Source organism: Girardinichthys multiradiatus, chromosome 20 (assembly GCF_021462225.1).
Source record: "Girardinichthys multiradiatus isolate DD_20200921_A chromosome 20, DD_fGirMul_XY1, whole genome shotgun sequence".
In the NCBI taxonomy this organism is placed as follows: Eukaryota; Metazoa; Chordata; class Actinopteri; order Cyprinodontiformes; family Goodeidae; genus Girardinichthys; species Girardinichthys multiradiatus.
In genome coordinates, this window is record NC_061812.1 from 49,289,238 (window position 1) to 49,361,326 (window position 72,089).

The window sequence follows — 72,089 nt, forward strand, 5'->3', positions numbered from 1 at the left end:
TCATTTCAGCCGCTTGTATCCGGGAGCTTGTTCTTTCGGCCATGACCCAAAGTTCATGGCCATAGGTGAGGCTAGGAACGTAGACCGATCGGTAAATCGAGACCTTCACTTTTCGGCTCAGCTCTCTCTTCACCACAACGGACTGGCACAGTGCCCCCATTACTGTGGCAGCCGCACCGATCCGTCTGTCGATCTCCCGCTCCATTCTTCCCTCACTCGTGAACAAGACCCCGAGATACTTAAACTCATCCACTTGAAGCAGGAACTCCCCCTCCAACCTGAAGAGGACAAGCCACCCTTTTCCGGTCGAGAACCATGGCCTCGGACTTGGAGGAGCTGATCTCCATCCCAGCCGCTTCACACTCAGCTGCGAACCGCCCCAGCGCATACTGTATGTCTTGGCTAGAGGGGGCCAGCAGGACCACGTCATCTGCAAAAAGAATAGACGAAATCCACTGGTCCCCAAACCAGACCCCCTCCGGCCCTTGGCTGCGACTAGAAATCCTGTTCATAAAAGTTATGAACAGGACCGGTGACAAAGGACAGCCCTGCCGGAGTCCAACATGCACCGGGAACAGGTCCGACTTAGTTCAGGCAATGCGGACTAAACTCCTGCTCCGCTTATACAGAGACCGTGTAGCCCCTAATAAATGGCCCCCGATTCCATACTCCTGGAGCACCCCCCACAGGGCATCACGAGGGACACATTCGAATGCCTTCTCCAGGTCCACACAACACATGTGGGCAAACTCCCATGAACCCTTGAGTATCCTGTAGAGGGTGTTGAGAATTAAAATCATGTACTTTCATGCTATTAGTTTAGTTTGCATGTGAGAACATTAAACTGAGATTTAACATGAGTGAGCCTTGAGGAGAGATCACAGATCACAGCAGGAGTCAGGATGGCACAAGGGTGAAACAGAGGTTAGAAAGTTCTCAACAGCTGCAAGCAGTAAAAGCTGGCTGTAGGGACAATAAAGCAATAAAGCCACAAGGGAGCTTGGCTGATTGACAACACCAGACGGCAAAAGGGGAAGGCACAGTCAGTAAGCTTTGAAGTCAACGGTATAAAGATGTACTGGAACTTGTAATGACAGAGACATCTGGGTAAAGACAGCCATGCTTTGCTGAAATCTGCGATCTCTCTCCGTAAGGGCCTTATGTAATTTTCCTTCTTGTGTTATTTTGTATATTCATTTTGCATTAGAAATCATTGGACTTATTATCTTCCAAATTAAACTTGCGTTAATCTTAATTTCCTGCTCTTCATCTGTTCTTTCTCACGACATCCGAACTGGGTGAGGTTGAGGCCACAAGAATATCACTGATAGCATTATTTTATACTGTTTAATTTATATTGTATTGCACTGACTACGCCAAAACAAATTCCTTGTATGTCCAAAAACGTACTTAGCAATAAAGCTTTTCTGATTCTGATTCTGATTCTGATTTTACCTCAACAAGGGTATAGAGCTGGTCCAGTGTTCAACGGACAACTGTAGCACACCTTTATAATTATGGATGGAGATAATTAGCACAGAGCTGTGAAGCCGTAAAAACAGAGCCCAAGGGTTAAACCCTCTGTCTTCACTGTAAATAACTGCACATTGTCTTTATTTACCCCTTTTACATTTTCCTGATGGCTTATAAGCTTGTTTTCCTTAAAATGTTGTTTTATTATCTTTTCATTTTATTCTCTTTTAAAAATCATCCATTTAAAATGTTCTAAATATTTCTTATGGTCATAGGTATAAAAAAATAACGTTGTAGATAAACTATATTGATAAAGTCAGACACAATTTAATTAAATTTATTGGTAAAACTTTTCACCACCTAAACACTAAAATTGTAACATTCTGAGCAAAGTTTAAATACATTTATTTGTACAGCATAATATAATACATTAGTGGTTGTGGTTTTTGTCTCATTCTATTGTTAATACCTGTTTTTGCACATTTATCTTGCTTATTCTTTGATTGAACCTTTTTCATAACTGTCTGCACCCTACTTTTGTGTTACTAAGAGCTGTTGTAACAAGTTAATTGTGACATCAAAAAATGTCAATCTTATTTAAAAATAAATAATGACAATAATATATAAAAAGATCAAACATTAACCATTAAATATCATCTGACTGAATTATATCTGTGTTTAACATCCACTCATTGGGGAAACCCAGCGGGAGTTTGAAAACGATGTGCCAGGAGTTGGGCATTCTCCCCCAGTATAGCTAGCCTCAGCCGCCCAGTCAGCTGACAGCTGGTGAGGCGAGCCTGCTGTTAGCGCAGTGGTTGCGGACATTTCTGACCACGTCGCAGCGCCTTTGCAATTATGCGATATCTTGGTTAATGGAGAAGATATTTCAGGTTTACACAACTACATTCTCGCTGGATAACATTGTAAAAGGTATTTATGTTCCACAGAAAGCGTAATATATCCAACTTTATTCACAGCTTTTCTCTCTCCTCTGCCATTACTTTTTCCGTTTCAACAATCTGCTTTGACATGCAATGAATCATGGGATAGGGTGGGCCTCGAAGAATACACTGGACCCATCCTTCATATCTGGGGAAAAGAAGGACGCATTTGTTGGCTCCGTTTGGAGGAGCCTTCGAATTTGAACAACCTTCGTCGCATCGCTGTGAAATAATCGACCTGCAAATGCCGCCTTTGAAGGACACAGCCTTTGGGGACCAAGATGGCGTCAACCTAAGCGGACGTGTTTTTTCACTCTGTCGGGTAACTTAGGAGGTTCATAGTTAATCAACCAATGTTGCATGTCAAACTTTTGTCAGATTACACATAGCTTAAATCCTTGACACTGGAAAAACTCACACTTGAACGGGTAAGAGAAAAAGCGGGAAAATATTGGGCACTACAGTGGAAGATACTACCATCAACACACCAAACCATGCTATGGAGAGCCAAGCTGTAGACAATGAACAACAGCTAGCCGAAGATATTAGCTGGTTCAAAACTAGTCAACACCCTCTTCAGGTGTGCCTTGTTACTCCACTCCCATACTCACTGCTCAAACCTTCAGTCAAGAAGGTAAAGTTTGATAGCAATGAAAATGCAAAAATTTTAGAAGCAATCCAGACATTTTCTAAAAAACAAGACGAAACTCTTCGTACAGTCTCCGCTATTAAAAAAACAACAGAATCAACCTCTAAGCAGATGGAGAAAGGAACTTCAACAGTCCAGCAGCTTATGCTTGATGTTAATCAACAAAGAGAAGATTTAGACGACATGAAAAACATAATTCAAAAACTAAAAGCTGAAAACAAAGCACTGAAGACAATCATCGCCGACTGCCAGCGTTATAGCGGAAGATAGTCCCTGAAAATGCACCGAGTGAAAGAAAAGGAGGGAGAGGACTTGAGGCACAAAATTACCAACATCCTTGGCAGTAGGGCTCCTAAACTTCACGCCAACTTGGAAGATGGTATCAGTATCGTACATCGCTTGGGGCAGCGGCGCCAGGATGGATCATGCAGACCAACAATCATCATCTTCGCTTTAAGGCGCGTTTGGGATGCCATCTGGAGGGAAGTGAAGGGCTCCAAGTTTCTTCTCGACAACAAACAAACTAAGGATTACGGAGGCGCTTTCTCCAAAAGATAAGGAACCAAGAGAGAAACTTTAGCCTTTGGTAAAGAAGGCTAGAGAGGAGGGAAAGAAAGCCTCCTTCCGTGGCCCCTTTGCTTTTATAAATGGGAAAAAAACTCACCCTCCAGAGGTAATCTGAATGCATTCAGGCTGTCTGTAGTAGGCTGTTGTTGAGCGCAATAACGCTCAACAAGGTTAGGGTTAGGGGTTAGGGTTAGGGGAATTTTAGTAATATGCTTAACAGCCTTATTGTTAATATTTCAGATTATGCTTATTTTTTAGGTTTATATAACTTGTTCCATCCATGTTCAATAGCTTTGTTGATATAGAAGACTATATTTGGGCTCTTCTCAGACTAGATTCTGTTGTAGGAAAGGAAAGGAAAGGTAAGGAAAGGAAAAGTTTTCCATTGTTTCAAATTCTTTTCATCTTAATGTTGCAGTTTTATTACAATTAGCTCCAGTTGTCAGGTTTAATTGGTTGTCACTTTTACATTCTCATTACCCTACTGTTAAAAAGGATAAAAGAACATGAAAATGAATAGGGGAGAGGAAAATATGGGAACATTTTTGTTACTTGGTTTATTTTGTGTTAACCGGTTTTTGAATTTTTTTCAACACAAACATTTTTTTTGATAAAACTCTGTAGGGTACACTTTTCTTTTAAACTTTTTTCCTAATTTTATTCTATGGATTTTTTGTTTAACTCTTTTAATGTCAGAGGTATTAGGGATATTACTAAAAGGAAAGCAATTTTCTTGTTTTGTAGAAGGATGGGGACAGATTTTAGTTTGCTTCAAGAAACTAATTCCTGTGAGTCCAATGTTTGGAAAGCACAATGGGGTAATGCAGCTTATTATAGCCATGGCTCTAATCTTTCAGCAGGGGTTTAAATTTTCTTGCACAAATTTAAAGGTGATGTTTTATAAACAGTGCCTTCTGATGATGGTAGATGGATAACACTTGTAATAAAACAAGACAATGCAGGTTTTATGCTTTGCAATTTATACGGTTTTAATTCGCAAGCTTCAAACAAGACATTACTCAGTGAAATAGTCTTAAACTTAAAAGAACAGCAGTAGAAATACATGGTTCAAATATAATTCTGTGCAGTGACTTTAATGAATGTCCAGATGAAACGATAGACAGATTCCCTCCTAAACAAAATATTGCTTTATAAAATAATAACCTTATCTCATTCCTAACCTCCAACCTCTCCTTAACTGATGCCTGGAGTTTCTTCAATCCTACTAAAAAAGAATTTACATGGTCCAATAATAACCACTCTCTAAAATCCAGACTAGATTTTTTCCAATCTCAAATTCTTCCCTTCGATATGTAAAAGATATCGCCATCTTAATGACCCTTTATCTGATCATAAGCTTATCATTCTGAAATTATACGCAACCCAGAAGGGCTCTTGTATAAAAGATGTTTTTGAATTCAACAATTCTTTGTTGAAAGACCTATCCTTTAATAATACAATCAAAGATCTTGTTAAAAAACGTTTTAATGAGGAAATTATTGGAGAACAGGAACAAATTCAAATACAAAATCAGATTAAAGCTGCAAGCAGCCTCGAAGGTCCTCGCACCTCACCGCAACTCCGCCTGTGCAGCGACCACGGGAGCCTGGCATCGTCGGATGTACGCCACCAATTTGGCCGCTGTTCCAAACATCGCCACTAAGGGGGACTGTAAGCAACATGTCAAATAATCTTCGGTCATGCAGAGTTCTGGTATGGCTAGAAGAATTCAAAATTTGGAGTAAATCGGACCTTCCAGATAGAAGCTGCACTCAATTTTTTATTAGTGGGCGGAGCTGAAATGATGTCATAAACTTACTGTGGCAACATGTTCAGCATTGATCCCCGATGATATACCGCATTTCAAGTGGATCCGATGATGTATGAGGGAGATGTAGCCCTTGGAGTGTCCTAGGGGGCGCTGTTGATCCAAATTCCAATGTAATCCAATAGAGCTGTTTGGAGGTTTTCAAAGATCAACCATGTTGAGTTTGGAGTAAATCGGGCCATGCATGTGAAATTTAGAGCCAAACAAATGGCCGTGGCATGACATCAGAATTTGCCAGGCCATCATAGCCACACCCTCCAGCTAAAGCAGTCAATACTGGCGTCTGTCTTAGACCATCATGTTATCTGTTACTTGGGACAGTTTCATATTGATTAGGTGAAGAACATAGAAAATTAACTCTAAAGGAAAACATGACACTTCCTGTTTTCAGGGGGTGGGGCTTCGATGATGTCAGCATCTGATCAGTGAATATTGTTCAGGGCCAGAGGCTGATCAATCTTAGAGGGTTTCAGGTCTCTGTGACTTTCTTTGTAGGAGCTATATCAATTTCGTCTTTTATGGCGAGAAGTCATATTTTGAGGCTTGGCCACGCCCACACGCTTTCATGTATCAAAAAGCTTTTGATAACTTTTGATCCCCAGTGCCTTAAGAGTATACTGAGTGATTTTCAAGTCTCTAAGTCAAAAGCTGTAGGAGGGGTTCGCTCAGATATGCGGGCTAGAAAGGGCAAAACCGGGGTGAAAATGGCAACTTCAATCTAAAATGGCCGACTTCCTGTTGGGTTTGGTCCAATGCTCGAAGAGACTTTTTTGTAGGTCCTGAGTTATATATGTGTACGAAATTTCAGATTCCTCGGTCAAAGCATGGCTTGGGGCTGATTTTTTTTATTTTTCTAGGGGGCGCTGTGGACGAATTAGGCCACGCCCACCAAATATGTCATCAGATCTCTGTTGGGGACTGGACTAGGATCAATCACTTTGAATTTGGTGCAGATCAGATCATGTATGTGGAAATTAAAGCCAAACGTATGGCCATGGTGTGACGTCCAACTTCGCCGCGCCACCACAGCCACGCCTTTTATAGAAAAGTCTCTGTGCTTCAAACGAAGTTAGACCCACTAGTTATCAGTCACCTGGCACAGTTTCAAGTTGACTGAGTGTAGACAGTCCGGTAGCGACCTTTCCCAGTAAAAAAAGTGACTTCCTGTTCTCAGGGGGCGTGGCTTTGATGATGTCAGCATATGACCCCATAGGATCGTTGGGAACCCGAAGGTCATCCTTCATGCCAACTTTGGTGTGATTTGCCGGGAAAGTTATTGCAATTTTTCACTTTCGGCGCAAATGCCAAGTTCGTGCCCCGGCCACGCCCCCTAAACATGGCCAAAAACTCATGATTTTGATAACTTTTAATCCCCCATGCCTTAACTGCATATTGACCAAATATTTATTGGATTGAGGAGCTCTAGCAGTGTGCCAAATTTCAGATCTCTACGCCTTACAGTTCGGCCTATCTCACGTTTGGGGGCGTGGCTAAGTGGTCTGGCCACGCCCATTGACAACGACATTATGGAACAAGAATTTCACGCAAGGGACAATTTTGGGTAAAATCTTACGCATTTTTGTACATGGCAAAGTCCTCAAATTGCCCTGCAAAGACGCAACGGAAAAAACAAACAAAGAATAAGAATTCTTGCAATTACTATACGCCCTTGCAGTTTTCCTGCTCGGGCCTAATTAGTTGCTATTAAAAGAAGTAAAGAACTAAAAAACGAAAAACAGAAGCTAGAATCTGACTTCATGCACAAACAACCTATTTATGAGGAAAAAACAGCTTACTTCATTGGAAGAACTCTAATTAAAAAATATTCAGTTACAATTAGATCAATTTTATTTAGATTTGGCAAAAGGCTCATTTATTCGATCTAGAGCTAAATGGATAGAAGAAGGAGAAAGGAACGCAAGTTATTTTTTTGCTCTGGATAAACCAAATGTAAAAAAAAATCTTAATATTAATATAAAATCTTAATGTTAATGGAATGTTATCTAAAGATCCCAAATAAATTAATACATCTGTTTCTGATTTTTATAAAAAACTTTATCAATCCAACTTCAACGAAAACAATTGAGCTGTTTTTCTAAAAATAATTAAACCTTATGAACCTTCAATTAATGAAGACTTTAAATCCCGTTGTGACTCTGACCTGTCAAAAACAGAAATTCAAAATGCTTATTTTTCTATGAAGAAGAGAGAAGCGCCTGGTATTGATAGTTTATCTGTAGAGTTTTACATTAATTTTTGGGATCTTATTCAAAACCCACTATTGTCCATGTACAAAGAATGTATCATTCATGGTAAGATGTTGACTACTGTGAAGCAGGGTATCATATCTCTTATTCCCAAACCTGATAAAGACCCCTTAATAATCGAAAAATGGTGGCCTATTGCTCTCAATGATTGACTATAAAGTATTAGCCTTAATGTATGCTAACAGATTGACAAAAGGTCTAGATACTATCATAGCTGAAACTCAGACAGGCTTTATGAAAAATCATCACGTTAGTAGTAACATTAGACTAATCTTGGACTTAATTGCTTACGTAAGTGAGGTAAACTTTGATGCCCTTGTTTCTAGACTTCTACAAAGCCTTCAACACGACTGAGCATAATTTTCTCATGTAGTCCCTTAATGTGTTTGGTTTTGATCAAAACTTTGTTGATATTGTCAGTGTGTTTTTATAGAGATATTAATAGTTCTGTGATAATCAACATGAACACATCTAAATAATTCAATATTAAGAGAGGTGTCCGTTAAGGCTGTCCTATTTGACCCTTTTTATTTATACTAGTCACCGAATTATTATCAATCTTTATTGTTAATGACAAGAACTTTGAAGGCATCGCAATTTTTGGCAGAGAATTAAGAATTTCCCAACTTGCAGATGACATAATTTTTTTTTTTTAAGGATAAACACCAACTCCCCAATTCTATTAACTTGATTAACCAATTCTCAAACGCCTCAGGTCTAAATTTAAACTTGTCTAAATGTGAAATTCTATCTTTACGTAACTGCAACGAGCTTGCAATCTGTAATATTCCAGTTGAAATGGTTAGATATCAAGGTATACTCATAACAAAAAATCTTTTAACCAGCCAACATTTAAACTTTTTAAACAGGATAACTACAGGGAAACCCATCCTTAATTAATACCTGACTTTAAAGGGATTTGTCTGTCCTTGGTAGGGTTCTTCTCTCTAAAGCAGAAGGCCTATCTTGCTTTGTGTATCCATCGTTATCCCGTTTTGTTAACGATTTAACAGCTGCACAAATTGACAAAATCTTTTTAAATTTCATTTGGAAAAATAAATCACACAAGCTTGAAAAAGGAGTACTTTCAAACAGCAAAGTGGATGGAAGTCTTGAAGTTCAAGATTTCTTTGACATTAGTAAAGAATTGGTATAAAAATGACTCATAAATCCTGATTCCACCTGGTTTTTCATCCCACACCATGTCTTGAATAAATTAGGAGGCCTGTCTTTTCTCTTGAAAAGTAATTTTCTTCTTAGTAAGTTACCTATCAAACTTTCCAAATTTCATCAACAAGCCCTTCTTTCTTGGAAACTGGCTTTTGTTCATACTTTTTCTCCCCACAAGGCTCTTCTCTAGAATAACTGCAATATTTTGATTAGAAACAAATCAGGGTTCTTTTACAATTGGTTTGAGAAAGATATCAACCACATCCTCTGTCTTTTTGATGGTACTGCTAAAACGTTGTCTTATGAGCACTTTATATCTATATAGAGTTTTCCTTTTCCCCCCAGTGATTTTATCAAGATAATTTGTGCTATTCCCAAATAATTAATTCAACTACTAAAAAATCACCTGATTTGTTGCGAATCTATAAAAGCTCTACCCACGGTTATGCTGGAGGGTATTAAACTAACAGATAGTAAATGCAACAACAAACACATATGCCAATCCTTTTAAAGAAAGAACAGTGTGGTACCTAGAGGCAAATTTGATTGGAGATGTCAAATTTAAAAAATAAACTGGAGAAGGGCTTGGTTATTACCCCTCAAATATTGTGTCTCTAATAAAGCAAAAGACATACATTTTAAAATTCTTCATAACATATATCCAGTGAATTATATAATTGGAAAATTTTCAGATGTGGTGGACTCCTGCAAAAAAGAATCATAAACAACTTCTCACTTATTTTTTAACTGTGATATAAAATTTTAATTTTGGAGTGATCTTGAGTCTCATTTTTTCAGTGCTGCTAATACTTTATACAAACTACAACCCAAAGATATCTGTTATTACAGTAACTCAGAAAATTGTGAGCTTGAACACATGATGAATTTTATAAACATATATGCCAAATTTTTTATTCACAAACAAAAATGTACAAACTCGACACCTAATTTTGCACATTTTGTCTCAGTACAGAACTCCTTGATTGAACTGCTTAATCTGATTAACAACAAAAAATGCATTTCATTACTAACTATAAAAAAAAAAATTTTCCTGAAACCTCTGTCTAGTTTATCACCAGGCTTGATTTTTGTTTAGATTTTTTTGCCTCTTTCTCCTAGACCTATTAAGACTGTATCGTATTCTCTGTCCATATATCTGCCTGTATATCTTAAATTTATCCCATACCATTCTTGTATTATGATATACTGTGGGGTTTTTTTTGTTATTTTTTTGATGTGCTGCTCTTTAAAACATGTACCTCGTTTGTTCTGTATATACGCATTGTTGTTCAATAAAAAAAAGGACACAGCCTTTTGTCTCTACTTTGCTACTTAAACAACTTCCTTTACTAATGAAATGCCTTCCCTTTCTACTGAAATAATTAGAAAACATTTCAGTAGTGTGCATGAGAGTATTTCAGTTGTGTGTGTAAGAGCATTTCAGTAGTGTGTATGAGAGTATGTCGGTAGTGTGCATGAGAGTATTACAGTAGTGTGCATGAGAGTATTACAGTAGTGTGTGTAAAAGCATGTAGCGTTTCAGGGGTGTGTGTAAGAGTATTTCAGTAGTGTGTATGAGAGTATTTCGGTAGTGTGTGTAAAAGCATGTAGCGTTTCAGTAGTGTGTGTAAGAGCATTTCAGTAGTGTGTATGAGAGTATTTCGGTAGTGTGCATGAGAGTATTTCAGTAGTGTGTGTAAGAGCATTTCAGTAGTGTGTATAAGAGTATTTCGGTAGTGTGCATGAGAGTATTTCAGTTGTGTGTGTAAGAGCATTTCAGTAGTGTGTATGAGAGTATGTCTGTAGTGTGTATGAGAGTATGTCGGTAGTGTGTATGAGAGTATTTCGGTAGTGTGCATGAGAGTATTACAGTAGTGTCTGTAAAAGCATGTAGCGTTTCAGGGGTGTGTGTAAGAGTATTTCAGTAGTGTGCATGAGAGTATTTCAGTAGTGTGTGTAAGAGCATTTCAGTAGTGTGTATGAGAGTATTTCGGTAGTGTGGATGAGAGTATTTCAGTAGTGTACATGAGAGTATTTCGGTAGTGTGCATGAGAGTATTTCAGTAGTGTGTGTAAAAGCATGTAGCGTTTCAGTAGTGTGTGTGAGAGTAAATTCAGAATAATGTCCCTAATGGCCCCTCATAACAAGTCCTCTAAATGGAGACTGATAAAGTCATACAGAAAACGAACATTTCAATTACTGCTGCTAAAGGATCTTCTGCAACCAATTCTACAATTTTTTCCACACATTTTCCTCTTTATACAATAAATAATGGCAGTGTTGGATCTGTTTTATGTTTTTGAAATGCTGAAGTTTTAATTTAGATTATTTTAAAGTCCGAAAAAAAAAAAAGATTAGATAATTTGTATTTCTATGCATGAAACCCTTCCAGGTGGACTGACTTTCTTTCTTTTTACTGTGACGGCGTTCAAATAAGCATGACTGCTATAGCAAGTAAAACTTGAGATTATCTGTGATCTGTAATGGAAACACTCAAACAGATGGATGTAGTTCACAGAGAACCAACTACATTCTGAGCCACTGAACCAGGCTGAGGCTGAGGTCACGTGGTGCATCCGGACCGTTATACCCGACATCACGTCAGGTTGCTAGGTAAGCTAGTTAGCTAGCTGCGCTTAGTTGACCAAATGATGTACCTGGAAGGACGGAACGCTTTACAACCCGCCAGCGTTAACACAACAGCGGCTTTGGGGAGATGACGAGACTATGTCAGATACTGTAAAGACTTCCCCGCTTAAGGACGTAAGGAAAACGGTAATTTGGGCCTTTTCTATTCACTTTGCTAGCTTGAGCCTGGGCTTTTACAGTAGAGTAAGCTAATTAGCTAGCGTTAAGTCTTCAGCTTGCAGCATCAGCACCAGCAGAGTTGCTGCTGCACTGTTTAAAAAGTGACTGCTGAGCTAAGAATGTAGTTTATCTATAGGGTAATGACATAGTTAGCTGTTAAAAACTACTGAAGGTAAGTAAGGACATTGAAGCCGGGACCCTCTCTCTCTCTATCACACATACATAAATACATAAACACACACACACTTGTAGGAAGTTAGGTGAGATCGCTGCTATCACATCAGGTATTGGAACCTGGAAACAAACAGTGCCTTCGTAAAGCTTCTCAGGAGAAGGAACCATGAAGTGTGCTTAACTGTCCTGGTAGCAGCTGTTCTGACTTTGGACTTGATAAAACCAAGGGAACCAACAGCAGCAGATTACATGGCACCCACATAATCGCTGACTGTGGGAACTTCACATTGGACCCCAGACATCCTGGATTCTGTGCCTCTCCACTCTTACCCCAGACTCTGGGACCTTAATTTTCAAGTGAGAGGACTTTGAACCACTGAAACTAAGTCGTTTTTTCTCCTTAGTCCAGGTAGGATGCTTTTGATGTTGTCTCAGTTTCTGGATTGTCTAAACAAGAAATGTGCAGCCTCTCAAGGCTAATGTGTATGGCAGACGTGTGTCAAACAAGCCAATTCTGTATCCACTCTGCACGGCCCACTATAAATCAGTGAGCTGTGTACACAACACAGCAAGTGAATAAAAAGAAAAGTCAATAACATGTTTGCCCCTAATCAAGTCGTTTCTAACCAATGTTACACCTGAGCTAGTACAGGTCCTTCTCAAAAAATTAGCATATTGTGATAAAGTTCATTATTTTCTATAATGTAATGATGAAAATTTAACATTCATATATTTTAGATTCATTGCACACTAACTGAAATATTTCAGGTCTTTTATTGTCTTAATACGGATGATTTTGGCATACAGCTCATGAAAACCCAAAATTCCTATCTCACAAAATTAGCATATTTCATCCGACCAATAAAAGAAAAGTGTTTTTAATACAAAAAACGTCAACCTTCAAATAATCATGTACAGTTGTGCACTCAATACTTGGTCGGGAATCCTTTTGCAGAAATGACTGCTTCAATGCGGCGTGGCATGGAGGCAATCAGCCTGTGGCACTGCTGAGGTCTTATGGAGGCCCAGGATGCTTCGATAGCGGCCTTTAGCTCATCCAGAGTGTTGGGTCTTGAGTCTCTCAACGTTCTCTTCACAATATCCCACAGATTCTCTATGGGGTTCAGGTCAGGAGAGTTGGCAGGCCAATTGAGCACAGTGATACCATGGTCAGTAAACCATTTACCAGTGGTTTTGGCACTGTGAGCAGGTGCCAGGTCGTGCTGAAAAATGAAATCTTCATCTCCATAAAGCTTTTCAGCAGATGGAAGCATGAAGTGCTCCAAAATCTCCTGATAGCTAGCTGCATTGACCCTGCCCTTCATAAAACACAGTGGACCAACACCAGCAGCTGACACAGCACCCCAGACCATCACTGACTGTGGGTACTTGACACTGGACTTCTGGCATTTTGGCATTTCCTTCTCCCCAGTTTTCCTCCAGACTCTGGCACCTTGATTTCCGAATGACATGCAGAATTTGCTTTCATCCGAAAAAAGTACTTTGGACCACTGAGCAACAGTCCAGTGCTGCTTCTCTGTAGCCCAGGTCTGGGGAATGCGGCACCTGTAGCCCATTTCCTGCACACGCCTGTGCACGGTGGCTCTGGATGTTTCTACTCCAGACTCAGTCCACTGCTTCCGCAGGTCCCCCAAGGTCTGGAATCGGCCCTTCTCCACAATCTTCCTCAGGGTCCGGTCACCTCTTCTCGTTGTGCAGCGTTTTCTGCCACACTTTTTCCTTCCCACAGACTTCCCACTGAGGTGCCTTGATACAGCACTCTGGGAACAGCCTATTCGTTCAGAAATTTATTTCTGAGTCTTACCCTCTTGCTTGAGGGTGTCAATAGTGGCCTTCTGGACAGCAGTCAGGTCGGCAGTCTTACCCATGATTGGGGTTTTGAGTGATGAACCAGGCTGGGAATTTTAAAGGCCTCAGGAATCTTTTGCAGGTGTTTAGAGTTAACTCGTTGATTCAGATGATTAGGTTCATAGCTCGTTTAGAGACCCTTTTAATGATATGCTAATTTTGTGAGATAGGAATTTTGGGTTTTCATGAGCTGTATGCCAAAATCATCCGTATTAAGACAATAAAAGACCTGAAATATTTCAGTTAGTGTGCAATGAATCTAAAATATATGAATGTTAAATTTTCATCATGACATTATGGAAAATAATGAACTTTATCACAATATGCTAATTTTTTGAGAAGGACCTGTAGAAGTAAGATTACTGATATACAATCTGTTGTTCCTATTGCTCTGACATGGAGGAAAATGTTGCATGGCCAGGCGGAACAACTGTAGAGAGCACCCATAAATTTACAAATTTATTATATTAAGCGATGAGGTGTGAAGGACCAGTCCTGCCATAATTAGGAATAAATTCAAAAATAAACAGCTTAATAATTGTGTAACTTGGCCAAGAAACAGTTTAACAAAAATAATAATGTGGCAGTAAATGCAACAAAATAAAAAAGAAAAGATTTATTCAATAGCTGATCAAAATATAAACTGTCAATTTAAATCTTTTTCAGAAATATTTCAGGAAGTATTGTAAATGTTTAAAGATGCTGATTTATTGTTGAAGTTCTAAAAATAAAGTTTCCTCTGGTTAGATTGGGAAAACAGTCCCTCATTGACTCGTGGTTTTATTTTAAAACGAGGTCTGTAACGAGAATGCCTCTTAGAACTTTGGCAAACTGAGGAATTCTCTGAGTCAACAGAATACAGTCCCGACTAACAGCGGTATCTACAAACCAATCCACAACACTCCTGACTTTTTTTGCAACATGACAGAAATTAGCTGCTGCTAGCTGCTCTTTGTCAACACCTTCTTCCAAGAGGGTTGACCTCAGCCAATCAGAGAGAAGCTAAGGCGGTGACGCTGGTACAAAGACCGCCCCCTGTGTCTCTGTCCTGCCTCGATGTTGAGGTATAGACAACACAGCGACCAAGTAATGTAAAAAAGAAAGACGGAAATCCATGGGCTCAGGAAAATCTGTTGGATAAGAAAATACAACACGAATATATTAGAGGAGAAAATATATCAGTGCTTAAGAAATAAAAGGACAAACAATTGAAAAAATAAATACTTTTGAGCACATTTTTCAGAAAAATATACTTGTGAGGAAATGAATCTGAAAAAAGAAATGGGCTGGAAAATATCTGTCAAATATTAGAAAAAAAAATAGAATTTTGAAAAACTAAATGAGAATGAGTAATTCATTTATTAAGCCATTTATTTATTTCATAATTTATTCATAATTATGACAGGATTAGTCCTTCATAATGAGGGCTGTCTCCAGTGAAACAACTTTATCCATTTAACTGGAAAGGTCACCAGTCCAACACAGGGCAACAGAGAGACACACAGCACAGACACACACACACACACCCACCTGCTCCTAGGGGTCATTTAGAAAGACCAGTTAACCTAATAGTCATGTTTTTGGACTGTTGGAGGATTAGCACTCAGAGGAAGTAACTCACATCCCACACTTATTAGGAGCGTGGTAGAAAACACTCAGCTTTCACACCATCTCTTCTAAGTCCTCCCACTGGAAATGAGGATATGAAACAACAACAAATGTGAGCAGCGCCCTGGTTACATGTTCCTAATTAACAGCTGACTGAAGACATTAATTGGGATTGCTGTATTGGCTAAATTCTGTTTCCAATCTGCTGCACGTGCGTCACATTAGTCATGGAAAACCGCTTCATTTATGAGCTTGGTATCAGGAGGTCCAACTAAATAATGCCAGGTGGTGTCAGAATCCGGCTGGACTGTCTCCTGAACTCATTAAATTGGCTGCTGTCTGACTGTACTGTTTGTACACTTCAGCCAGTCTTATATCACCCTTCAGTGCCTTGTCAGTTTGTAAGAGGAAGTGTGGATTGCATCTTGAGGAAAAGTGGGAAAAAAACCACAGGCTCTTACTTTACACAGTCTATTATTAATGGAGTTTAGAAGCTGATCTCTAGGCGCAAGCAGCGATGTAAGTTGGAGCTGTATTTGAGGTTAACGCCACCTTTCATTAGGAGAAAATTTTAATTTTGTTCTTGTCAGAGAAAACATACCCATCATCATCACTAAATTTACAGTTATTTAAAAGAGTATATCACTCCCTCATTTCTTCTGTTTTTGCTTTTTTGTCACATTTAAAATCCACCTGTTGCTGTGTACCTCTTTAAGCCTAAACTATATACTTAAGCCGGACTATAAATCGGTCCGGAGTATAAGTAGCATCGGTCAAAAAAATGCATTATGAAGAGAAAAATCCATGAATGTGTGCATATACACTGCGCCAAAAAATAAAGGGAACATTCAAATAACACATCCTAGATCTGAATGAATGAAATATTCTCAATGAATACTTTGTTCTCTAGAAAGTTGAATGTGTTGACAACAAAATCACACAAAAATCATCAATGGAAATCAAATTTATTAACCAATGGAGGCCTGGATTTGGAGTCACACGCCAAATTAAATTGGAAAAACACACTACAGGCTGATCCAACTTTGATGTAATATCCTTAAAACAAGTCAAAATGAGGCTCAGTATTGTGTGTGACCTCCACGTTCCTGTATGACCTCCCTACAACGCCTGGACATGCTCCTGATGAGACGTCTCCTGAGGGATCTCCTCCCAGACCTGGACTAAAGCATCCACCAACTCCTGGACAGTCTGTGGTGCAACGTGACGTTGGTGGATGGAACGAGACATGATGTCCCAGATGTGCTCAATCGGATTCAGGTCTGGGGAACGGGCGGGCCAGTCCATAGCTTCAATGTCTTCATCTTGCAGGAACTGCTGACACACTCCAGCCACATGAGGTCTAGCATTGTCCTGCATTAGGAGGAACCCAGGGTCAACCGCACCAGCATATGGTCTCACAAGGGGTCTGAGGATCTCATCTCGGTACCTAATGGCAGTCAGGCTACCTCTGGCGAGCACATGGAGGGCCATGCGGCCCCCCAAAGTAATGCCACCCCACACCATTACTGACCCACTGCCAAACCGGTCATGCTGAAGGATGTTGCAGGCAGCAGATCTCTCTCCACGGTGTCTCCAGACTGTGTCACGTCTGTCACATGTGCTCAGTGTGAACCTGCTTTCATCTGTGAAGAGCACAGGGCTCCAGTGGCGAATTTGCCAATCCTGGTGTTCCCTGGCAAATGCCAAGCATCCTGCATGGTGTTGGGCTGTGAGCACAACCCCCATTTGTGGACGTCGGGCCCTCATACCATCCTCATGGAGTCGGTTTCCAACCATTTGTGCAGACACATGCACATTTGTGGCCTGCTGGAGGTCATTTTGCAGGGCTTTGGCAGTGCTCCTCCTGTTCCTCCTTGCACAAAGGCAGAGGTAGCGGTCCTGCTGCTGGGTTGTTGCCCTCCTACGGCCTCCTCCACGTCTCCTGGTGTACTGGCCTGTCTCCTGGTAGCGCCTCCAGTCTCTGGACACTACGCTGACAGACACAGCAAACCTTCTTGCCACAGCTGGCATTGATGTGCCATCCTGGATGAGCTGCACTACCTGAGCCACTTGTGTGGGTTGTAGAGTCCGTCTCATGCTACCACGAGTGTGAAAGCACCACCAACATTCAAAAGTGACCAAAACATCAGCCATAAAGCATCGGTACTGAGAAGTGGTCCCCACCTGCAGAACCACTCCTTTATTGAGTGAGTCTTGCTAATCGCCAAATATTTCCCCCTGTTGTCTTTTCCATTTGGACAACAGCTGTGAAATTGATTGTCAACCAGTGTTGCTTCCTAAGTGGATAGATTGATTTCACAGAAGTTTGATTTACTTGGAGTTATATTATGTTGTTTAAGTGTTCCCTTTATTTTTTTGAGCAGTGTACATACATACATAGATACATACTTATATACAATACGGACCAAAGGTTTGGACCCACCTTCTCATTCAAAGAGTTTTCTTTATTTTCATGACTATGAATATTGTAGCTTCACACTGAAGGCATCAAAACTATGAATTAACACATGTGGAATTATATACTGAATAAGAAAGTGTGAAACAACCGAAAATATGTCTTATATTCTAGGTTCTTCAAAGTAGCCACCTTTTGCTTTGATTACTGCTCCGCACACTCTTGGCATTCTGTTGATGAGCTTCAAGAGGTAGTCACCTGAAATGGTTTTCCAACAGTCTTGAAGGAGATCCCAGAGATGCTTAGCACTTGTTGGCCCTTTTGCCTTCACTCTGCCGTCCAGCTCACCCCAAACCATCTTGATTGGGTTCAGGTCCGGTGACTGTGGAGTCCAGATCATCTGGCGCAGCACCCCATCACTCTCCTTCTTGGTCAAATAGCCCTTACACAGCCTGGAGGTGTGTTTAGGGTCATTGTCCTGTTGAAAAATAAATGATGATCCAACTAAAGGCAAACCGGATGGAGTAGCATGCCACTGCAAGATGCTGTGTTAGCCATGCTGGTTCAGTATGCCTTCAATTTTGAATAAATCCCCAACAGTGTAACCAGCAAAGCACCCCCACAACATCACACCTCCTCCTCCATGTTTCACGGTGGGAACCAGGCATGTAGAGTCCATCCGTTCACCTCTTCTGTGCTGCACAAAGACACGGTGGTTGGAACCAAAGATCTCAAACTTGGACTCATCATACCAAAGCACAGATTTCCACTGGTCTAATGTCCATTCCTTGTGTTCTTTAGCCCAAGCAAGTATCTTCTGCTTGTTGCCTGTCCTCAGCAGTGGTTTCTGAGCAGCTATTTTACCATGAAGGCCTGATTCACACAGTCTCCTCTTAACAGTTGTTCTAGAGATGTGTCTGCTGCTAGAACTCTGTGTTGCATTGACCTGTTCTCTAATCTGAGCTGCTGTTAACCTGCGATTTCTGAGGCTGGTGACTCGGATGAACTTATCGTCCGCAGCAGAGGTGACTCTTGGTCTTCCTTTCCTGGGGCGGTCCTCATGTGAGCCAGTTTCTTTGTAGCGCTTGATGGTTTTTGCGACTGCACTTGGGGACACTTTAAAAGTTTTCCCAATTATTCGGACTGACTGACCTTCATTTCTTAAAGTAATGATGGCCACTCGTTTTTCTTTACTTAGCTGCTTTTTTCTTGCCATAATACAAATTCTAACAGTCTATTCAGTAGGACTATCAGCTGTGTACTGCATCCACCTCCTGCACAACACAACTGATGTTCCCAACCCTATTTATAAGGCTTGAAATCCCACTTATTAAACCTGAGAGGGCACACCTGTGAAGTGAAAACCATTTCAGGTGACTACCTCTTGAAGCTCATCAACAGAATGCCAAGAGTGTGTGGAGCAGTAATCAAAGTAAAAGGTGGCTACTTTGAAGAACCTAGAATATAAGACATATTTTCTTGACACACTTTCTTGTTCAGTATATAATTCCACATGTGTTAATTCATAGTTTTGATGCCTTCAGTGTGAAGCTACAATATTCATAGTCATGAAAATAAAGACAACTCTTTGAATGAGAAGGTGGGTCCAAACCTTTGGTCTGTACTGTATAATGTGCGATTGCTCTAAGACTGCAAGGGAAGCTCAGCTTCCCCTAAAATTTCAAAAAATAAGTGATCAAATATATACTGTTGTGTGTACATGTCATTGACTAAATATGTGCTACAACGCGCTCAACGTTTGTTGAGAATCAACTTCTTATCACTAGTAGCGACGCGGCTTTCCTCTCACTCATTCCCACAGCTTCACAGTGCTTTAAACAGTGAGTTCAATAGCGAAGCAAGAATACTGGGCTTTGTCCCGACCATCGGACGTTCAGCGTCTCTCGGGGTTTATGGGGCAGTGGGCTGTCCTCGGCTGGCACAGATGCTCAGCTTCTGTATGATGATTAGATGATCTGTCTCAGGCTGAATCCCCTTTTTGATTGACAGCGAAATGAGCGAATCAGCGATCTTGAAACTGAGCTTTCCCTCCTTGAAAGACCAGCGTCCGCCACTGATATATACAGGTCCTTCTCAAAATATTAGCATATTGTGATAAAGTTAATTATTTTCCATAATGTCATGATGAAAATTTAACATTCATATATTTTAGATTCATTGCACACTAACTGAAATATTTCAGGTCTTTTATTGTCTTAATACGGATGATTTTGGCATACAGCTCATGAAAACCCAAAATTCCTATCTCACAAAATTAGCATATTTCATCCGACCAATAAAAGAAAAGTGTTTTTAATACAAAAAACGTCAACCTTCAAATAATGTACAGTTATGCACTCAATACTTGGTCGGGAATCCTTTTGCAGAAATGACTGCTTCAATGCGGCGTGGCATGGAGGCAATCAGCCTGTGGCACTGCTAAGGTCTTATGGAGGCCCAGGATGCTTCGATAGCGGCCTTTAGCTCATCCAGAGTGTTGGGTCTTGAGTCTCTCAATGTTCTCTTCACAATATCCCACAGATTCTCTATGGGGTTCAGGTCAGGAGAGTTGGCAGGCCAATTGAGCACAGTGATACCATGGTCAGTAAACCATTTACCAGTGGTTTTGGCACTGTGAGCAGGTGCCAGGTCGTGCTGAAAAATGAAATCTTCATCTCCATAAAGCTTTTCAGCAGATGGAAGCATGAAGTGCTCCAAAATCTCCTGATAGCTAGCTGCATTGACCCTGCCCTTGATAAAACACAGTGGACCAACACCAGCAGCTGACACGGCACCCCAGACCATCACTGACTGTGGGTACTTGACACTGGACTTCTGGCATTTTGGCATTTCCTTCTCCCCAGTCTTCCTCCAGACTCTGGCACCTTGATTTCCGAATGACATGCAGAATTTGCTTTCATCCGAAAAAAGTACTTTGGACCACTGAGCAACAGTCCAGTGCTGCTTCTCTGTAGCCCAGGTCAGGCGCTTCTGCCGCTGTTTCTGGTTCAAAAGTGGCTTGACCTGGGGAATGCGGCACCTGTAGCCCATTTCCTGCACACGCCTGTGCACGGTGGCTCTGGATGTTTCTACTCCAGACTCAGTCCACTGCTTCCGCAGGTCCCCCAAGTTCTGGAATCGGCCCTTCTCCACAATCTTCCTCAGGGTCCGGTCACCTCTTCTCGTTGTGCAGCGTTTTCTGCCACACTTTTTCCTTCCCACAGACTTCCCACTGAGGTGCCTTGATACAGCACTCTGGGAACAGCCTATTCGTTCAGAAATGTCATTCTGTGTCTTACCCTCTTGCTTGAGGGTGTCAATAGTGGCCTTCTGGACAGCAGTCAGGTCGGCAGTCTTACCCATGATTGGGGTTTTGAGTGATGAACCAGGCTGGGAGTTTTAACGGCCTCAGGAATCTTTTGCAGGTGTTTAGAGTTAACTCGTTGATTCAGATGATTAGGTTCATAGCTCGTTTAGAGACCCTTTTAATGATATGCTAATTTTGTGAGATAGGAATTTTGGGTTTTCATGAGCTGTATGCCAAAATCGTCCGTATTAAGACAATAAAAGACCTGAAATATTTCAGTTAGTGTGCAATGAATCTAAAATATATGAATGTTAAATTTTCATCATGACATTATGGAAAATAATGAACTTTATAACAATATGCTAATATTTTGAGAAGGACCTGTAGGTAACACTACTGTCAGATATGTAGAATCCAGAAGCTGTTTCACAACATGAAGTAGGCTAACAGATCTCAAAAAGCAATCCATCATGCCCCAATTTGATGAAATTCAAGATGAGAAGCAAAGCCACTGACATCTATCAGTCTGACAAGGTTTACAAAGCTATTTCAAAAACTTTGGGACTCCAAAAGTCACAAAGAGAACCATTATCCACAAATAAAAAAAATGGAACAGTGGAGAACCTTCCCAGGATTGGCTGGCCAGCTAAATGGCTCTAAGAGCTCTTTCAGAAGGTCACAAAGGAAGCCAAAACAAAGGCTGGTCTATATTTGTCTGACAGATTCCAGTTTGTTCATGTAAATGATAAATCATCTTTAAACTCCAGGGTTAATTGTGGAGTACCATAGGGTTCAGTGCTTGGGCCAATTTTCTTCACTATATATATACTTCCAATAGGTAAAATGATCAGGCAGCATAGGATAAATTTTCACTGTTATGCTGATGATACTCAGCTTTACTTATCCATAAATCCTGATGAGCCCAACCAGTTAGATAGACTACAAGCATGTCTTGAAGACATAAAAACTTGGATGACTTCAAATTTTCTGCTTCTAAATTCAGACAAGACATAAGTTGTCGTCTATGGACCTTAGTCTTTAAAAAAGAAACTGCTTAGTCAATGACTTAACCTGGATGGCATTAAATTGACCTCCGGTAATAAAGTAAAAAAACCTTGGTGTTATTTTTGACCAGGACATGTCATTTAAATCCCATATTAAACAGGTTTCTAGGATTTTCTTCTTTCACCTCCGGAACATTGCCAAAATTAGAAATATCCTATCCAGGAGTGACGCTGAAAAACTGAGCCATGCATTTGTTACTTCAAGGCTGGACTATTGTAATTCTTTACTATCAGGATGTCAACAAATTGCAGTTAAAAGCCTTCAGCTGATTCAAAATGCTGCAGCAAGAGTTCTGATGAAAATTAAAAAGAGAGATCATATTTCTCCTATTTTAGCTTCCCTTCATTGGCTCCCTGTTAAATCCAGAATAGAATTTAAAATTCTTCTCCTCACATATAAAGCCATTAATGATCTAGCTCCATCATACATCAGAGATCTGATTGGTCCATATGTTCCTAACAGGGCATTTTGTTCTCAGACTGCAGGTTTACTGGTGGTTCCTAGAGTCTCTAGAAGTAGAATGGGAGGCAGATCCTTTAGTTATCAGGCTCCTCTCCTGTGGAACCAGCTCCCAGTTTTAGTCCGTGAGGCAGACACCCTGTCTACTTTTAAGGCTAGGCTTAAAACTTTCTTTCTTGATAAAACTTATAGTTAGATTGGCTTAGGTTATCCTGAGCTATCTCTGTAGTTATGCTGCTATAGGCTTAGGCTGCTGGAGGACATAATGACCACTTTCACCCTCTTCGCTACATTCTCACACTACTCGCCAATTTTGCATTATTTGCTGTTATTTCAGCTTTTAACTTTGTTCTCTCTTTTTCTCTTCGTAGAAGCTACACCTGGTCTGACTGTGTCTACCTTTGACATCTTTCTGGAGAGGGGAATCGTCCGAGCTTCTGCTGGCAACAACTTAATGCTCACCCTCTACAGATGATCCACATAGCCTTTTCTTTTAGTGTTTAACCCTTTCTCTATCCTAGACATGGGAACTGACTGAGCTTCTACTATGACTAACTCTATGTGCTCTCTTTCCGATTCTCACCTTGAAAACTGGCTCAGAGTTTATCTGTTCTTTCTTTTTAGATGAAACGACTAAAGGAGCTACATCCATTAACATTTACTTTTCCTTCCCATAGAAAGTACTCTGGATCAGTGCTTGTGTTCTTTTTGTGTCTCTGCTCTGTTCTCTCAAACCCCCAGTCGGTCGTGGCAGATGGCCGCTCACACTGAGCCTGGTTCTGCTGGAGGTTTCTTCCTGTTAAAAGGGAGTTTTTCCTCTCCACTGTCGCTACATGCATGCTCAGTATGAGGGATTGCTGCAAAGTCAACGCTAGTGACTGTCCACTGTCTCTACATGCTCATCCAGGAATGCTGCAAGTCACTGACTGGATGCAATATGCTGGGTTTCCTTAGATAGAAAAACTTTTTATCCAATTTCAATAAATAACTGAATCTAACTGCACTGTTCAGTGGTTAGGATTAATTGGAATGTATGAACCTGACTTTTGTGAAGTGCCTTGTTGTGAATTGGCGCTATATAAATAAACTGAATTGAATTGAATTATATGTCAATATTTTACAACATTGTCACCAGTCCAGGTAAATGGACAAATTTGTTTCAATGAAGACACGCCTCCTCATTATAAAGGACTAATTCTTCTGTAATTAAGAATAAATTTAAAAATGAATAAATGGCTGATAAATGAATTACTCATTTATTTATTTATTACATAAACTGAGTTTGCCTGCCGTTTTCACACTGAGGGAGTCATTGTAGCATAAGTTTTGTTTTAGAGTGGGACTGGTCACAGCGATTAGGAACCTAATTTTAAATATCGCAATAATGTATATCGAGACAAAGCCCAAATATATTGAGATACACTACTGGTCAAACGTTTTAGAAGGGCTTTCTCACTTAATGGGTCTCTTTATTTTCATGACAATTTAAATTGTAGATTCTCACCAAAGGCAAAAAAGACTGAATGAACACACATGGAATTATGTAGTAAACAAAAAGTGTGAAATAACTAAACATTTTATATTTTAAATTCTTCAAAATAGCCACCCTTTGCTTTGATTACTGCTTTGATTTCTTAACATTCTCTTCATGAGGTGGTCACCTGAAATGGTTTTCCAAAGAGTCTTGAAAGAACTTCCCAAAGGTTCATTGAGAGACGGCTAAAGGTTAATATTTCAATCATTACAACATAGGGATGCTACTTTAAGGAATCTAAAATATAACATATTTAAAGATATTTTACAATTTTTGGTTTGCTACATAATTGCATATGTGTTCATTCAATGTTTTGATGCCTTCAGTGAGATTCTACGTACAATGTAAATAGTCATAAACACAAAGAAAACCATTAAATGAGAAAGGTGTTCTAAAACTTCTGACTGGTAGTGTATATCTTTTTGGTCCTATTGCCCAGTCCTATTTTGAACAACATCTAAAGTTTTTGCCTCAGTTAAGGTCAGAGTTCATAATTCAACAATAAGAAAGAGACTTGGCAAAAATGACCCTAATGGGACAGTTCCAAGGTCAAAACCACACTGACCAAAAAAACACAAAGGCCCACCACACTTTTACCTAAAAACATCTTGATGAAGACTTTTGGGAAAACAGTTTGTGGTCTGATTAGAATAAAGGTTTTGGAAGATGTGCGTCCAATTAAATCAAGTATAAAACTACTGCAGCACTTCCATGTGATGATATTGAGCTGATTTGCTTCAAGATTTGGAAGAGTATTTGATGAAAGCATGAATTCTGCTCTCTTGCAGAAAATCTTTTAAGGAGAATGTCTGGCCATCAATTCACAACCTTAAGCTCAAGCTCACTTGGGTTCTGCAACAGGATGAATTGCATCTTCCTCTATAGAGCCTTACTGCATTTTATACACAGCTAGCTTTTAATAGTTACAGCTACTGCTGAGGGTCAACACTTGGCTCAGAAGAATAGATAGACCAACACAAAGCTTCTTGAAATGGAGAAGCGGACGAAAACTTCAAGTTGCAGCTAATTTAGTTAGTGTGAAACTAAACTAATCCTACATTGAATGTTAAATTTCAAATTATAGTTTCACGTGAGCTGTGGATCTATGCAGCCCCTCTAGAATTACTATGGATCTCCATGCTGCTTCTCTGGTCAATGCTCTCCTCACCCAGCCTGTCAGTTTAGGTGGACTTCCATGTCTTGGTAGGTCTGCAGTTGGTCCATCTTCTCTCCATGTTCAGATGATGGACTGAACAGAGCTCTGGGAGATGTTCAGAGCTTGGGATATTGTTTTAGAACATCTCCACCCTGACCAGTCTGCTGTGTTCCTTGGTCTCCGTGATGCTGTCTGTTGTCTAATGTTCTCTTGTTCTTTAACAAGTCTCTGAGACCAGAAACATAGCAGCTGTGTTTATACTTGGATGACATAACACGCAGTTGGACTCTGTTCACTGAATAGGTGAAGCCAATTGGTTGCACTAGATTTTATTTAGGGTTATGAGAGTAAAGGGGCCTGAATTCATATGCACTCAACGGTTTGGGGATTTTTTTGTCAAATATAGACAAAAACTTATTTTTCTTTTCAATTTCCTATTATGTACTACTTTTTGTTAGTCTGTCACATCAAATCCCAGTAAAGTACACTGAGGTTGGTAATTGGTGCAATGTTTAAGAGATGGGAATACTGTCCATCTACCCAAACACTTGTTTGACTAAGCCTGTGTCATTGACGGCATCACAGAAGAACAAGCAGACATTTACAACGGTCCTGCTCAATTCTTAATGGGTTGCTGTGGTTCAGACAGGTGTACAGGTGCTAAATTTCACTCATGCACCACTGATAATGGTGAGACCTGATTGGAGCTTGCAGAGCAACACTGAAACATTTGCTCCCTTAAATGGAATTGACCTTGAATCATTTAATTGACACTTCTTTCTTACTGGAGTCCGTAAATTAGTTGTCAGAGGGAAAAGTCGTGCTCTGAAGCAGTGCTATAGCAGGCGGACGTGCTCGCCTGAATAATTGATTAGAGTGCCATCAGTCTTGTAAAGAAGGATCAATTAACTTCATCATGCTGTAGCTGCAAATCAGTGATGGGGAGGTATAACCCAGAGAGTCTTAAGGTGCTGATGCCCCCAGGCCACACCCAGCTGCTCCCATTTGTGCTGTGGTCAGACTCACATGAGGGGCTTGCAGTTAGCTTTTTCTCCCACACTCCCCTGAGGTATCCTGCCAGGCAACGCTGCTTATGCTGCTCACAACTCCTATGTGTGCACACACTTGAACTGTTTGTGTAATGGGCACAACCAAAGCTTCTGCCTGTATGCTGTTTGGTTGTTCTGTTTTGTTTTTTTCCTCCTGCTGACACACATTTGTTCTCACCTTTCAGCCCCAGCCATGGCAGCTGGTGTCAGCATACTGACTGACCTGCCCCACACCAGCAGGGTTTCCCGTAGAGAGGAGATCAGCGTAGAGATGGAGACAGGTAGGAAAGCTCTGCAGCACATAAACAGCACATGCATACCCTGCTGCTTTGACTTAGCATTAGATTACACAGGACCATAAACCTACACTCTTTGTGTCGTGTTGCGATGCCTTTTTTTCATGTTAAATTAGAAATTCTTCGCAGGTTTGCTGTCACTTAGAAGCAGGAGCTGTTCAGGACTTACATACTTGATGTCTCCTGTTTACTCTTGTTTCGGGGAGCTGAAGTGGTTCTTCCCCTGCCTCTCAAAGCACTTCGTCATAATGGGAGTGAGTGCGACAGGGCAATAATCATTGAGTGAAATAAAAATAAAATGTTGAATTTAGGGCTGTTGTGAACGATTATTTTAGTATTCTATCTATTGTTCTGACGATTAATCGAATAACAATTTTTGTGTTGGTTTAACAACTTAAGATATATATGAAAGAGAATGCAAAAAAAATTCAATTTCTTTTTCAAATAAAAGGTTATTGCCTCAAATTCAATAGGATTAAAACATCACCTTTATTAAGTGATTAATGCATTTTCAGCTTCAATTACGTATCTATGTGAGGTTTGAGGTTGCATACAAGTATTTTAGCATTACAAAAGAATCTTAATCTTGTATATTGTTTTTACAGATTGCAAAACTAAATGTGATCTTTGTAATGTTAGCAATAGGGTTAGTAAATAGATTTGAGTTTAGAAATTTGGCTACAAAGAACTGAGTTTTGTTGAGTTATTGTAAATAGCAAATGTTTATTCATGTTTTAATTAAGACTATATTATTATTATGTTGGTCCAGTGTTTGCAAACATTTTAATTTGAATGTTTGACTGCTGCATGTTCACTATATTTCTTGGCGGTGTGTCTTTCCCCTCGCCTTCTTCCTCCATAGCGGCTAATATCCCTTAATTTGCACCGACTACGCCAAAACAAATTCCTTGTATGTCCAAAAACGTACTTGGCAATAAAGCTTTTCTGATTCTGATTCTGATTCTGATTCTATCAGACAGGATGTGGTTTGCGCTGTGCTTGCCGCTGGGTTTAGTGCATTTGCGCTGCGTGCCGCTAAGCCTGTGAGGTCTGAGTGCTTCTGCAACCAAGATCTGAACTGACCCTTTGGAAAATGTGGTCATGTGAGCGTGTGACGTGGTAGTCTGGAAGGGGCGGGGCAGGGGGTGGAGTTGCTGGGAGGGGCTTGGAACCCGATCATAACTGCTTAAGTTATAGTTCTAGTTTTTTTTTTGTTTTTTTTTTAGAAAAACCCTTGAGATGACAACATGTGATGTGAATATGCGCTATATATGTATAAAACGATTTTTATTAAACTGAACTGTTATTTAATTTATTATATATTCCTATTATGGAAAAAATAGTAAGTTAATGGTAAAAGAAATATAGGTAGTTTTTACCTAAAACTTTTAAAAGCGTTTAACCTTTACTGTACAATGATCTCAACAACTGCACAGAAGTTGACATAAAATATTTGCAAATATAGAAAATAAATGTCACTGTTTACTAATGAAGGACGATAGTATATTATTTATTTTGCACCATACAAATTGTTACATCCTTCATACATTTATTATAACTATAAAGGAACCTGTGTGATCAGTTATTCATTGTTTATAACGGTACCAGGGGCGATGTCACATCGTGTGTGTGCGACAGCAGTGTTACACAGGTCTTTACACAAGTATAAAGAGGGGCTGTTAATATTTCTGAACAAAAACAAAATGAATATGGAAGTGACAGCTATCTTTAGTGTCTTATATTAGTCGTTAGCTTGGTTAGCAATACCAACAGGGTTTCTGTGAGTATTCCCTATATGGTAAGTAGATCCAGACTCTACTCAACTCTGAGATTTCTGTCAGTATTTCATGTTTTATGACACAGAGTTTGAAAGCTCTAAAGCATAAAACAACTTTACTGTGATAGGCTCAGCCTTCCTTTTATCTGCCAACATCTCTCTTTCTGTTTAGGTGTCAACTTGAGTGAGCAGTCATGTTTCTGCAGAAAATACAGATTCCTATTCCTACATTTTAAACAGCTGTTGTACTTCCTCTGACGTCTCACTAAAACTGTGATCCTGACAAAGCTGCCTTCTCCCATCAGTAACATCAACACCCAAAAGTGTTGTAGTAGACATGGCCTGTTAGCATTTTAGTATGGTGCGTTCACTGATAGGAAATAATAGCAGGTTTTTAATCCGTGAATGGTCAGTCACGGATTAGGGCCCGTCAGGCATAAAGTCATTGAGTCATCACTAATATCATGTGTTTAACAGCATATTTTAGTAAGAGACGAATCCTCCATCAATCCATCCATTGTCTATACCCGGTTGTCCTTGCAGGGTTGCGAGGAGGATGGTGCCTGTCTCCATTGGTCATTGGGAAAGAGGCGGGGTACACCCTGGAAAGGTCACCAGTCTATCAAAGAAGAGAGCAATCAGCGCCAATAAAGTCTACAAGCCGTGTTAGTCTTATTAGTGGGGTTTTATTAACATTGGCTAATGCTGTGTGGGTGGCGCTGCTCCAGATGTTCTGCCTTTTACAAAAAGAAGAGCTTCTCGTTCCCTTAGCTACCTCAGATCTGTGGTGTTCAGATTTGGGTGCCATTGATGTCTGTCTAAATAGCTGTCATGATGACAGCTTCAAATGCTGTACATGACCTGATCAGCAGCAGGTTATTCATCCTACACACAGAGCCACTTAGCCCTGCAGCCTTTGTTAGATCAGAGAAGCTGCAGTGCCTGAACCAGCACACATTTTAGGACCGCAGAAGGCATTCCATAAATGATAAAAATGATGACCAGTAGGTTTAGGAACTCTGCCTTGGACATCCTGCTAAAGGTCCTGCAGAGCAAACACAGGTCTGCTCTGGAGGCCCTGTTCTCCTGTCACAAGCTGACGGTTGCTGTCAGCATAATCCAGCTGTAATGAGGAGATGGAACCATGTCAAAAACATAATCTGCCATTCACAGTTAGATATCTGATCATATCTCCATACACTGTGGGCATGCCAGATAACTAAATGTTGTTTTTTCCAGCCAACACAAGAGTCCCCACAGCAAAGTATACCAAGATGGGAGAAACACTGAGACATGTCATTCCTGGTCACATGCAGTGCTCCATGGCCTGTGGAGGGAAAGCCTGTAAATATGAGAACCCCTCTCGCTGGAGTGACGAGGAGCAAGCTATTAAAGGGCTCTATTCATCCTGGTATGTTGGCAAGTCTTTCTAAGCTCAAAGATGATCTAGTTTTGTCTCTTTATCATAATCATGTTCATTTAAATCACAAGCAGTTGTATTTAGTCATGTTTTAGCTGTTTTTGATAGAATTCTTAATGCATTGTTTCATTTCCTGTTCACAGGATTACTGACAACTTGCTAGCTATGGCGAGGCCTTCCTCTGAAGTTATTGAAAAATATAATATAATCCAGCAGTTTCAAAGGTACTGTATTATTCTGGAGCTCGTTTTTTAACGTTGGTTATGTTTTTTCTTTAGAATGTGGATTTCCATGATGTGCCTTAATTAGTTCCTTGTTTTCCTAGAGCGCTGTCACATGTGTGGAATGCTTTATCTTGTTGACCTGTTTAATGCTGTTCTCAGGTGTGGTTTGAAGACTGTTATTAACCTGCAGAGACCCGGGGAGCACGCCAGTTGTGGCTATCCACTGGAGCAGGAGAGTGGCTTCACCTATCGACCTGAAATTTTCATGGAGGCAGGCAGTGAGTTCCATATCAAACAGCACACTGTACTAGTGAGAACCAAGGTTGTACTGTAAATGTAACATTTTCATGACTATTTACCTCATAATTGATCTATGCATTCTACCAAGATAATTGAACTAATACACAATAATAGTAACATACATGGGTTTGAAATAGTTTGTTCATGGGTACAAAATGGAAGTAAACAGGTGCAAAATGGTGATGTATGAGTCTGAAAATGGGGCGTGTATTAATCAAAGGGTAAGCTGCCCTTTACTGCTGTCTTGTGCTCTGACACAAGTCATGCTGTGGAGAACTGTGGAGATAAAAGACAAAAAACAGCACTTCCTTACAAAACAGCTAGTTGGATTACAGCAGTAGAGTAGAGCTCTACAATATTTTAAATCACAGTTATCATTGCAACATCAATATGTGTAATATTGTAAACGCAAAGGGCTGCTTGGATGCTGTATTTGACAGTGTACTATATTTCAAGTGCCATGTATTTATCCTCTGCATATAAGTAATGAGCTGGATGGGCTCATTAATTGCTGTTAATACCCATACCTCATTGTTTTTGTTTATTGTGTGAAATAATAAAGTTCACAGGGACTGGTGAGAACAATGTGTACTGGTAAAGAAAGAAAAGAGGTCAGAAGAATGTGGGTTCATCAATAATAATATTGTCATCACAATTTTTGGATTTTTCCCCTTTTTTATCTGCAAGTATTTAAAAAATCGTCAGGTCAGTTTAATTCATTCAGCCGCATAATCCACATATACAAATAAATTAAAACAAATTAATCCGCAATTGCTGTTATCTGTGAAAAACTGAAGTCACACAGGGAATAAATACTAAACACATGAAGAAAAGTCTTAGCAAGTGGTATAAAAAGCCAAGAAACCAACTAAAATCTCAGTATTTGGAAAACCTTCCTGCTGCTTTGTGCAAATTAATATCAACTGGTTTAACTGGTGGCCTGTAACAAGGATTCTCATAACCAAAGTATTGCACAGTCGTACGACTGCCAAAAGCAATCAGACATTTACAAAAAAAAAGTCTTACTGTTGCAGAAATTAACCATTGGCAACAGCTATAGCTGCAGCTGCATTTTTAAACATCTGAATATTCTAGTGAGCACTGTTGGGGTTATAATGTGGAAGTGGAAATAACATAATTTCAATATAAACCAACCACAGCCAGGTGGCCCCGGTAAGAATTCAGACAGGAGTCAGAAGAAAAACCAAAAGAGTTGTCCAGGAAATAGCAGATGCAGTGAAATGTCATAATGCAACTGTAAATCACTTACTTTGATGCAGAGGCTGCAGGATCAGTGTATGTGACCTCATGTGTTCACCACAAACCTTCCTGGAAATGCATTTCTCAATGCATAGAAAAATCGATTTTATCCTCCATCCCTAGATGTAGTCTGGCCAATTGAGGCCACAGCTGAGCTCATTGCGCACACCATGTTTTGTTAATGAATGGTTCTGCATATCATCCCAGAAATAACATGCCAATAGTAAAATGTGCACTTCTTTTACAGCATAGGGTACTGGTAGACTTCAAATAATTGAATGAAGGATGAATAGAGATGGGATAGTTCAAAACACAAAGCCAAGGAAACATTTAATTGCTTTTAGAGAAAGAAAGTAAAACTGCTGGAATGGCCCAGTCAATCACTTCAATTGTGTCCAATTGAAAATCTATGAAAAGAACTGTACCCCCAGAACCTTCATAACTGGAAGACAGTTTATGTGGAAGAATTGGTCAAAATAACACCTGAAAAGATTTAAACAGAGAAAAAATGTTGTGTTGGATGCTAATTTTGTCCGCTGTAGTTAGTGGCATCAATAAATCCAGCAGAGAGACCGGCTTAAACACAGAAAGACAGGGAAGGGTATCATCCATAGCAGTGATTCTCAACCTCTTTTCAGTTTTGCACTACCTGAGTGATATGTTTGTTAATGTTGTTAATAAATAATTATAAACCTAAACGTAATTTTTTTTATCAAAAATATTTTTCTCAAACTCCAGTCATTATTAATACTAATAGTACAAATAAATTGGAAATGTTTTCAAAACTAGCAACTTAAATACAGTTTTTACTTAAATTAATATGACATGTCTTTTTAAGGATAAAAAAAAAAATACTGAGTCACCTCCAAACCATACAGAATGGTGCTGCCCATCTCATAACAAACACTAAGAAACAGGATCACGTCACACCGATACATAAATCCCTTCTCTGGCTCGCCATTAGGTTTAGGGTTGATTTTAAACACTTAAGGTTTGTTTTTAAGCCTCTACATTTGTATGACCGTTTAACGGTGCGTGTGCATGACTGAGTCTTGAGGACCTTAGATCAGCACTCGTTGGAAGAGCCCAGGTCTAAATATAAGCACTGGGGTCATCGAGTCCTAGACTCCTAGACAACTCCTGGCTGAAATGAGACCGATCTTCAATTCAAGACTTCAAGACATGCCTGTTTAGGATAGCTTTTAATACCTAGTAGCGTGACCCTTTTATATCTTTCTTTTTTCTATTGTTTTATTTTTGTTATCCTAATGCTGTTTTATTCCTTGTGTTTTAGGTGTTTTATTTTACTCATTGTAAAGCACTTTGATTAACCTAGTGATTATTGTGTGTCCCCAGCTTCAGTAAGGTAAGAAATCTAAGAACTGATCTAACAATTCAGCCTAAAGATCTGGTGGACAATAAAAAAAAGGTTATAAAAAAAGTTTATAGTCTTCTTCGAGTGGTTTTTGTGATTAAGTGGTGTTATTATCGAGTCATTGCTGCAATATTTTAGTATCAGTTGCTTTGATTCTGTTGCTGTGGTTTACTAAGCGTTTGAGGGCTGCAGCGCTCAGGTGGTGAACTTTTTTTGACATGTTCTAAAAATCAGTAGCAGCCTCATGATCAAATTGTATATGCTACAGTGTACTGAGTTAAGAGGGTACTCATGGGAAGTTTTGACTATTCTTCCTAAAGCACATTTGTGAGGTCAGACACTGATGTTTGATGAGAAGGCCTGGCTAATAGTCTCCATTTTAATCCCAGTGTGCAGGTCAGTCATGTTTCTCCATACCAGATTTGCTCATCCATGTCTTTAAGCATCTTGCTTTGTGCTTAGGTTCACAGTCATGTTAGAACAGGAAGGAACCACCCCAAACTGTTCCCACAAAGTTGGGAGCAAGAAATTGATCAAAATGTCTTTGATGAACCATTAAGAGGTTCCTTCAATGGAACTAAGGGGCTGAGCCCAACTTCTGAGCAACAGCCCCATACCCTAATCCTCCCCATACCAAACTGTACACTTGACACACTCCGGACAAGTGCTTCTTTCCTCGTAACTGCTAATCCTAAACTGGTCCATTGGATTGTCAGACAAAGAGGCAGAATTCATCACTTCAGAGAACATGTCTCCACGGCTCAACTCCATCAAGCCTTCTTTGCACTGTTAGCTGACCTGAAGGCCACATGAAGTTTGGAGGTCTGTAGCTACTGACTGCAGAAAGTTCTGCAGATAGAGGCCATTTTAATGACTGGAGTTGTTGCACAGGTCGGATCCATGCTGGAATTCATTGAGCTCCTGAGAGCGACCCATTCTTTCACAAATGCTGTAGCTGAAATACCACATGTACATCCCCGCAAATAAAATAAAGACATTCTATATGGCATTCCAGACATCAGCTGAGGTGATGACTTCTAAATATTGGCACCAGTCATAGAGCAACCCTAATCAGTCAGTCGCCGTATAATCACTGCACTGTTGGAATGTTGGTTTGTTTTTCAGAAGAATCTCAATAAAGTAGGACTATAGGCTAGGGCAAATGCTGCCACTTAACATGCTCAGTTACATTCAAGGTTTGTCAGTTAATCTCTTCCAGGATGAAACACAATACAAATACAAATAATTCATAGAATGGATCAATGTGTAACCATCTAAAATGACACTCTTAAACAGGAAGAGGAGGAGATATATGAGGTGTCAAATATGACCAGCCCAAATGAGGGAGAAAATGAGCAAGTCTTCATTCTGTTGTTTGACTTTCTTTATTTCAGTCTATTACTACAACTTTGGATGGAAAGACTATGGTGTCGCATCTTTGACAACAATACTTGATATGGTGAAAGTCATGTCGTTTGCTGTTCAAGAAGGAAAAATTGCAGTCCACTGCCATGCTGGTCTCGGAAGAACAGGTTTGTAAGTTGACCTTTTGAGAATGGCTGAGATCTTTAGTTTTACCTTTAAAAATTATAGTTTTCTGTTTGGATTTGCCCTCATTCAGGTGTGTTATTTGCGTGTTATTTGGTTTTCACCACCCGGATGAATGCTGATCAAGCCATCCTGTTTGTACGAGCCAAAAGACCCAACTCCATCCAGACTAGAGGGCAGCTGCTGTGTGTCCGGGAGTTTGCCCAGTTCCTGGTCCCTCTGCGAAGTGTGTTTTCATGCGTAGAACCCAAAGCAAGTGCCGTCACCTTGTCCCAGTACCTTACCCGGCAGCGCCACCTACTGCATGGCTATGAGGCCCGGCAGATGAAGAACGTGCCAAAGATTGTCCAGTTGGTGTGCAGGCTCCTGGTTGACATTGCAGCCAACAGACAGGTGGTGATTGAAGAGGAGTGGCTGGAGATCCCTGACCTGACTGCTGAGGTGGAGAAAACCGTGTCCCAGCAGGCCCTTCAGCAGCTGGGGAAAGAAATGGTTGGGAAAGGGATTCCTGTCCTACCTTGTTCATCACACACACTCAACTCAGCGGCACAACTGACCAGACCTTCATGTGATCAACCCCTCGCCAGCGATAATGAGCTGGACCCACTGTGGAGACAACAGAACTTAGGAAGTCCTCCAAGATCTCTGTCTAAAAATAGGAGTCTCAGCGACTCTTTGCTTAACAAGCATGGGCTCTGCCAGGAGCATGTAGAGAACATTAGTAAACCAATAAGCTGCCTGATGGGACATTCATTGTCTCACAGCAACCTTACTACCTGTAACCAGTCCAGCTACTGTTACCTCTGTACACAGAACATAAACTCAAAAGCAGGAGCAAAACAAGATCTGGGCATGTGTGTTTCACAAAAGAGGCATCACAGTTTAAGTTCCCATTTGTCAGATCTTGGAAAGAACTCTTACTTTGATGCCACACTGCCTCCCTTTCCACTCCAGAACAGCTTCATAGCCAGTGCAGAGTGTGTGGATGGAGGAACTGGCCTAGGAGATGCTCTAGAAGCCCCTCACATCAGCCTCCAGTCTGAGCTATCACCAGCGAACAGGCGCCTGATGGTGACCAAAGCTCTGGCCATGGACCTGACTGATAAGGACAAAGAAGTCATGTCCAAGGTTTTAATGTGGCAGGTAAGATTGTTTTATATTCTACCCTCCACAAATGATTCAGTTCTTTTGAGAGCTCAGTTTATCTCTCACAAACACCACAAACTGATTTCATGATGGATAGTCTGAGAAAATAAACCTGAAGTATTCCTTTCAGAGTTTAGTCAGTCAGCCCTTCTTTTGTTTCAGTAAATTAATCCTCATTATTTGTTATGACTTGCAGACAGAGCTGAACTCCAGAGAGGGAACTTGGGAGAGGCTGTGTAACGAAAGAGACCCTCTGGTCCTCTCCAGTCTGATGTGGTCATGGCTGGAGCAGCTCAAAGATCCAGTCATTAGCCATGAGGATGTTCAATCGCTTGGAGGGAAGAATGTAAACCCACAGAATGCCCTCAACTCTCTGGAAAAGGTAGCTGTGTAAATATGTCTATCTAATGCTCCAGTGCTAACAAAATGTTTCAAACAGTTTAGTTTAAATTTGCTCTCATCCTCAGTGTCGTCAAACATTTTTTCACCGTGCTAAAACCTCCAACTCTCACTATTTTGCCATTTTGTCCTATAGAAGAACCAAGTTTAACTCCTTAGTAAAAGACATCATTCTATGAAAAAAATAAGGAGATCCTATGATTCAGTGACTTGTGAAACCACATTTACTAACACAAAAAAGGTTATTTTGTCCAGTTCATCTGGTTTTCACGTTGCTATAGATACATGTTGGCCCACTCTTATTTAGTACTTTAATTCACTGAGATTTGTATTCATTTACTCATAATACAAGGCTCCCTGCTAACATAAACCATACCATCTGTCAAACGTGGTGGAGGGGTTATGATTTGAGCTAGTTTTGCAGCTACAGCACTTGGGTGCCTTGCGGTCAGCGAGTGTCCATGGACAACTCTTTACAGCAAACTAAAGTGCCTTGCAGAAGTATTAATCACATGTTTCAGGAACCAACAGAAAGTAGTGCAGAGTTATGAAGCAGAAGAAAAAGGAAAGATTTTAAAATAAAATAAAGAAATCTAAAAACTGTGGCAGCATTGAGATTCAGCCTCACTGAATCATACACTCCAGATGTGAAGAGTGTATGTCCAATAGATGTCGTTTGAACAGATTCTCCCACCTTAGCTGTGGATTTCTGTAGCTCCTTCAGAGTGTTCGTGGGCTTCTTGGCTGCTTGTCGGAGCACGTTTGAAATTAAGCGATGTCTTGATAAATCAAGCAGATATTTCACGTCTACACAGTCATATTGCCTCACTAAAAACATTGTAAAAGTTCATTTGTGTCACAGAAAGTGTAATTTTTTACAATTAACTCACAGCTTTTGTTGCTATGGTCCGCCATGGCTGCCCCTGCTTGACCAATCCTCTTCGACCCGCAATGAATGATGGGAAATAATGAGCCGCGAAGGATACTCACGACCCATCCTTCAAATCTGGCAAAAGAAGGACACATTTGTCGGCCGCATTTCAAGAAGTCTCGGAAGGATTCGTGGATTGGGACAGCCTTTGTCGCCGCGCTGGGATGTAATCGGTCTACAAATTCGGCCTTCGAAGGATGCAGCCCCTGCCGAGAGACATAGTCCCTCCAGCGTGTCCTGGGCCGTCCCCTGGGCCTCCTCCCTGTGGGACGTGCCACCCTAAGGAGGAAGCTCATTTCAGCCGCTTGTATCCGGGATCTCGTTCTTTCGGTTATGACACAAAGTTCATGGCCATATGTGAGGGTAGGAACGTAGACCGACCGGTAAAGCGAGAGCTTCGCTTTTCGGCTCAGCTCTCTCTTCACCACAACGGACCGGCAGCCGCACCGATCCGTCTGTCAATCTCCCGCTCCATTCTTCCCTCACTCGTGAACAAGACCCAGAGATACTTAAACTCCTCCACTTGAGGCAGGAACTCCCCTCCAACCTGAAGAGGACAAGCCACCCTTTTCCGGTCGAGAACCATGGCCTCTGACTTGGAGGTGCTGATCTTCATCCCAGCCGCTCCACACTCTGCTGCGAACCGCCCCAGTGCATGCTGTAGGTCTTGGCTAGAGGGGGCCAGCAGGACCACGTCATCCGCAAAAAGAAGAGACAAAATCCACTGGTCCCCAAACCAGACCCCCTCCGGCCCTTGGCTGCGTCCGGTCACCCTTCTTATGAAAGGGGACCACCACCCCAGTCTGCCAGTCCAAAGGCACTGTCCCCGATCGCCACGCAATGTTGAAGAGGCGTGTCAACAGTGACAGCCCCACAACATCCAGTGATTTGAGCTACTCAGGGCGGATCTCATCCACCCTGGAAGCCTTGCCACCGCGGAGCTTTATAACCACCTCGGTGACTTCAGCCTGGGTGATGAAAGAGTCCAACCCCGGGTCCCCAGCCTCTGTTTCCACCAGGGAATGCATGATGGCAGGATTGAAGAGATTCTCGAAGTACTCTTTCCACCGCCCGATAATGTCCTCAGTCGAGGTCAGCAGCCTCCCACCCCCACTGTAAACAGTGTTAGCGAAGCACTGCTTCCCCCTCCAGAGGTGCCGGACAGTTTGCCAGAATCGCTTTGAGGCCAACCGGTAGTCCTTCTCCATAGCCTCACCGAACTCCTCCCACGCCCGTGTTTTTGCCTCTGCCACCGCCCGGGGCGCAGCAGGCTTGGCCTCACGGTACCCGTCAGCCACCACAGGAGTCCCACAAGCCAACCACAGCCGATAGGAATCCTTCTTCAGCTTGACAGCATCCCTTACTGCCGGTGTCCTCCACCGGGTTCTGGGGTTGCCGCCGCGACAGGCACCGCTGACCTTACAGCCGCAGCTACGGGCAACAGCATCGATAATAGACGCGGAGAACATGGTCCACTCGGACTCTATGTCTCCAACATCCCCCGGATCTGGTCAAAGCTCTCCCAGAGGTGGGAGTTAAATACATCCCTGGCTGAGGGCTCCGCCAGACGTTCCCAGCAGACCCTCACTATGCGCTTGGGCCTGCCAAGTCTGTCCAGCCTTCTCCTCCTCCAGCGGATCCAACTCACCACCAGGTGGTGATCAGTGGACAGCTCAGCCCCTCTCTTCACCCGAGTGTCCAAAACATGCAGCCGAAGGTCTGATGATACGACAACAAAGTCGATCATTGACCTCCTGCCTAGGCTGTCCTGGTACCAAGGGAACTGATGGACACCCTTATGTTTGAACAGGGTGTTCGTTATGGACAATCCGTGACTAGCACAGAAGTCCAATAACAAAACACCACTCGGATTCAGATCGGGGAGGCCATTCCTCCCGATCACGCCTCTCCAGGTGTCACTGTCGTTCCCCACGTGGGCGTTGAAGTCCCCCAGCAGAATAATGGAGTCCACGGGAGGGGCACTATCCAGCACCCCCAACAGGGACGCCAAGAAGCCCGGGTACTCCGCGCTACCACTCAGCCCGTAGGCCGAAACGACAGTCAGAGACCTGTCCCCAACCCGAAGGCACAGGAATGTGACCTTCTCATCCACTGAGGTAAACCCCAACAGGAGACGGCTGAGCTGGGGGGCAACAAGCAAACCCACCCCAGCCCGCCGCCTCTCCCCGTGGGCCACTCCAGAGTAGAAGAGAGTCCAGCCCCTCTTGAGGAGATGGGTTCCAGAGCCCACGCTGTGCGTGGAGGCGAGCCCAACTATTTCTAGTCGATATCTCTCGACCTCCCGCACAAGCTCAGGCTCCTTCCCCCCCAGGGAGGTGACATTCCATGTCCCTAGAGCCAGCCTGAGCATCCAGGGATCGGACCGTTGAGGTCGCCACCTCCATCTGCCGCCCAATCCTCTTTGCACCGGTCCCTCACGGTTCCCCCTGCAGGTGGTGGGCCCACTGGGGGATGGCCTCGCGTCTCTCGTTCGGGCTTGGCCCGGCCAGGTCCCGCGAGGAGCAACCTGGCCACCAGGGGCTCTCCGGCGAGTCCCAACCCCAGGCCTGGCTCCAGGGTGGGACCCCATCTCCACCATACCGGGTGACGTCACGTGCCTCGATCTACTAGTCCTCATGAAGGATTCTTGACTTGATGTGAAAAAGTTTATCTTCTTCCAAGTCACCAAATAAAACTGAATATGCGGTTATTTAGTTTTATTATATAATACCTCTCCCTTTCTGATTACAGGGTCACAGGCTCACTTTGCTGTGCATCCTAGACTGTGCCGCTCATCTCCTGCCAGTACCTGAAGGTGTGCTGATGTCTTTTCTTAACCGGACAATCAAAGTGTTCACGAGGGTAAGTACTAACGCATTCTGTGTACCCAGCATTTGAAGATATGAACTCTAAGTTATTTGTTTTGCTCTCCAGACTGATCCAGCCTCAGACAAGAATGAGTCACTGTACATACCACTTAAAGCAATCCTGACTCCTATTCTTTATGAGTTGTATGACAAGGCTGTGGAGACGACCAAAGACTCCTGATGGGCTGCAACGCTGTTTTATCTGACAGGACCTCAACTCACAAGCAGGGTTCAGGCTCCTTTGGGGGCATTAATACACCCAATGCCAGTTCCTTGCACCAGATACATTAGTGACCTACCAGTCTATATAGTTTGAAGCTTTTTCAGTGAGGGGTTTATTAATATGATTTAGACTTTTCTTAATAGACACTAACTACTGCCATTGTTGATGTTAATGTGCCACTGTACTCAGCCTGAAACATTTGTGTGTTACTTATTTTACTGAGGAACTACACGCTTGTAGTGTCTGACTTTTATCTGGCACAAAGATCGTTTTAACAAATAATTATATTTAAATGTGTCATGAACCCAAAGATGTTTTACACTGTACACATTTTTTTACTACATCTTATTTATTCAAATCGTTTAATTTCAAGAACAACTGGGTTAGTGGCTTGAGTTTAGCAAACCACAGGGTTTACTTCATAAAGAGTCTCAAGTTAGATGCCAAACTTAGGCAATGTTTTGACAATTCATGTTCATCTAGCCACTGTGCTTTTATTAATCTGTGTAACTGGATGTCCTTAATATTATTTACAACATAAAACCTCTAATTCTAATGTTCTGTTTTGCTGTTGCAGTCTGTGCTGCACTGCCTCGCTCAGCGGGACCCTTTACCATCATGTTTGTTCATGTGTGAGGATCGATGTGCGTGTGTGTGTTGGGATGTGGTGGGGGGGCTTGGAGAAGTCAAAATATTGCCTCTCACCTCATTTGTCTCATGTATGGAGTGAATGTTGCTTTGACCTGCTAACGTGGTGAATGTGGAACACTGAGGGGATTTTTTAAAGAGCACTAAGCTTGTGTTCTTTCTAAAGGTTACTTCATATAGAAATAAATGTCTCTGACTTGCAAGTTGTGTCGAGTGCTCATTTCTAAGCATTAGTTAAGTTTATTAGTTAGCTGAAAGTGAAAAGAAAACATAGTGAGTTGTTTCGGTCCATCCATTGTCTATACCCACTTATTCAAGCAGGATCGGGGGGGGGGGGGATCTCCGGCAGTCCAAACCTTGGGTCCTGCAATCCATGTTGAGTTTACTTCGACATGTACCAACCGAACCCTACCTACAGTAAGCATTTCTGCAAACCATTCACACCCGTCAACACAATGGTATTTCCTGAAAGCAGTAGGCACTTTCAGAAAGATAATGCCTCCTAGCACAAAGGAAAATGGTTCATCTAAAGTTTAAGGAGCACAGGTTTGGGGCGTTGACTTGGCCTCCAAATTCCAAATATCTTAATCTAACCAAGCTTTTGTTGGATCTGCTGTTCAAACATGTCTAAGTTATGGAGTCACAGCTTTCAGGGCTAAAATTATGTGCTGCTAACATCTTGGTGCCAGATGCCACAGCACACCTTCAGGGGTCTAGTGAAGTCCAGGCCGTGACAAATCAGGTATTCTCTGACAACAAAAGGGGGACCAACACAGTATTAGACATGTGGTCACAATGTTATGCCTGATTTGTATAGCTGTTAGGACAGCTTTTACAATTTGTAGTTTGTATTTTTATAACACAAGCCTTATAAGTATGTATGGTTGCAGTAGCTCCTGTCATATGTGGTGGTGAACATGATTTGTGAGTTCGGTTTCCCGTGTGACTGTTCCTCAGCTCCTCTGTTCAATTCCTGATGTGGCAGCACTGCATTTTGTTGATGGTACTCCTCTGCTTCCCATGTCACTGATCACCTCCCTAGCAATAATGCATTTGTTAATTCCTTGTCAGATCCTTCTGTTTACCCATCATGCTTGTTGACATGTCCTGTTACCTCACCAGCTTACTGGTTGTTAAGCCTGTTGTCATCACAGGTTCTCCAGTTCCTTGCTTGTCCTTTCCACATTTATAAATTCTTTTAATACATCACCCCTTTATTATGAGGTTCCTGTCTGCACCTCGGTTTATTTTTATATCCCACTTGTCCTTTGTATAAGAGACGAGTAACAACTGTATACAGGTCCTTCTCAAAATATTAGCATATTGTGATAAAGTTCATTATTTTCCATAATGTCATGATGAAAATTTAACATTCATATATTTTAGATTCATTGCACATTAACTGAAATATTTCAGGTCTTTTATTGTCTTAATACAGATGATTTTGGCATACAGCTCATGAAAACCCAAAATTCCTATCTCACAAAATTAGCATATCATTAAAAGGGTCTCTAAACGAGCTATGAACCTAATCATCTGAATCAACGAGTTAATTCTAAACACCTGCAAAAGATTCCTGAGGCCTTTAAAACTCCCAGCCTGGTTCATCACTCAAAACCCCAATCATGGGTAAGACTGCCGACCTGACTGCTGTCCAGAAGGCCACTATTGACACCCTCAAGCAAGAGGGTAAGACTCAGAAAGAAATTTCTGAACGAATAGGCTGTTCCCAGAGTGCTGTATCAAGGCACCTCAGTGGGAAGTTTGTGGGAAGGAAAAAGTGTGGCAGAAAACGCTGCACAACGAGAAGAGGTGACCGGACCCTGAGGAAGATTGTGGAGAAGGGCCGATTCCAGACCTTGGGGGACCTGCGGAAGCAGTGGACTGAGTCTGGAGTAGAAACATCCAGAGCCACCGTGCACAGGCGTGTGCAGGAAATGGGCTACAGGTGCCGCATTCCCCAGGTCAAGCCACTTTTGAACCAGAAACAGCGGCAGAAGCGCCTGACCTGGGCTACAGAGAAGCAGCACTGGACTGTTGCTCAGTGGTCCAAAGTACTTTTTTCAGATGAAAGCAAATTCTGCATGTCATTCGGAAATCAAGGTGCCAGAGTCTGGAGGAAGACTGGGGAGAAGGAAATGCCAAAATGCCAGAAGTCCAGTGTCAAGTACCCACAGTCAGTGATGGTCTGGGGTGCCGTGTCAGCTGCTGGTGTTGGTCCACTGTGTTTTATCAAGGGCAGGGTCAATGCAGCTAGCTATCAGGAGATTTTGGAGCACTTCATGCTTCCATCTGCTGAAAAGCTTTATGGAGATGAAGATTTCATTTTTCAGCACGACCTGGCACCTGCTCACAGTGCCAAAACCACTGGTAAATGGTTTGCTGACCATGGTATCACTGTGCTCAATTGGCCTGCCAACTCTCCTGACCTGAACCCCATAGAGAATCTGTGGGATATTGTGAAGAGAATGTTGAGAGACTCAAGACCCAACACTCTGGATGAGCTAAAGGCCGCTATCGAAGCGTTTTTTGTATTAAAAACACTTTTCTTTTATTGGTCGGATGAAATATGCTAATTTTGTGAGATAGGAATTTTGGGTTTTCATGAGCTGTATGCCAAAATCATCCGTATTAAGACAATAAAAGACCTGAAATATTTCAGTTGGTGTGCAATGAATCTAAAATACAATGAATGTTAAATTTTCATCATGACATTATGGAAAATAATTAACTTTATCACAATATGCTAATATTTTGAGAAGGACCTGTAGGTTAGAGCAACTCTGAGGGGAGCAATATATTGCTCTGGTACAAGATTACTTTAATAAATCTGACTGAGTCATCTTCATCAAACAATGCTTGGATATTGCTTTTGTTCCACAACAAGATGCACCAGCAACAGGGAGAACCGCAGCCTTGAGAGGATTGTCAAGCAAAATCTATTCAAGAATTTGGCAGCGCTTCACAAGGAGTGGACTGACTGGAGTCAGGGCATCAAGAGCGACTACGCACAAGCGAATCCTACACATGGGCTACAAGTGTTACATTTCTCCTGTCAAGCCACTCCTGAACCAGAGGCAACATCAAAAGACGCTTACCTGGGCTAAGGAGAAAAGGAACCGCACTGTTGATCAGTTTTCCAAAGCACTCTTTTTCAAATGAAAGTAAATTCATCATTTCATTTGGAAATCAAGGTCCCAGAGTGTAAGAAGAGGGGGAGAGGCACAGAATCCATGTTGCTTGAAGTCCAGTGTGAAGTTTCCAGTCAGTGATGATTTGGGGGATTTTGGTCCACTGTGTTTTCTGAAGTCCAGTCAATGCAGCCATCTACCAGCATGTTTTAGAGCCGTTCATGTTTCCTTCTGCTGACAAGCTTTATGGAATTGCTCCTCTCTCCTGCTCTCTGTGTCAGATGTTCAGTTACTCCTTTGCCTCCTTTAGTGATAATGGTACGTGTAATAATAATAATCCAAGATGGCGCCGCAGATGGTCGCCTCGGCGTGTTGGTGCGCATTGTTTTGTTTTGTTTTTTGACTCTTTGAGACTCTCCCCTCTGGCAGGAGGCTGCGGTCCATCCGGACCAAAACCTCACGCCACAAGAACAGTTTTTTCCCATCTGCCACCAGCCTTGTTAACAAAGCCCGGAAACCACCCTGACACTCTCCCTTTCCCCCACACCCCTCCTCTTTTTGCTGACAGGACACCCGTAACCTGTAACTCTATGCGTTACATTAACGCTCAGCTTGGACTCCTGCTTTACTTGCACAATGATCACCTGCACTGTTGTATTGCTCTTGCATCTTCTATACTTACTCTCACTCACTTAAAACTGTGCACATATATTTATATTATATTGTAGATATGTTTATACTGTTTAATTTGTATTGTATTGCACCGACTACGCCAAAACAAATTCCTTGTATGTCCAAAAACGTACTGGTCAATAAAGCTTTTCTGATTCTGATTCTGATAAATGTTGCATTTTTGTAGCTTTGGAGGCGAGGGTGTTGGAATTGGAGGCCCGGCTCCGCGCTGTTGAAAAACCAGCAGATAGCCGAGGCCCCTTAGCCAGCGTGGAGCCACCAAGGGTAGCTCCCCGTAGCAGTCCTCCAGCAGAGCCCGCGCAGCCGGGGCCTCAGGCCGGCTGGGTGACGGTACGTAGAAAGCATAGTCCTAGATCCCAGCCCACAGGTCACCACCAACCCGTCTGCGTTTATAAAATATTTTCCTCGCTCAGCGACACACCCGCTGAGAAGCCAACTCTGTTAACTGGCAGCTCCAGTCAGAAACGTGGCAAAAGAGACACCAGTGACCATAGTCAAATGTCTGCCAGGGGCCAAAACGGGCGACATCAAATTCTACCTGAAACTGCTGGCTAAGGATCAGCGTAAATACACTAAGATTGTAATTCACGCTGGCGGTAATGACACCCGGTTACGTCAATTGGAGGTCACTTCAGTTAGTGTTGCTTCGGTGTGTAATGGTGCGTTCACACAGAACGCGGATTCTGCGAATATTTCGCGTCATTTGTGTGTTTTTGCCCACTTCACATTCCACGTGAACTCCGCGTTGCCAAATGGCAACAAATGGCAACGCTTCGCCGCGTCATCAAATAGGAGGAGCTTCCATCTGCTGCTTGCTGGTTTCAACTGAACATGGCGGACATGGATTTCACGGACCTAATTACAGTGTTTTACCTGTGGAGAGCCGAAAAACGCCATCGACGTCCCTGGGTTCACCAGATTCTTCAGGGACGGGAACAGTTCGGAGAGTACCACCACCTACTCCAGGAGCTGCGTCTGGATGACGGTCGATTTCAGCGGAACTTCCGTCTATCCAGGACCCAGTTTGGAGATCTACTGTCCCGCATTGGGAGACGAATCGGCCTCCGGGACATCAACTACCGGCGCTGTATCCCCGCTGCTGAACGAACGCCTGTCCATCGGTCTTCGGTGAGTAAATAAATCTCAGTTCAATAAAAAAACAGCCGATTTTTAATATCCACATCTCCTAAATATAAGATATTTGTGCCTAAACATAACCAGGCCAGGTCCTTTCTGTACTTGTCTCGGTAAAGGTAATTAGTTGAGTCATACAACTCTGGCTTGCCGCACACCGCCACTATGATCTGGTCCTCCATCTTTACTGACAACCACTTCTTCTCCACTGTGGTCTTTCACCCTACGTCACAGCCACATCCAGTCTCTGATTGGTTGACGCGACGTAAAGAAGGCTGGCTCTGTTCTGGGGACTCCTCTGGAACCTCTGGAGATCATTGTGGAAAGACGGATTCTTCATAAAATGAAGAACATTATGGAGAACCCTGAGCATCCTCTTCATGAGACTGTGCAGTCAGAGGCTTCTTCAGATCTGCTGTAAGACGGAGCGCTACAGGAGATCCTTCCTGCCCACAGCCATCAGCATCTACAACGACTCTTTGAAGAAACCTTCATAATGAGCTACAACAACATTTAATTTCCCTTTGGGATTAATAAAGTATTTTTGAACTGAATTGAATTGAAGGAAGCAGGGTCGTAGTTTAACACTCCTCTCTGCAGCTTCTGTACTGCTACCCACCCATTATCCTATTAAGACAGTGTCTCGCCCACGGCCAAAATTGAATAGATTAAAAAATAATCTAAAAGGAGAAAATCGGGAAAATCTCATAAAAATAAACACAACTCAGACTAAAAAGAAAAATAAAACAATTAAATTTGGCTTACTGAACATAAGATCTCTCTCTTCAAAGACTTTGCTAGTTAGTGACCTGATTTGTGACAATCAGATTGATTTATTTTGCCTCAGAAATCTGGCTGCAGCAAGAGGATTATGTTACTATAAATGAGTCAACTCCTACTAATTATTAAAATTTTCACATTCCTCGAAATACTGGGCGAGGAGGAGGAGATGCAACCATCTTTCAGTCCGATTTATTGATTAGTCCCAAACCAATTAATAGCCACAACTCTTTTGAATATTTAATCCTTAGTTTTCCTCATCCAAATTGCAAAGCACTAAAACCACTTCTGTTTGTTGTTTTGTACCGTCCACCAGGCCCTTACTCTCAATTTTTAGATCAGTTTTCAGACCATTTATCTGATTTAGTGTTAAATACAGATAGTTATTATAGTGGGGGATTTTAACATTCATGTACACACTAAAAGTGATAGCTTACATTTAGCCTTTAATGCTATGTTAGACTCAATGGCTGTAAGAATTATGATTATTGATTAATTAATATTTATCAAGAATTATAATTTAAAATTATAATTTGAAAAGAATTTTTATTTCTTAACCAGAAATCATTACTTACGAATAGAAATCCAAGATGTCCTCTGGTGTTGTGATTATGGGCTCAAAGCTCTTTAATAATTACTTGCTATTCATCATTAATAATTCATAAACTATTAACCAAAACCACAAAATGTCACTGTTTATTCAACCACTTCACCGAAGGTGGGGGAACTTCGACCTTTTTTGACAGACAAATCACTCTTACACAAAATAAACACAAACGCTTCTCTTAATTATATATATGAAGATTTATTGAAGCCAAATAATTCTGATATACCATTATTCTGGTCCAAAAACCTTTAACTAACCAACAATGACTACCTAACAATAATAATAAAAGAAAAATATACATGCATTTATTGTCTATGAAGATCAAACCAGCAGTTTTATGGACTAAATGTGCAATTTGGGTTAAATGGAAAGAGAAGTCCTCCTGGTGCTGATGTCTCGGTTGCAGCAATCAGTTGATAAAACGGTGGGGCCACGCCCCTTTAGCCGTACAGCTGATTGCCCCAAATCTCAAACAAAGATAAACTCTGAGCCGGGAACTCAGTGGAAAAACTCCAGCAATAAACTGGAACAAAGGAGTGGTTGTGCGAGGCCCAGACCGCAGTTGCTTTGAATGAAAAAACTTTTAAAAGTCCAACTTCTAACTCCTGGCTGATCTGGGATCAGCCAGACAAAAACATGAACATGCACGATTCAGCAGCGCTTTCACAGCAAATCAAAACACAGCTCAGCATAAAACACTTCAATCAGTATTGCATGCAACAAGTTGATACCTTAGATAAAACTACTGGTGATTCTAAATCACCTTAACTATGCCTCATCCTGCCCAGACTTCTAAATGTACCTATCGGTTTAATATAAAAAGAACGAAATTACTTTGACTTTGATTTCTTCTCTTCACCACTTGGGTGAGGTCTGAAGAAATACGAGGGAGGGGGATCACACGTCTGTAATCACCTCAAGAAAGAAAACAGTAAACTTCTCATCCGTCCAGGAGCGGAAAAAATGAAGAATCGTTAGTCGACTGAATCAACAAGGAGGAAACTCATCTCCTTGGAAATAAAACCTCTGTGGGCGTGGTCTTTGATCGGTATATGAATCTTCTGATCTTCTTGAATCAGACAGATTTCCAGCTTTCAAGCTCTTCCAGGAATGGGCTTGTGGAGCAAAGGTTCGCCTGCCAGCTGTTGTCTCTCCAGAAATGCACCTCCATTGTCCTGTGAGACATGCGGGAAATGGCAACAAAACTTTTTTTTTTTTTGCCGGGTTTATAATCCCGGTGACGTCAGACCTGCGATGTCTGTTGAGCTGCGCATGTCAAAATGTGCGACCAAAATGGATGACTCCAACATGGCTTTGCTCAAAACATTAACAAACCTACACATCTTTGTCTTCAATCTCTAGACCTTGTGCTGACATATGGCATTGAGTGTAAAGACATAATATTTTCTCATAACCCTGTTCTGTCTCACCATTTTTTAATGACCTTTGAGTTTAATTTAACCGAGTACTCCACACCTGAAAGAAAATTTCATTATACTAGATCATTATCAGACAATCCTGTAACAACCTTTAAAGAATCTGTTCCACTTTTAATTTCATTATTATCACAGAAAAACACAGTGGAGGGCAATAATTTTGTTTCTTCCCCTTCAAAAATGGATTCTCTTGTTCATAATGTTACTTCATCATTGCGTGGTGCATTAGACAATGCAGCCCCCTTGAAAAACAAGGTAATTATTCGTAGGAGGCTGGCTCCCTGGTTTAATTCAGAGCTGTATACTTTAAAGCACAATGTTAAAAAATGGAGAGAAAATGGTGCTCTACACACCTAGAGGATTCCTACTTAATCTGGAAAAATAGCCTACTGTTGTATAAAAAGACACTTCACCAAGCTAGAACAGCTTATTTCTCATTATTAATGGAAGAGAACAAGAATAATCCTAGGTTTCTCTTTAGTACAGTTGTTCCAATAGGTCAAATTATCAGGCAGCATGGGATAAATTTTCACTGTTATGCTGATGATACTCAGCTTTACTTAACCATAAATCCTGATGAGCCCAACCAGTTAGATAGACTACAAGCATGTCTTGAAGACATAAAAACTTGGATGACTTTAAATTTTCTGCTTCTAAATTCAGACAAGACAGAAGTTGTTGTCTTTGGACCGGAGTCTTTAAAAAAGAAACTGCTTAGTCAATGACTTAACCTGGATGGCATTAAATTGACCTCCGTTAATAAAGTAAAAAACCTTGGTGTTATTTTTGACCAGGACATGTCATTTAAATCCCATATTAAACAGGTTTCTAGGATTTCCTTCTTTCACCTCCCGAACATTGCCAGAAGTAGAAATATCCTATCCAGGAGTGATGCTGAAAAACTAGTGTTTGCATTTGTTACTTCAAGGCTGGACTATTGTAATTCGTTACTATCAGGATGTCCACAAAATGCAGTTAAAAGCCTTCAGCTGATTCAAAATGCTGCAACAAGAGTTCTGATGAAAATTAAAAAGAGAGATCATATTTCTCCTATTTTAGCTTCCCTTCATTGGCTCCCTGTTAAATCCAGAATAGAATTTAAAATTCTCCTCCTCACATATAAAGCCCTTAATGATCTAGCTCCATCATACATCAGAGATCTGATTGGTCCATATGTTCCTAACAGAGCACTTTGTTCTCAGACTGCAGGTTTACTGGTGGTTCCTAGAGTCTCTAGAAGTAGAATGGGAGGCAGATCCTTTAGTTATCAGGCTCCTCTCCTGTGGAACCAGCTCCCAGTTTTAGTCTGTGAGGCAGACACCCTGTCTACTTTTAAGGCTAGGCTTAAAACTTTCCTTTTTGATAAAGCTTATAGTTAGAGTGGCTTAGGTTATCCTGAGCTATCTCTGTAGTTATGCTGCTATAGGCTTAGACTGCTGGAGGACATAATGACCACTTTCACCCTCTTCGCTACTTTCTCACACAACTCTCCAATTTTGCATTATTTGCTGTTATTTCAGCTTTTAACATTGTTCTCTCTTTTTCTCTTCCTAGAAGCTACCCCTGGCCTGACACTGTGACACCTTTCTGGAGGGCGGCATCGTCCAAGCTTCTGCTGGCTTAATGCTCACCCTCTACCGATGATCCACTTGGCCCTGTCTTTCTGTGTTTAACCCTTTCTCTCTCCTAGACATAGCAGTTGACTGAGCTTTTACTGTAACTAATTATATGTGCTCTCTTTCAGACTCTAACTTAACAATTCAATTCAATTCAAAAATACTTTATTAATCCCAAAGGGAAATTAAATGTTGTTATAGCTCATATTATGAAGATTTCCTCAAAGAGCTGTTGTAGATGCTGATGGCTGTGGGCAGGAAGGATCTCCTGTAGCTCTCCGTCTTACAGCAGATCTGAAGAAGCCTCTGACTGAAGACACTCTGTTGTTGTACAACAGTCTCATGAAGAGGATGCTCAGGGTTCTCCATAATGTTCTTCATTTTATGAAGAATCCTTCTTTCCACAATGATCTCCAGAGGAGTCCCCAGAACAGAGCCAGCCTTTTTTATCAGTTTGTTGAGTTTTTTTAATTCCCTGGCTCTGATGCTGCTTCCACAGCAGATGATGGCAGAAGAGATCACACTTTCCACAACAGATTTATAGAAGATATGCAGCATCTTGCTGCAAACACCAAAGGACCTAAGCTTCCTCAAGAAGTACAGTGTGCTCTGTCCCTTCTTGTAGATGGCTTCACAGTTGCATCTCCACTCTAGTCTGTTGTCCAGGTGAACACCGAGGTATTTATACTCCTCCACCACCTCCACTTCTTCTCCCATGATAGAAATAGTTTTTGACTTATTCCTGTTTCTCTTAAAATCTACAATTATCTCCTTTGTTTTAGTCACGTTCAAAATGAGATGATTGTTTCCACACCATGCCACAAAGCGGTCCACCACCTTCCTGTACTCAGCTTCTTGTCCATCTCTGATCCACCCAACGACTGCAGAATCATCCGAGTATTTCGGCAGATGACAGGAGTCTGTCTTGTACTGGAAGTCTGAGGTGTACAGAGTGAAAATGAATGGTGAGAGTACAGTCCCCTGTGGTGCTCCTGTGCTGCTGACTACCTGGTTAGACTCATAACCCTTCAGTCTCACAAACTGTGGTCTGTTTGTCAGGTAGTCTTTGATCCAGGAGATTGTTGAGGCCTCCACCTGAGCCTTCTGGAGTTTCTGACAAAGCAAATCAGGTTGGATTGTACTAAATGCACTGGAGAAATCAAAGAACATGATCCTCACAGTGCTGCTGACTTTGTCCAGATGACAGTGGGTTTGTTGAAGCAGGTGTATGATGGCATCTTCAACTCCAACTCCACAGCGATAATCAAACTGAAGGGGGTCCTGATGGTTTACTGTTTGCTTACTCAGGTGGGCCAACAGGAGTCTCTCTAGGACCTTCATGATGTGAGATGTCAGGGCAACAGGTCTATAGTCATTGAGGACTGATGGGTGAGTTTTCTTTGGTACCGGAACAAGACAGGAGGTCTTCCACAACACCGGAACCTTCTTCTGGGCCAGGCTAAGGTTGAAGAGGTGCTGCAGAATCCCACAGAGCTGCTCTGCACAGGCCTTCAGGACTCTAGGGCTGACATGATCTGGACCTGCAGCCTTATTCCTATTCAGTCTCTCCAGTTGTCTCTTCACCTGACTTCTTGAGACACACAGGTGGAAGGGGGAAGCAAAGGAAGCATCAGCATCTTCTGATATGGTTGAAGGCAAACATGTAGAAGCAGAAGGGTCTAGGGCTGAGGTGGAAGATAAAAAATGTGAGGTGTTACTGGACAGCTGTGGGTCCTGTGGGTCAAAGGAGGGTGGAATGTGTGTTTGGCTGTGAGCAGGAGAGGAGGATGCTGGGCTTGTTTCTGAACTGAACCTATTGAAGAATGTGTTCAGTTCATTGGCTCTGTCCAGACCTCCATCGGTCTGATCTTCTTTCTGCTTGAAGCCTGTGATCTTCTTCATCCCTGTCCACACATCTCTGATATTGTTTTGCTGGAGCTTGCTCTCCAGCTTCTTCTTGTACACCTCATTGCTGTCTGTTATCTTGACTTTAAGTTGCTTCTGTATAATCCTCAATAATTCTCTGTTTCCCTCTCTGAAGGCTGTTTTTTTCTTGTTAAGCAGGTCCTTCAGGTCACTGGTGATCCAAGGTTTGTTATTGGGGAAGCATCTCATGGTTCTGGTGGGGATGATGTTATCCACACAGAAGTTTATATAGTTGGTTACACACTCAGTCATGGCATTGATGTCCTCTCCATGTGGCTGGCACAGTGCGTCCCAGTGTGTTTCCTCAAAGCAACCTTGCAGAGCCATCTTCAGCTTCCTGTGACTATTTTCTCACAGTCCTCTTTATTACAGGTTGTCTCTGAACAAGGGGCTTATATTTTGAGCAGAGAAAAACAAGATTGTGATCTGATTTTCCTAGAGGAGGTCGTGCTGTAGAGATGTATGAGTCCTTGTCATTTGCATAAAACAAATCCAATGTTTTGTTTTCTCTGGTAGAGCAGCTGACAAATTGTTGAAACGTTGGAAGTGTAGCAGCGAGTGAAGCATGGTTACAATCACCAGAAATTGCCACAAAAGCATTGGGGTTTTGTGTCTGTAGCTTAGCAACAGCTGAGCTGATGGCATCACATGCAGTGTCAGCAACAGCGGAAGGTGGAACGTAAACTGTTACCAAAATAACACTGGTGAACTCTCTGGGTAAATAATATGGACAAAAACTTACTGCCAACAGTTCAATATCTGGACTGCAGAGATGACACTTCACAGTAATATGTCCTGGATTACACCATCTGTTGTTCACAAGTACTGCCAGTCCACCTCCTTTACATTTGCCGCTCCTCTTTAAATCTCTGTCTGCTCGTATGGTTAAAAAGCCCGGCAGAGAGACGCTGGAGTCGGGGATATGATCCTGCAGCCATGTCTCAGTAAAACACATGATACTGCATGCCCGGTACTCTGGCTGGGTCCTTTGTAGGGCTTGGAGTTTATCCAACTTGTTTCCCAACGATCTCACATTGCCCATCATAATCGACGGAAGAGATGGTTTGAACTTCCTCCTTCTCTCTCTTCTCTTAGCTCCTGCTCTGCATCCACGGCGTCTCCTTTTCAACTCATCAGGGATTTGGGGTTGTAGCTGAAGTATTATTTGAGCTTTTGAGATATTAATCAGCTGTTCCCGGTTGTCAGAAACAACCTCGTTGCCATAGCAATGCATCATAACAAATGTCCAAAAATAGAAAGTATCAAGAAAAATCCTCCAAGCTGCACAGCATCCGACACCGGAGTGGACAGTAGTCCAAAAAAAATCAACTGTATCCATCACAAGAGGAATAGTTCCCAAAAAAGAATAAATCAGAATCAAAAGTAACAGAGCTACTCCAACCTGCTGCCACCTTGAGCGGCGCAATTCTAGAACATGTTATGTTATGAAGAATTTTAAAATGTATGTCTTTTGTTTTATTAGAGACACAATATTTGAGGGGTAATAACCAAGCCCTTCTCCAGTTTATTTTTTAAATTTGAGATCTCCAATCAAATTTGCCTCTAGGTACCACACTGTTCTTTCTTTAAAAGGATTGGCAAGGTTCACACTGTTAAGAAGTGGACTGAGGAGTCAAAGCAGATGCTACAGGCATGCTTTGAATGCACAGACTGGACTGTTTTTGAAACTTCAGCCACTGACTTAAACCAACTAACTGATGTGGTGACATCATACATCAGTTTCTGTGAGGACATGTGTGTGCAGACCAAGACCTTCTGCACCTTTGGGAACAACAAGCCATGGTTTACTCCACACCTGAGGAATCTGCGCAGGGAAAAGGAAGAAGCTCACAGCAGTGGAGATTGGGCGCGGTACAGGCAGGCCAGGAACAGACTAACAAAGGAGATCAACGCAGCCAAGAGATGCTACAGTGAGAAGCTTAAGAACAGCCTTTCTACTGGTGACACTTCAGCTGTATGGACTGGTCTGAGAAACCTGACTACCTATAGGAGCCCCCCCACCCATCCTGAACAGAGTCGTCTCCTGGCCAACCATCTGAATGGCTTCTACTGCAGACATGACAGGAAGCCGTTCACACCTCAAATCATCCCCTCTACATCCCATTCAGGAACAAATTCTTCCCATAAAGACCTTCAGATCGTCCGCCTGCACTAAAGATCTCCGAGGAAGATGTAAACAGGCTCTTTCAGCGCATGAAAACAAAGAAAGCTGGAGGACCTGATAACGTCTCCCCATCATGTCTGAAAGCCTGTGCAAATCAACTCACCCCGATCCTCACCCAGATCTCCAACAAGTCACTGGAGATGTGTGAGGTCCCCTCCTCCTTCAATCGATCCACCATCATTCCAGTGCCCAAGAAACCCACCATCCTAGGAATAAATGACTACAGGCCTGTAGCCCTGACGTCTGTGATCATGAAATCCTTTGAGCGGCTGGTGTTGAAGCACTTGAAAGACATCACAGGCCCCCTGCTGGACCCCCTGCAATTTGCTTACCGTCCAGGGACATACGCCAGGATCCTGTTTGTAGACTTCAGCTCGGCCTTCAACACCTTCATACCAGACATCCTCCACCAGAAGCTCACCCAGCTCAACGTCCCAACCTCCACCTGTTAGTGGATCAACAGCTTCCTGATGGACCGACAGCAGCAGGTGAGACTGGGGAGCATCTTCGCCCGCACCAGATCAATAAGTACTGGTGCCCCCCAGGGGAGTGTTCTATCCCCACTCCTCTTCTCCCTCTACACAAATGACTGCACCTCATCGGACTCGTCCGTGAAACTCATGAAGTTTGCAGATGACACCACTGTCAATGGTCTGATCCAGGATGGGTGATGAGTCTGCATACAGACAGGAGGTGGATCGGCTGGTACACTGGTTTTGTCAGAACTACCTTGAACTCAACCCACTCAAGACTGTGGAAATGGTGGTGGACTTTCGGAGAACACCACCCCCATACACCCCTCACCATCCTCAACAACACCGTGTCAGCTGTGGACCACTTCAGGTTCCTAGGAACCACCATCTCTGAGGACCTGCAGAGAGAATCAGGGCTGACCTTCCCTCCATCCAGGATTTATACAGGTCAAGGGTCAGGAAAAGAGCTGCTAAATCTCTGCAGACCCCACACACCCTGCACATAAACTCTTTAGAGTTTTACCTTCAGGTGGTCGGTACAGAGCAATGTTCACTAAAACCAGCCGCCACAGAGACAGTTTCTTCACCCAGGCTGTTTCTCTGTTGAACATTGAATAGAGTACCAAACAACCTCATACTCAAGTTGCAAATGCACCTTTGTATATGTGTATATTTAAGGACATAAAGATATATGCACAAATATATTTAAAAACCCAGAGAGCAAAGTGTACCGGAGTCAAATTCCCTGTTTGTATGTACGAACTTGGCAATAAAGTCGATTCTGATTCTGAAGTTGAATAGAACTCAAATAACACTTGATGCACGCTGGATTGTGGTTTACGCAGCACAAAAAATGTCCAAAAAAGAAAACGTCAAAAATCGTGATTCCTTAGTGGATTTATTCCAAGTTTTGCAGGCACACAAAGTGATACATGTTCACGGGATCTCTTCTGTCTTTCCTGCTCTCCTTGCTGCATTTATTTGACTGACTGACTGCCTCACCTGCTCACTACTAACTTAGTGACTGGCTGATTGGTTCACTACATGATTGACTGGCTGCCTGTGGTTGACTGGTAAAAAACCATATGACTACCAACGTGCCTCTTGAGCTGCCTAAAGCCTATGTATTTATGTAAAAAACCCATATCCCAAACAAAATAAATGTACAAACTAAACGAATTAATAATCCACAAATTTATTGTAAACAACTAAAATTAAACAAAATATTAATTAGAAATCCAACAAAAAATAAACAAATTAATAAACTGAATGCATGTGTTATTGCAAACGAAGAAGAGATTTGTTCCACAAGGTGGCAGCACTGCAGCTGTGAGGGATGAAGCGAGCAGAACGATCACTCAAAGAAGAAGCAGTTTGACGGTGGAGGAGTCTTTTTCCATGACAGTCAGTGAGGTGGGTGGGCAGAATCACTCTAAGAAGCAATGTTTAGGTCTATGTGAGGTTCTAGTCGGATTTGTGCTCTTATATTCCCTTTGATAAAAACGTTGTGCTTTTTTTGGCGGGAGAAACGGTTCCGGTACTTTAGTGCGAGCTCTGCTGTTCTGGACACTCATGCTGTACCAGGGTACTAGCTGTCAGGGTTAGCTAGCTGGTTATCAGGAGAGGTTAACGGGATTCAGCCCAGAATGTGGCGCTGCTCTCACTGCTGGTAACATCTGGGGGTTTTATGTTTCACTTTGAAGGATTTCTGTAATAGAATGGCGACTCCTAGAATAGTAAGTGTCACCCTGGCTGATGGTCAGGATTAGCTTGCTAGCTTTCATCACCGAATGGATCCAGGTTGGAAGGTAGAGGGGCTGCTAGGTGTTCTGATAAAAACGGCGTTTAGAGGTGCTTTCTTCTTCCTAACGGATACTAATGATACGAGTTAATGGAGGAAAAAACAGAAAAAGTTCGTTTTTCAGAAATGTGTACTCAAACAGAGCTATCTTTCTCCACCAACCTTTCCTTTCAGTAATAACGCTGAAGAATGCTGATTTAGAAGCAATCATTCAATAATCTTTCTCAGTGTTTTTCTGTCTAGTGAAGGAATCAGTGATAACCTCTAAGTGGTTTCAGGAATTTTCACATAGCCATCTGTGCTCCACGATATTAGGAAATCTTGCGAACATTGTTGAATATTGCAATGACAATTAGTTAAATATGGTCAACTCCATGTTGGTCCCTTTCTTCTGTTATGCTTCTAACACCTGCGACCTTCAGCATTTTGGACCTTACCATCTGTGTCAGGTGTGCATCTCCTGCAGCGACTGATCTGATTACTGTAGGGGTGGACAAGTCAAACCTGTAGAGCTGGTGTATGTTTGACCTCACTGCATCATTAGCAGGCTCCTATAGAAGGTGGTATCAACATATGTAGGCATTGGTCCAAGAACAGAGACATCTCCAGGAATGAAGTGGTCCCACCTTTGTTTTATTGCCATGCAAAGCATGAATTTATCATATTGTAATAATATCAACAGTTGTGGTATTAATATTGGACTCAGTGGTTTTATATGTGGTAAATAGTCCAGTCTGGAGGGCCTGATCTGAACTCACAGTGAAGGGGACCAGCAGTAAGTGTAGTGTAGTTAGTGGTTAACATATTCCTCTGCTAAATCAATCATCTGTAAATCAATCATCTGTAAATCAAACATCTGTAAATCAAACATCTGTAAATCAAACATCTGTTTAATCTCATACAGGTTCCTACTCGGCAATGAAAAATTTGGAATTTGCTTTTGATATTTTCCAAATCTGAATGACTACAGGGAGAAATTAGAATTGAGTTTGGAAATATGTTTGAGTTTATTCCTTATTCCTTGACCTGAAAGTTACATTTCTGAAAATAAAGGGCTTTGTATGGTTATTTATATGATGTCACGATGTTTATTTGGCTCTTTCAGATATTTGATTTTTCTCAGTGATTTTCACTCACTGATTGGTTTGGTTTTGAATTACTAGTGGAAAGCTTAGGTTAGTCATTCTGAAGGGGATATTTCGCTGCTTCGTAGGCATCTAAAGCCCCTGAGATCAGGGCTTTAACTGGACAGTAAGTGTTGGTCCTCGGCCTGGTTTACATACAAACAAAGCCCTGGTACTCCTAGTTTTCGAACAGACCATGAGCTTTATAGGGTCTGTATGTAGACTGGTCCAAGTGTTGCACATTTTAAAATAGAGCTGGTCATAGTTGGTGGAGATGGCCTTTACCAACCTGCAGAGTCAGAAGCCAACCTCAGCATCATGTTGGTTAGTAAAACATACAGATAATAAAACCCAGTTTGTACTCAAATGTTAAGTATTTTAGAAAACAGAGAAAACAACACTTTGAAATGGAACATTCGTGGTAACCATTGTCCCACATTGTGTTCAGGTCGACTGGTATTTACCATCTACCTGACATCAGGTTAGAACATTATTATCTTTAAGCTAGCTAAAGATGATTGGCAGTAATGGTAGCAGATGTAGTACAACTCAATTCATCAAACTATTGAACAGTACATTTTGAAATGTTGCTTTTTATAGTTATTTGTCATTGATGCTACATAGCAAACGAAACATCATCCCATCATCATCTGAAGCAGTTCTTATATAATTCAATCTTGGCTCAGGGATTCACAGGAAAGCTAAATCTGCAAACGTCCTTCAGGTCATACAGTAAATGTTTGCAGAATAATATTCCCTTTTTCCTCACTTCCTGCAGACTGAGAACACATCTTATGAATGTTCCTCCATGGTTTCCTTTAGAGAGTGCAGTGTTCCTAATGCACTTCTGCAGATTGACATAAAGCTATTGTAAGGATTTTAATCTTAACTCACGTTTTAAACAGTATTATTTGAACAGAACTCGATATCATCAATACAGTCTCAGTCTGTGTGATATTAGTCAGGGAGGGAATAAAATGTTCCTAGTATTTCCACCATGATTAAAGTATTTAGGCATTAGACTGTTGGGCTCTGACTGTCACTGCAGACTATCATGACACTGCTTCCAAGTATGTTGATTCTTAGTTTTGAATATATGAATCTTTATAGATACTTTCATTGAATCTCAAGTGGAAAAAGATGGAAAAAGTAACTATTTCAACTATACTATAGGTTTCGAGATTGAAACATCGTGTACTTCATCACTATGATAATACAATAAACGACACAGTAATTACCCATCCTTATTATTGTAATAGACTGTTTGGAGGGTTGTGTCTGTTGGCCCTTACATCCCCACTGTGTCTGCCATTTATGTCTTAGCTGACCTTCAGTAAACACTCATGCCTCAGTCTTTCCACACAAGCATCAGAGTGACGGCCTAAAGGAAGGAGTGAAGAAATGATGGAATTATCACACACTTCTGACATCATCATCGTGATGTTTCCAGCTGGAGAATTTTATGAGAGGTTTTTAAAAACTGAAATCATAACAGGTCATCTAACATTGTACTTGGGTGCCCTCTTGTGGTTTAAATTGTGAACACAACAGGTGTATTTCTGTTGTGATTGGCTTCCATCACTTGAAAGTTGAGAAGATCTATTGTTGAGAGACTTGCAGTGAGAAGCACGTTGTCCTAAACCTTAGACTGTACTACAGTAATACTTTGTTTCTGTTACCTTTACTGACCTCATTTCTTTCCTTTCAGTCTATCTCTACATGTTTGGTCCTCTCGGCTGGTCTGGGAATTTGTTGGACTTCCAGTTTGAAATGGAGCAACATCTTTTCAACACAGTGGGATGAGGTAGTAGGTTGTATAGTTTTAGGGTTACACCCACACTGGGAGATAACTATTCAACCTACTGTCTTTCTCAAAGTGCTACACATCATCCCAGCTGTTCTCTGAGCTGTGGAGAACTTCCTGCTATTCTCGACTGGACCCAGATGCTGCTGTCATCATCAGATTGTTTTCCAGCTGCTCGCTCAGTGTGAGGTAGTAGATTGTATAGTTTAAGGGTTGTGATTTTTGCCCTGTTTGGGAGATAACTATACAACCTACTGCCTTCCCTGAAGAGTGGGATGCCATGTCTCCTCTGGCAGTTCATTATTAGAGCTTCAGCAGTGCCATGGATCAGGATTTTCATGTATTCTTGTGCTGTGGCTATGTTTTTGTTAAATGGTACATAGTGTGACCTATAATTAGATTCAATGCTTTACCTGTGTTAACAGTTTCTTCCCTGCAGGTAAATAACTGTCTGTACTGAGCCAGTCAATCTTGATGCTCACCTAAAATCAGTAACGGCTTGTCTTTGGTTCTGGATTTCATACAAGTAATTCTTTTTCAACTTAAATCCATCTTTAAACTCAACATAAACATCACAAGAAGACTTCTAATATAAGTCTGTTCTCCAGTTCTGTATAAACTACTCTGTCAGTCTCTGTTCACCAGTTATCTTAAGACTATCTAAACTGATCCAAATGATGTTGCTCATCGAGTTCTGACCAACACCACGAACCTGGATCCCTGTTTGGGAAATGATAGATTTCAAATATCTGGTTATTTGGTCTATAAAGCGTTGAATGGTCCTGGACCTAAACACAACTCCGAGTTACTATCAGGTACGATCCAGGAAGACTCCTCAGGTCATCCGAGACCTGCTCTCTGTGTGTTCCCAGGACCAGAACACCATTTAGTTTTTCTGCTTTTCACTTCTGGAACAACCTGCCTGAAAACCTGAGAGGTGCAGAAATTGTTGGTTCCTTTAAATTAGGCCTGAAAACATAACTGGTGGCTGCAGCTCTCCTGGAAAGGCTAAAGCTCATTTCATCGGTTTGGAGCTATTTATCTGGTTTAATGACCATTTTACTGCTTTTTGTACTGTCGCAAAAATCTTGTGCTTAAAATATGTTTTAGTTTTTGTTATTAATGTAGTTTTATTTGTTGTGATTGTCTAAAGTTAATTCCTGGTATATATAAACCTATCAGTGGGCTGTTTTTCATTGGGTCTTTTATTTCTCTTTTGAGTTTTTAAAATAAAAAAGACTTGCAAAAAGAGGATGGTTACGCTTTCTTCTATGGGTTATTAATGTTTGTAGAAAGTTGTTTTGAGGAAACAACGTTTCCAAGGTAACGACTGGAAAAATGCATCTGAAAAATATTACTGGTACTTCTAGTGTCATTCTGTTTTTAGAGTTCAATTCAATTATTTTACCAAAAAACTGTTAAAACCTGCAATTATTTTATATATATATATACTGGTCCTTCTCAAAATATTAGCATATTGTGATAAAGTTCATTATTTTCCATAATGTCATGATGAAAATTTAACATTCATATATTTTAGATTCATTGCACACTAACTGAAATATTTCAGGTCTTTTATTGTCTTAATATGGATGATTTTGGCATACAGCTCATGAAAACCCAAAATTCCTATCTCACAAAATTAGCATATTTCATCCGACCAATAAAAGAAAAGTGTTTTTAATACAAGAAACGTCAACCTTCAAATAATCATGTACAGTTATGCACTCAATACTTGGTCGGGAATCCTTTGGCAGAAATGACTGCTTCAATGCGGCGTGGCATGGAGGCAATCAGCCTGTGGCACTGCTGAGGTCTTATGGAGGCCCAGGATGCTTCGATAGCAGCCTTTAGCTCATCCAGAGTGTTGGGTCTTGAGTCTCTCAACGTTCTCTTCACAATATCCCACAGATTCTCTATGGGGTTCAGGTCAGGAGAGTTGGCAGGCCAATTGAGCACAGTGATACCATGGTCAGTAAACCATTTACCAGTGGTTTTGGCACTGTGAGCAGGTGCCAGGTCGTGCTGAAAAACGAAATCTTCATCTCCATAAAGCTTTTCAGCAGATGGAAGCATGAAGTGCTCCAAAATCTCCTGATAGCTAGCTGCATTGACCCTGCCCTTGATAAAACACAGTGGACCAACACCAGCAGCTGACACGGCACCCCAGACCATCACTGACTGTGGGTACTTGACACTGGACTTCTGGCATTTTGGCATTTCCTTCTCCCCAGTCTTCCTCCAGACTCTGGCACCTTGATTTCCGAATGACATGCAGAATTTGCTTTCATCCGAAAAAAGTACTTTGGACCACTGAGCAACAGTCCAGTGCTGTTTCTCTGTAGCCAAGGTCAGGCGCTTCTGCCGCTGTTTCTGGTTCAAAAGTGGTTGACCTGGGGAATGCGGCACCTGTAGCCCATTTCCTGTACACGCCTGTGCACGGTGGCTCTGGATGTTTCTACTCCAGACTCAGTCCACTGCTTCCGCAGGTCCCCCAAGGTCTGGAATCGGCCCTTCTCCACAACCTTCCTCAGGGTCCGGTCACCTCTTCTCGTTGTGCAGCGTTTTCTGCCACACTTTTTCCTTCCCACAGACTTCCCACTGAGGTGCCTTGATACAGCACTCTGGGAACAGCCTATTCGTTCAGAAATGTCTTTCTGTGTCTTACCCTCTTGCTTGAGGGTGTCAATAGTGGCCTTCTGGACAGCAGTCAGGTCGGCAGTCTTACCCATGATTGAGGTTTTGAGTGATGAACCAGGCTGGGAGTTTTAAAGGCCTCAGGAATCTTTTGCAGGTGTTTAGAGTTAACTCGTTGATTCAGATGATTAGGTTCATAGCTCGTTTAGAGACCCTTTTAATGATATGCTAATTTTGTGAGATAGGAATTTTGGGTTTTCATGAGCTGTATGCCAAAATCATCCATATTAAGACAATAAAAGACCTGAAATATTTCAGTTAGTGTGCAATGAATCTAAAATATATGAATGTTAAATTTCCATCATGACATTATGGAAAATAATGAACTTTATCACAATATGCTAATATTTTGAGAAGGACCTGTATATATATTTTTGGTTGGGGCGAATTACTTTCCTGCCCTTTTTCATTATATTTGTAGTTCTAGGTTTGAGCAGTAGGTGGCGGCATTTCACTTGTTTCCACACTGGCTTCATTAGAACGTGTTCTACTTATTGTTGGTATGCAAGATAATTTTATCTTTTATGAATAAAAAAAACGAGTTCATTAGTTTATTTTACTGTGCCCCAAAAAGCTACGGTCATGGAGTATTTCATCAAAATACTTTCAATAACATCTCAACCTTCTGAAACTGCACCTCAAAATGGTGGTTCAATCAATAGAACAGATGGTCCCTGAAAAGTGAACAGACCTTCCAGCTCAGAAGAAAACAGCGCAGGTTTGTGCAAATAGTTCAAATCAGTGTGTGAGGTGAGACATAGATGTCTAATTAAAGGCAGGACAACCATAACCAGACAGTAAATCTATATACAGTAGGCCAACCAGCTCTTACCTTTGCTTTCCCTGGTTCAAGAGTGGAAGGCAGAGACAAGGCCACAGTGAAACCATCACTTTTTAAACTGTACCCTTAAACTAAACATTAGGGGCTGTTTTAGCATCTGTCTGTTAATATCTTGGTGTTGGTACAGCTTAATTTCTGAGCGAGTATTCCCTAGTAAAGTGTTGTACTAACCAAAGTACATCCATTACAACTACAGATTTCAATATGTTTTAATAGGATTTATGTCATAGACAAACACAAAGTGCTGATACATGTTTTCAACATGTTAAAATAATCTGAAAAAATGGATTCAGCTCCCTTTGATACCCCAAAATAAATTTCAGTGCAATCCAATGACTTTAGCTGCCAGATGTGTTTTTGTACATTTGTTTTCAGCCTGTCTAACTCCGTACTTTAAAGGTTTTCTTCTTTGTAAAATAGCTAAAGCTTAGCCACATTAGATGGACAGTTTCTGTGAACATTATTTTTTTGATGTCTTACCGCAGATTCTCATTGGGATTTAGTTCTGGACTTTGACTAGGTCATTCTAACACATGAATCTGGTTTGATCTGAACCGTTCCATTGTACTTCTGGCAAATGTTTGGGGTGGTTGTCCTTCTGGAAGGTGAACATCCCTCCAGTCTCATATCTTCAGCAGCCTCTAGCAGGTTTTCTTCTAGGATTGTCCTGATTTAGCTCCATCCTTATCTTCCCATCATCTCTTACCAGTCTCCCTGTCCCTGCTCAAGAAAACAGTCCCCACAGCATGATGCTGCCACTGCATGTTTTACCATGGGGTTGGTCTGTTCAGGGTGATGTGTGTTAGTTCTCCCATCATACATAATATTTTGCATGTAGGTCAAAGAGTTATATTTGTATCTCTGATCAGAGCACCTTCTTCCAAGTGTCTGCTGTGCCTCCTATGGCTTGTGGCAATCTGCAAGCAGGACCGCCTTTCTTCATGCCACTCTGCCATAAAGGCCAATGCATGAGTAACAGTTGTCCTGCCGTACATTTTTCAACCTGACATGTGGATCCTCCAGAGTCACCATGGGCCTCTTGGCTGCTTCTCTGATTAATGTTCTCAGGTGGATATCCATGTCTTGGTAGGTCTGTAGTTGGTCCATCCTCTCTCCATGTTCAGATGGCATGTGCAAGACATTGTACACATAAAGTCACCAATAGGATAACTATCACTAGCTAAAACCTCCATATATGAAAAGGAGACCTATATCTTATGTGCCCTGCAGGACGTTGCTGAGAAAGGAGTAGAAGATTTGTTACATTTTAGGTGCACCTACCGGCCTGAAGCTTTACTGGTGGACCAGAAATAAGGGAACTGAGAAATGAAGTGATAAAAATGTGCTATTTTGTTCCTGTACATTGAAATTAATGCATTAAAGCCCCAGCAATAATTAGAATTTCACCAATACAATTGCTGAAGACATTTTATTAAATGTATTTATACATTAGGTAAATTATATTAATTCCGAGTAGAAAGTATGTCAGTTTAACTGCTTAAAATCACTTGAATCACTTTTATTCCAAACATTTTATAAAGAAGTACTTCGTTGACATAATTAGTTGAACAAAATCATTTTATTCATTACATTTCAAACATATTATATTATATATATATATTATATTATTTTATGCCAATGCAACATTTGTAAATAAAGCTGCTGAAATTTTAATGGGTTCTGGTTTTGGTGTGTCACAATGTTTACTGGCCACCTTTAAACCAAACTTTCCCCTGGCTGGCCCGTCTAATAAAACCCCGTCACAGTGGGCTCATCAGTGCGCTTCGCTGCTTTGACCTTTCCACTCTGGCTGCGCGTCTCTGCAGCGCCTCGGGTCAGACGCGCGTGGAGCTGCGGGGCTGTGAGCACGCGCGGCTCGGAGGCAGATCCTCGGTAGAACACGCCCTGATAGAAAAGGTAGACCCACGCAGGGTGAGACACAGACTGCCGCGAACGTTCTGCTGGATCACAGAGCGAGCGGCCGGAATCAGCAGTCCCAATGCCCCCTCCGCAGGCTCCCGCAACCGGACTCCCACCGAATCAGATCGGGACAGGCCTGCTGGCACTCAGCGTGGACTTACTGGGGACCGACGGTTCGGGACACCTGGTGATCCTGAATGAGATATCTGCAGCGGCAGAGGATTAATCCCACCATGAGCAGGAAGACCCGGCGCTGGATTTTCCATTTCTTCCTCTGCCTTGGAGTTGTTTATCTGAAGATTGGGTGAGTTCTAGATGTCGTGAAGCTTGGTTCTAATGATCTGCCTGGTACAGACAGTGGGTTAGGACCAGCGGGGAGTTGAGTTTCATTAGATCCGCAGAGAGCTATAGAGCTCTACCTGCAAACCTGCTGTTGTTCTTCTGTTCCTGAACAGAACCAGAGCTGTGGATAGTCTGTGTAGCACCTGCTGGACACATGTTTACCTGCATGTCTCCTCCATCACAGGGGTCTGTCGTCGGTGGTCGCGCTGGGAGCCAGCATCATCTGTAACAAGATCCCGGGCCTGGCCCCCCGGCAGAGAACTATCTGTCAGAGCCGACCCGACGCCATCATCGTGGTCGGGGAGGGGGTCCAGATGGGCACCAACGAGTGCCAGTTCCAGTTCAGGCACGGCCGCTGGAACTGTTCGGCTTTGGGGGAGAGGACCGTGTTCGGTAAAGAGCTCAAAGTTGGTACGTAGCTGGGAAACTTCTTTCTTCCGAGGTTGGGTTATTGTTTTTCCTTGATGGAATAAGTTATTTTTATCCCACATCTAAAAAAAGAAAAAAAAAATTCTGTTAATATTTAGACCTGATGCAAGAAAAACACCATAAAGTACCAGAAAGGACAGTATTGGGAAACATGTCAGCCTGCATTAATAAAGACAATCACAGTGATTTTGCTAACATGTTTTATTCTTCACTAAGTTGGACATTAGTAAGTTGGCAGTGTCTCTCTAACAGACATATGAAAGATAAGATGGAGAGAGGGATTGTTGAAAGTTGCTATAAATGTTCAGATTTGGTCTAGAGGAGACATTCCTCTGAGATACTCAACCCTCTGACCTTTGGACAAATGTCTACAAGTCTAAAGCTGAAGCTGGTTGGATCTGCTCTGTGGGAAAGTGAACCTCATATGTGATGGTGTCAGTGGAATAAAGCTGGAGGCGATGCTTGCTCCGCAGACAGCAGAGCAGAAATATTTCCTAACAAGCCGGCACTCTGCTGTCTTGTCCTTTTAACGTCCCTTCTGTCGTCTGGATGCACGAACTCGGGGCTTGGGTGTCATATTCCACTTCAGGGACGTTCCATCCTTTATTACGGCATTTCTGCTTCTTACTGCATCAGCTCAGGGTTTAACTGCGATGCATGAAGCACCAGAGACTTCCCTGCCAACAGCTTGGTGTTTAACAGTAAGACCTAATGTGATGCACTAAAAAACTCACAGACCAACGTGCCTTTATCCTCTCTCAGCTGAACCACCTCTATGCATGTTCATAAAATACCACTTCCCTCCCCAAAAGCTTCAAGTTCAGGCAAGTACTTTGTTCTAGGTTTACAAATTTCCCTCCAGGTTCTGAAGCTTTGGCAATGGAGCTTTAGACATCAAATAATTCTAGTCCTTCACCTCAGGAAGACGCTGCCTTAGTTTGTCTCTCGTCACATTCAAGGGGATTAGTCCAAACTTTTCTTTGTTGCAGAGTGCAGATTTTACCTGCATGTAGTCAAGGATTTAGGGCTGAATGTGCTGCTCAGGTCCAGCTGCCCTGCACGGAGAGTCTGGATTCATTGTTTTGTTTCAATGGACTGGAACGCTGATATCTGACAGAATATATAAATTTGGGATTGTGGTTGGCAGACATGCAGCAGTGGGTAGTATTTTGGCATTAGGGTGAGGATTATTCTCACTGACAACTTAACTCCTCCAACTGCCTTTTTATTTTGTGAACTGTTGAAGCCAACTACATGAGACACACACATTTGAACTGTGACTATGAAGCAGGACACTGCTGTGTTTGGGGACATCTGTGAGGACATGTTCAGGAACAATCTCTGTGAAAACTTGCCTCTATACAAGTTTACGTTTTAAATCCAGCCACTTTATTGACTGCTCCTGGATATAGTCCAAGTATGTTTCACCGGGAGTTGTCTCCAATTTAATTAATAAAAACTCCAGTTGGCCTGAAGTGGTCAGATTTATAGGCTGGAAATCTCTTCATGCCGGGAGGTTATGCATGCCTCTCAGATTCACCTCCGCAGGGTGGAGACTAGCATGACGGCTGGCGGGGAAAGGGCCAGAAGACGTGTAAGATGAGAATACAAATATTTACCAATCACGGACAGAGTGGCGTGTTTAATGGTCAACAACTCCAAATTATCAAGTAAAACTGCCACGTTGCCTTACAAAAACTGCTTTATTTGTGCTCTTCTTCCATCTAAAAGGTTCCACTACACTTTTCACATGATTTTAGATATTTATTCTGAAGTTTATGTGCTTAAAGAGAGCTTGATTAATGAATTGAACTTGGCTTGCCTCATGCATTTCATAATCTGCTCTGTAGCAGTTATGCCAGGTATGTAAGGAGGCTTGACAGTGCCTGAAAAAGTGGATCCTGCTGTGTCCAATTGTTATCTGAGCTGCTGTTTTCTGTCTCTGCGCAGGCAGTAAGGAGGCTGCGTTCACCTACGCCATCATAGCAGCCGGGGTTGCCCATGCAGTCACTGCCGCCTGCACCCAGGGGACCTTGAGCGGCTGTGGCTGTGACAAGGAGAAGCAGGGTTTCTACAACCAGGAGGAGGGCTGGAAGTGGGGCGGCTGCTCGGCAGACTTCCACTATGGTCTGGGATTTTCTAAAGTGTTTGTGGACGCGCGGGAGATCAAGCAAAATGCCAGGACGCTCATGAATTTGCACAACAATGAAGTGGGCCGAAAGGTATGTTTCTGTAAAAGACTTCCATTACCTAACATCAGATGAGATTCTCAGGGAACCAATGCTGCTTTTCTTATTACTTCAGGAACGGGAATGAGATTCAGGTGGTGTGTGAAAAAAACAGGATTTTACTCATTGTTCTAGTTTCTGTTACCACAGTGCAAGTTAATGACAATTCATTATACTACTGTTTATTTTGCAAGATAGTAATTTTTCACAATTAGATGATAACCAGTTTTTGTACTGATTAATGAGACATAAGCTGACTTGGACGCCACCCCAGTGTGTGTGTGTGTGTTTGTGTGTGTGTGATTCCATTTTCTTTGTCAATCTTAAATGCAGCTCGTCTATACATACAGATTTTCAACAACCCCTTAACGATGCTAAGATATTCCTCTAAATAAACCATGAGTTGGTGGACATCTACGTAGTCAGATTAGAACATCTAGGAGGAGCTCACCTGTAATTGCTTTATTGTGAAAAAATATGTAGAAAATACCACAGATTAAACTTTTGTGACGATCATCAAACACACTGTTGCACATGGCGAGGACAGGGAGGGTAGGTTGTTTTTTTTCTTGATATATATGATATAAATGTTATTTTGTTGAGTCATTCATTCATAATCTTTATTTATACAGGTGAGCCCCACTGAGACATTTTAAAAAGCCACCTTTTTAGACCATCATATAATATTAAAACAGTTTGTTGCAAATGAATATTATCAAATATTATATGACACAACCTTTCGAAAGAATGTTTTAAATATTACCCTGAACCTTCAGTATAAAAAACTCTGGATGGAGCATTTTACAATGTTTGAACAAATCTTTCAAGGTTCTTTAAAGATTACTGAACTGACTGTAGATGATAGGCTGGCATGGTGTATCCAACCCAGCCCAGCTTTATTTATCGTCACTTTAAAACACCATGCAGGACCCAAGTGCCATACATATTAAAAATACACCAAAATGAATAAAAAGAAAAGTCTTAAATTAGACAAGGCATAAAGTACTCCAAATCATTTAGGGATATTTGGCTTTTGGGTGAAATTTCAGGATGAACTCAAAATGCACTATAATCGTTACAGGTGAACTTAATGTGACCTTTTCTAAACTTTTCAATGCACATGTCCAACTGTTCAATGTTTCAGTACTTTTTGCTCAACCTGCTCTTCTCTAACAAGGAGCTTAATGGAAATATTCCCAATATTCATCCATATATATCCAATATATATCCATGAATTGACCAATTCATTTCCTGGTCCAATCATAAACATTCCTCCTCATTATGTTTTCACATTTTGACATCATGAGACCAAGATAAAACCTAACAATTGATCAACAGTACCTAGCTATTGCAAGGCTTCAAACAGAGTGTTCACTAAGCTTAGAGTGTCACAGAGTGTCATCAGCAGGTTGCAACAGAGAAGCGAGTCACAGGAAGGCATAGAAGGTGATGCTCTTCAGCCACATCCCACACCGCTTCACCGTGAACAGGGCCCTGCAGAACCGGACAATGAATGCCACTCAACTCCCTACCCAAGTGTCACATCAGACCATTCCAAACCGTTTACACCAGCGTGGTCTGAGTGCTAAATGACCTGCGAGGTTACCTGACCACACCACCAGGACCAGGCATCATCATCTTGCGTGGGCCAGGGAGCATTTGTGATGGATGAGGGACCAGTGGGTCTCAGTGCTGCTCTCTGATTTAAAAAAATCGATTCATGTTGAGCGGAAATGATGGAGACGCCAAGGAGAGCTCTATGCATCAGCTACTGTTGTCATCAGAAGAGCCTTTGGTGACGGTGGTGCTACAGTGTGCATAGGTGTGTCTCGTCAATACAGAACTGCCCTACATTTTTTGAATGGTGCCAAGATGAACCCATACTACCTGAATGACATCATTCATTCAATCATTGTGCTCCTGCATGAACAACACAGGCCTAATTTCCACTTCATGGACAACAGCTCATCAAGGTTGCATCATTAGGGAATGGCTGCTGAAGACTTTAATTGAATGGCCTGCACTTTCTCCTGGACCCCACAGAAACCCTATGAAATCAGCTGAGTCGACATCTAGAGGCCCGTAACCCTGTACCCCAGAACCTCAATGACCTGCGGGCCACCCTTTAAAAAGAGTAGGATTCCATGCTTCAGCAGACAATAAGTCAACTTGTGAACATCATGAGACATTGTTGTAAAGCTGAAATTGATGCTCAAGGGCACATGACACGTTATTTAGACACCCATCACTGTTGTTGGATTTTGTTCTAATAAATTGTGATGAGGAAATCACCATTGCATGCTTCTAATTAAATGACTTACTTTTCTCATATAATATCACTGTACTGTGAACGTTTTACATTTTCCATAAATTACACCTCAGTCAGTCATTTTCTGCTGCTTCTTCCATAGCGGGTCGCAGGGGAGCTGGTGCCTGTCTCCAGCAGCCTACGGGCAGGAAGCTGGGTGCACCCTGGACAGGTCGCCAATCCATCGCAGGGCAACACAGACAAACACAGGACAAACAACCAAGCACACACTCGATCACGCCTAGGGGCAGTTTAGAGAAACCAATTAACCTAACAGTCATTTTTTTGTACTGTGGGAGGAAGCCGGAGAACCCGGAGAGAACCAACGCATGCACGTGGAGAACATGCAAACTATATGCATGCTCCACCATGCAGCCTAACAGATTACACCTGAAAGCCAAATATTTTTTAACTTTTTGTGAGTATTTTAAATATAAATAAGATTACTAAGAAACATAAACCAGGGGTAAGAGCAGTCATACAATGAAAAACATCTAAAACAACACAAAAAACAAAACATTAAAGGCAGCATCTCAAGTGGTGTGAAAGACCAGAGCAAAGACGAAGTGAATTAGAAAGAGAGAGAGAAGATGTCTGTCTAATGTGCTGTGGTGTGTTATTTCACATCTTAGGAGCTGCAACTGAAAAGGCTCCAAGACTGAAAAGGCTCCAAGAATCCCCCATCCCCCATTCCCCTCTACCAGCGAGGGCTTTAAAAACAACTAAAAGGATTTTAAAATGAATCTTAAAATGTACAGCAACCAGTGAGGAGAAGCCAAAATGGGGGTACTGTGCTCATATTTAGTCATGCGAGTTCAAAGACGCGCTGCTGTGTTGTGTACCTGTTGGAGCCGAGGAATAGAAGAACCAATAACCCCTATACAGGTCCTTCTCAAAAAATTAGCATATTATGATAAAGTTAATTATTTTCCATAATGTCATGATGAAAATTTAACATTCATATATTTTAGATTCATTGCACACTAACTGAAATATTTCAGGTCTTTTATTGTCTTAATACGGATGATTTTGGCATACAGCTCATGAAAACCCAAAATTCCTATCTCACAAAATTAGCATATCATTAAAAGGGTCTCTAAACGAGCTATGAACCTAATCATCTGAATCAACGAGTTAACTCTAAACACCTGCAAAAGATTCCTGAGGCCTTTAAAACTCCCAGCCTGGTTCATCACTCAAAACCCCAATCATGGGTAAGACTGCCGACCTGACTGTTGTCCAGAAGGCCACTATTGACACCCTCAAGCAAGAGGGTAAGACACAGAAAGAAATTTCTGAACAAATAGGCTGTTCCCAGAGTGCTGTATCAAGGCACCTCAGTGGGAAGTCTGTGGGAAGGAAAAAGTGTGGCAGAAAACGCTGCACAACGAGAAGAGGTGACCGGACCCTGAGGAAGATTGTGAAGAAGGGCCGATTCCAGACCTTGGGGGACCTGCGGAAGCAGTGGACTGAGTCTGGAGTAGAAACATCCAGAGCCACCGTGCACAGGCGTGTGCAGGAAATGGGCTACAGGTGCCGCATTCCCCAGACCTGGGCTACAGAGAAGCAGCACTGGACTGTTGCTCAGTGGTCCAAAGTACTTTTTTCGGATGAAAGCAAATTCTGCATGTCATTCGGAAATCAAGGTGCCAGAGTCTGGAGGAAGACTGGGGAGAAGGAAATGCCAAAATGCCAGAGGTCCAGTGTCAAGTACCCACAGTCAGTGATGGTCTGGGGTGCCGTGTCAGCTGCTGGTGTTGGTCCACTGTGTTTTATCAAGGGCAGGGTCAATGCAGCTAGCTATCAGGAGATTTTGGAGCACTTCATGCTTCCATCTGCTGAAAAGCTTTATGGAGA

The 72,089-nt window shown here is 41.8% G+C and overlaps 2 protein-coding genes and 1 long non-coding RNA gene across 4 annotated transcripts in view; all 3 read left to right on the plus strand.

The window, feature by feature from the left end:
• Positions 1-11,451: 11,451 nt before the first annotated feature.
• ptpdc1a (protein tyrosine phosphatase domain containing 1a) lies at positions 11,452-40,960 on the plus strand. Of its 2 annotated transcripts, none has more exons than XM_047348575.1 (10): positions 11,452-11,673; positions 26,529-26,624; positions 29,656-29,827; positions 29,980-30,060; positions 30,220-30,338; positions 34,390-34,527; positions 34,617-35,686; positions 35,886-36,071; positions 39,771-39,881; positions 39,954-40,960. In XM_047348575.1, the coding sequence occupies exons 2-10, from the start codon at positions 26,537-26,539 to the stop codon at positions 40,065-40,067; spliced, it is 2,079 nt and encodes a 692-aa protein (XP_047204531.1). In that variant the 5' UTR covers positions 11,452-11,673; positions 26,529-26,536; the 3' UTR covers positions 40,068-40,960. The 2 variants fall into 2 exon arrangements, with proteins under 2 accessions (XP_047204531.1, XP_047204532.1); XM_047348576.1 differs by lacking the exon at positions 11,452-11,673 and adding an exon at positions 12,270-12,289.
• A 15,137-nt stretch (positions 40,961-56,097) lies between these two features.
• LOC124857108 lies at positions 56,098-60,716 on the plus strand. Its single transcript, XR_007035506.1, has 2 exons — positions 56,098-56,151; positions 59,372-60,716. It is a non-coding gene; the product is annotated as an uncharacterized LOC124857108 (long non-coding RNA).
• Positions 60,717-64,568: 3,852 nt separating this feature from the next.
• wnt7aa (wingless-type MMTV integration site family, member 7Aa) overlaps positions 64,569-72,089 on the plus strand; it is a 29,891-nt gene continuing 22,370 nt past the window's right edge. Inside the window, exons 1-3 of the mRNA XM_047347829.1 lie at positions 64,569-65,229; positions 65,452-65,678; positions 67,647-67,918. Coding sequence (XP_047203785.1) covers positions 65,123-65,229; positions 65,452-65,678; positions 67,647-67,918 — 606 coding nt within the window. The 5' untranslated portion in view covers positions 64,569-65,122. The remainder of the gene's footprint in view (positions 65,230-65,451; positions 65,679-67,646; positions 67,919-72,089) is intronic.

What these genes read in the sequence shown, in the direction of transcription:
- ptpdc1a (XM_047348575.1), top strand. Translation starts at nt 26,537, where the DNA reads ATGGCAGCTGGTGTCAGCATACTGACTGACCTGCCCCACACCAGCAGG. An exon ending in CAGCGTAGAGATGGAGACAG is followed by an intron (nt 26,625 to 29,655) that starts GTAGGAAAGCTC and finishes TGTTTTTTCCAG; the next exon opens with CCAACACAAGAGTCCCCACA. An exon ending in ATAATCCAGCAGTTTCAAAG is followed by an intron (nt 30,061 to 30,219) that starts GTACTGTATTAT and finishes TGCTGTTCTCAG; the next exon opens with GTGTGGTTTGAAGACTGTTA.